General features: G+C 26.2%; 1 protein-coding gene across 1 annotated transcript; it reads right to left on the bottom strand.

The window, feature by feature from the left end:
- Positions 1–26397: 26397 nt before the first annotated feature.
- Positions 26398–43135, bottom strand: LOC129611312 (uncharacterized). The gene is made up of 6 exons (XM_055524393.1): positions 41714–43135; positions 32352–32735; positions 28343–29980; positions 28123–28252; positions 27974–28043; positions 26398–27068 (listed from the first exon to the last, which is right to left on the bottom strand). Exons 1-6 carry the CDS (start codon positions 41900–41902, stop codon positions 26777–26779), a joined length of 2703 nt encoding a protein of 900 aa, XP_055380368.1. The 5' UTR covers positions 41903–43135; the 3' UTR covers positions 26398–26776.
- Positions 43136–72089: the final 28954 nt, after the last annotated feature.

The following is a 72089-nucleotide window of genomic DNA, read 5'->3' as shown; positions in this document are numbered from 1 at the left end:
TCAGTTTACAAAATATTTATGAAAATGCAAATTTTGTTGAGTCATCACATACATACATACATGTATTTAAGCTTCATACCCACTTTATGATATTGTTGTCTGTTGATATTTTCCAGTGAAAAACTCTGATTTTCTTTAGTTTTGAGGAAATTGTACAAAACTTTATTCTAGCTGATGACTTTAAAATTATCTTTAAATTGAATTTTATTCACTCAAAATTATCAACAATGATTTAGGCAGTTATGCTCTATCACCACAGATGTTAAATAATATAAATGAGATTTTAAAAGAATACAACACTAGCAGCAAATTAACAAAAATTCTTACAACAACAATGGAAATAAAACCGACAAACACCAATAACAAAGAATAGAAATTAAAATTATGCTGGGATTGATTTCTAAATAAAAAACATGTAGAGTGCAGTCAAATACAATAGGATTATTTTATATGTGTGCATGTATTTGCTTAAAATTTAGAAAATTAGAATAAATCTAAAAGGTAAAAGCATGTAAGTAAATAAAAAAATATTAAAATTTTAAGAAACTTGAGGAAATTTACGTTTTTAAAATGGGACATGTTTAAGAAAGCGAAAAAAAAGCTTAAGAACTGGTTAAAGATATGAATGAATCATTAAAATACTTGTAAGTAGTAATCTTTGGAGAAACTTTTTATTGATTAAATATTTTACGGTATTTTTTGGGTAATTATTCAATTTACGTGAGTCTAAATTTGTGTGTTTAGTATTGGAATGACTTTAATCGAAAAGTTAACAATAACAAAATTCAATTATTTATATGAAAATTTAACACGTTAATTGCCATGTCAGTCATATGTGGCTGACGCTAAGAAGTTCTACATGAGCCATGTCAGACATATGCAAACTGCTTATATGGTTTTCAATTCTACATCTTATCAAAAGCAAAATCTTTTATATTAATATAAAAATTCAAACCTATGAAACTATAGTATATCAAGAACATTACTTATAAAATTTTCTGAGTCACAAACTTAAACCATACTTTCTTAAGAACTAGTCATACTTAAAGAAATTGTTTTGCTATAAAAGGTAACACAATGCCACTCTACTAGCTAGTTACCCTTCTGAACATAAATGGTATAAAAATTTACATTTTACTCTTTCACAGTTCAATGTGTTCTTGCGTTGTTTCAAATCTATTCAAAGTATAATATACATTCTTGTACCTTCATTCATAGGCCCTTGTTGTATTTAAATGCACATCCTTTTTGATATTCAATGATAAGTTCTTTCTAAAATTCATTTTAAAATTGGCTATACACTATGCATGTATTATCCAAGAACATTAGACAATATATGTATTGTGTTGTGTCCATAAAATCATTATAAACAATGTTATTCATTAATATAAAAATGGGGAACTTTTTTTTTTTTAAATTAAAAATTAAAAGTTTTTGTTTTTTCTTATATTTTTTCCAAGTAAATCTTGGAAACACTAGCCGAAAACTATTTTTCCTCAATCATCCAAGAATGGTTATTTTCTATTAGTTTTCTTTGTTAATTTCCTTCTTTAGTTTTATTATATGCATTTTATTTATAATAGAACATCACAAGTCCATTTAGACCATATCTCTTTTTATAGCTTGTACACTATTATCGTTATATTATATATAATATACATAACATAAAACACATTTCCTGTTAATTTTATATGCATGCATAAGGTATACGTACAATATGCACTCATATTATTATATAGGAGAGGAGTAAGTATACATACTTATATATAGGGACCCTATATAAATTATTTGAATTACATATATTGTTATATGCGGGTTATATGAAGATATATTATATATAAAGTGCATTTTTTGTAAAATTTTATGGGGACCAGTTCATTTTTATACATAAAAATAAACTATAAAACATTTTAAAATATAATATTTCTTGGTTACTAACTGTACATAATTATATTGTTAAATGGGTATACAAGACGATTAAACACCAAAAAATAAAAAAAATATAAAATTACGTTGGTATGTTTATGTACGGTTATATGTTGCGATTTCTTTGTATAATTCACGAACGTATAGAAATATTGATCATCATCAAATCGTTCATAATATTATTAGTAAGCTCTTATCTTATACAACGTGTTGAAGTTTTCGTTTCTTAATTACAGGGGGAACTAAAGAGATGATTAAATCCGAATTTTGATTTCTTTTATGTTTCGAATTTTATATTGTACCTATATTATAATTCTAATTAATTTCTTCAAAGTACGAATATTTCCATTTTTTTTCCGCAATCGCAAACGCAACAAAATGGTGAGGCTTCTAAACAATCTTTTTTATATGTGTCAAATTTTCAAAATTTTCGGTACCTTATATTTCGAAACTGATCATTCTGAAATTTTGTTCTAAATTTTGATACCACTCTTATTTTTCGAAATGAGCTGAAAAAATTGGAAATTTTTGGATTTCTTCAAATTTTCTATAAAAGAAAATTTCTTTTTGTCAAGCAATATAATTATTTTTGTTAACTGTTAAATTAGACGTCAAATCCGACAATTATGTTAATATTGTCCCCATATTTTTTTTTGTGTTATCCCAAAAATATGCAATGTTTAAATTAATGTTAATGAATAAAAAATCCCTCTTTTTGAAAAAGTTTTCTCACTTGTTCATGAGAAATGTGCTATTTTACAAACCTTTGGTTTGGTTCGAATATATTTTATATATTTATGATATTTTAAGAACATTTAGACGAAGTTTTCGTTATTGCAGTTTTGTTTTGCTTTTTAAAAATATATACATAAATATGTATATAAAATTCATATAATATTTGTATACATGCCAGTCCACATATACCTTCGTAAATTAGTATCATGCATTTTTGGAACAAGAATAAGTATGTAAATATTTTTGTATGATTGTATATATATGTTCATAATTATAAAACTTTATCAAAATGAAATGTTCGACAAATTGTCTTGAATATTTCTCTTTTATTATGTACGTTAATATGTATTTTGTTTTGGTCGTCTCTTAAAAAAAAAAATGCTTTATATATAAGAAATCATAAGCATACAAACTTAGAAAATATCGAAAAAAATTAAAAATGTAATTTGAGTTGAAAATGAAATATGACGGCTATAATAATGTAGTGGTCAAAAACTTCAGACGATGATGATAAAAAGAAAGAAACGAATACACACTCACTATACACACTGCATTTTTACTATATATATACGTATGTACATGCATAATGTACATATGAGTTGTATGTATGAAATGTCTTCCGATATATATGTATATTCCTTTTAATAAGAATTAAGAAGGAAATAATAAGTAAAAAGTAATATGGTTATAAGAGACAACGATCAAAAAAACAGATAAAAAACTAAGTATATGCACTTACATATATGAAGAAAGGGTTCGAATAACAAAAAAAAAAAATTATAAAGCAAGTATAGAAAAAGAAATATCGAAATTTTTGTAGGTAAGTATGTATGTATATGCATCAATTTATTGTGCATATGTATATGTACACATATCGATACTTCCTTGAATTATAAATAATCAAAAAAAAAATTTTTTTAAAATACCGTCGTAATTTGAGATCAAATAACAAGTGTAATCCAATAAGTCTTAGATAATATACGTGAATAAATACCCATTTACATGTGATTATGTTTATAATCAAATATATAAGAGCCTACTTATTATAATACTAAAAGTGATACCTAGATTACCTATCTAGATGTACCTACAAAATTTTATTATATAATCTTACATAATGGAATACAAAATAGTTTTCATTGTAGTAATAAATTTTATAAAAACAAAAATAAGTATTTTTAATTTTTTACTATATGAATATGACATATGTATGTAGGAAGAACGCAATGGGAATCGTCACATGTTGGATGCAACTGTCCTAAATTTTTTCTTTGTGATATTGATTTTTATAATGGCATTTTCGAATTCATCTTTGGAAAAACCTTTCTTGGATTAGTATTTTCTATAAAGATTTAAATGACAATTGGCACGATATTTTGTTTATACTTATTCATTAAAAAGTTCCCAAATTATGGATAGAAGATATGGATATCTTTAACTCGCCCTGGAGGTATGGCAGCATCAATATTTTAACTTTTGACTAATTGATTTAAATAAATTCCTCAATTTAATAAGATTCAGTGAGTAGTCACATTTATTGATTTTCACGTCTCAAAAGTTATCTGCTGTCTGATAAAACCGTGATATTTACAGTTATGTTGATATTTACGGTGCGTCGCGTTATTCGTACAACATTTTAAGTTTAAATTAGTCAGTTTCCTAGGTCAAAAAGATCAAACAATTTTTTAATTATTTATAAAATTATTCTTACAGGCCCGTATCTACACTACATTATTCAATATTTTCGAATAAAATTTTATTTAAAAGAATATGAAAATCAATACCTGAAATAAAATATTCCATTAAAATATTGATTGATAACTCATACTTGCGGCTATACCTAAAAATATTTATTTCTATAAACATGTTAGTATACAAAAAAAAGCAAAATTCTCAATTGTTCAAATTTAGGATATCCGATATCCTCTTTCATATTAACGAAACAATAAATAATCTTCAATGCCAATATTTTTTTTTTCTTTTCCTGATATCCTGATTTAAATATGGGATTTAAAAGGACTTATTTTGATTTTGATTCATACCTCGTATTATTATACACATATTTTTTTTAATAATATCAGAAAAATAAGCATAAGAGTAAGGAAAGCAAAAACAACACTTGCAATAAAATTTTCTTTTAAAAAATCACTATCATCTCCGTTCGATTGGTTTTTTTTTTCTTTTTGCCGACATAAAATCCATGATCCAGACAAAATCATACTTACATATGTCTGTACCGTTCAATAAATATTACAATTTTGTTTTTTTAGGTAGATGTGTTCACATACTCATATTTATGTATATGAAAGTATATAACTTGATTTATTTATCAAAACAGACATGGTGTATTTTACAGGAAAGTCTCCATATACAAGCACAATATTCAAGTATGTATGTATAAACTAGCATGAATGTGTGAATCTTGTAATATATGTATGTGCACATTCAAATATTTCATTCAAATTTAAGGTTCATGAAATATTTTAAGAGAAAAGATTTTGTTTTTATAGAATCCTTTTTTATACGAAAAAAAACCATAAACAAAATCAGAGGCATGAAAGTAACACAAACATATTTACAAACAAAACAGAGTTTCTCAATATAGTGATTCATGTCACTCGAACACTCAATAATCTTGAAGTTTATTTATTTTGTTTTACAATGAAATAAGTATATGTACAAATAAGTTTTTTTTTAAATATATTTTTTTAAATAAGTATATGTACAAAAAATATTAAAAAAAAGACCAGTAATTCTCAAACTTTCGATTTTTCGACGTTATTATGGTTTTACTACGTTTTCCGTAATATGTTACTAAGGCAATAAAATAAAACAAATTCATCTTTATAATAGGTAAAGAACATATGAGAATAAGTACCAAATTCTCGAATTGCATTCGAAAATTTAAAATTTTCGAAGATGTACTTAAATTGTACTATTTTAAATAAAATTCGCAAAAGCCAAAACGGTATTTATTTGTTAAAACTCGGTCTCTTTCAAATATTTATATCTGAATTTGTCTAAATTTACTTTGAAAATTTATTAGTTTGTGTTTTACTATTTATTTCAGAAATAATAATTTGCTTAGTAAAAGCATTCGTTGAACGGTGGAAGTATTTTGTACTACTTCATACTCTTCATCGAATGTACGATGTCAATCTAACATTCACAAAACGTGTGCGAACTAAAGAAAATACAATTTCGTAAACCCAAATTTTGAAGAAAATCCGATGTTATAGATTTGACAGCAGCGATTTGGAACAATGTGAATTTCGACAATAAAAGATAATTTTTATAAAACAGTACAAGTTCTTCATTTTTGAGAAGCACTTTAAAATTAATTCAAAAGAACATTTGAAATTTATAATGGTGCAATAAAAAATTATTTATAATAGAATAGAAAAAAAAAAAAAACTTACCTGAATTTGTTCCAGTTGATTGGGATTGTGGTTGTACTCCTAATATATTATTAGAATTTGAACCAATAGAATTGGTAGCACCAGAATTAAATATTTGTTTATTATTTGAATTTTGTGTAATATGATTTGCAGATGCCATAAATAATAATATTGATGATGATGATGACGAAGATGATGATGATATTGATGATGTTGATGTATTCATCAATACAAATAATCCTAATATAATTTTTAATATTGGTGATAATTTTGTTATTGATATTATTGATAATTTTTTATTTATTTGATTTATAAATGTTGATAATTTTAATATTATAATTAATATAAATATTAATATTATTGATAATATTAATATAAATAATTTATAAATAATTTTTAATATATTTAATATTATAAATAAAAACATTATTAAAAAAATTTTTATATTACATTTTAATTTATTAAAAAATAATAAAAATTTTATATTATTAAATTGATTATAATAATTAAAATTTTTTATTTTTCGTTTAAAATATTTCGATTTCTTTCGATAATTAAACATATTTATTAATTGTTTAATAAATTTTTTATATTGTTTTAATTGATCATTATTATTTTTTGTTTTTAAATTTTCCTCTTTCAATTTTTTCATTCTTTTTTCTTTTTTTTTTTTTTTTGTTGATTTAATTTTCAACTATTTCTTTAATTTAGATTTAAAATAAGGAGAAGAATTTTTAAAATTTTAATTTAATTATAAAAATTGAGAAAGATTGTATAAATTTTTTTTACATTTTTATTAATTTAATTATGAACATTTTGAATTTCCTGTAAAAAACAAAATACCTAATTAGGCTACACATACACTTATTAAAATAATAATAAACATTATAAATTATATATATACGTAATTCATTTATTAATATTCCTAGTTAAGAATTAATAATGTAAATATATAAGCTTAAAAATACATATGAAGCTTATTTACTTAATAATTATTATTGAATATTATTTAATTTTATATATTTGTTTGATTAATTTTGTTTTTAATTTATTTATGATTTCATTTTAATAATAAGTAATTATTACAGTAGATAATCATTATTAGTATAGATAATAATAACCACTTATTTAATTAAAATTGTACTAACAATCCATGATTTAAGTAGTATTATAATAATGATTTAATTAATTTAAAATCAATTTCTTTCTTAGTAATCAAACTATGGTAATAATTACGCTTTGTAACACTTATTATTTAAAATGAATTATTATTTATTTTTAAAACTATTTTAATTATTATTTTATTTCATTAGGTTATTTATAATTTTAAAAAATTCTGATTTATTCATTAATTTGCCAGAAAGTATTATAATGAAAATAATTATTGCTTTTAAATAATTATTACTAAGTATGAAAAATTATTCATACTTAATTAACAGAGCATATTTTAAATGAATTCCTTATGGTTATTTTGTAATAACACTCTTATTTTTTCTATATGCTTGAATTTCATTTTCTGCTGTTCAATATTACCAATATTTAATTATTAAATTGTTGAAAATTATTGATCTAAATAATTATTACATACGTACTCAAATAATAAATTAATTTTACTACAAATTTATACTATTAAGATTACATACAATTAAATGTATGTGTTATATGTTATATACATATACATATACATACTTATTATTATTTATTCATAATGAACAAGCATATTTAACGGTAGTAACCTCAACAAAATTGTATTGTGGTTGATGTACTTAATTTTATGTGTAATTAATTAACAATTTATTGTTAATTTTCTTCCTCTAACACCTTCATAATTTTGTTTTTTTTCTTTTTTGTAAATTTGAATTGAAAATTAACATAAATTTATTTGCAATACATAAAAAAATAACTAAAAGAACAGAAAAAGAAAAATAATTGCGTGTGATGTACTCACTATAGTTACTACATTGTACTTGTTACATTATTATTTTTTCATATAAGTACATACATATTAATATTTTATTACAATTGCGATATATTAAAGTAATTGTATAATTTTAATGCAACATTATTTTGTGTTATTTTCCGCATAATCTGAAATTATAAAAAAAAAAAGAATAATTATTTTATTATTATTGTTGAAATTGAAATGTAAAAAATACGAAACAAAATTAAATCAACTAAATAAACTACTAACAGGCTATCGGAGGTTACAGGCTAATTAAGTTATCAAATTTGTTAAATTATTAAAGCTACGTATGAGGGAATGACAGTTATTACCATTTTTGACATGATAATTGATAATTTAATGAATATCTGTCAAAAATTTATTTTGAACTAGGGAATTATTTTGGCTCGTAGTTGAAACTATATGTATATGTATTTTTAGAAATGATACTACACATTCAGTAAATGAGCAATTTTCTTTACAATTAGTAAATTCAAGGTCAAGAAATAAAATTCTTTCATTTAAAAATCTACTATTGCTTTTGCGATTCCTAAGCTCGAATCTATTCTTCTGACTTTCAAGTTTTGTTTTATCTATCCTAATATGTTAAAACAGTTAAAATTTTTATACATTTCAAAATTTCGAATCAAAAATGAACTTGTATAATTATTTAGAACTTTTAACAGATGGTGTATATATGACAAATTTGAGACAAAATTTTTTGACAGCTATAAAAACGACAGACAATTAAAAATATGTGAAAACATATATAATAACTTACACGGTTAAAATTTTACTGAAGCTATCACCGTTAGCAATAAAAACCAATACGAGAATTTGGTTAAGGCACAAAGTTTCAATGTTATAAACTAAAATTTTCAGAATTATTATGGCATTTCATTAGTATGAAATGCAAAAATCACACTGTAATAATGAAAATAAATGCAAAATTTTTGTTGCATGCATAATTAACTAAATAAGTGGGCATGTTATTAAAATTAGATATTTGCAAAATTTTTGTTTTCTTTTTTTTTACCATATACAACATCAATACATATAATACAAAAACAAAGAGATTCAATAATAATTAACATTGATGTTGTAATTAAATTTGATGTATTCATAAAATTATATTAAGAAATTTTGTATTGTTCTCTTACTTTTTGAGTTTTTATTATTTGTAATGTAAATTTGAACTGATATTGCGAAAAATGTTTTAAAAAGACTGTTAATAATTGCATTTTGTAATATATTATTAAGGTTTTGAGGATATTTTAATTATCATTATACAACACTTAAGTATACTGGCACATTATAATTATTAACTTGTGTAATTATAAACAGATTGTGGAAATTAGTAATAAAAATTAAATAAGTAAATGATGTCAAATTTATTTAACAAAATTTGCATTTATTTTAAGGAAAAATTAATTAATTTACAATTATATGAGGGAAACAAATTAATGTTTGTTGTTAAATTTATTAAGAACAAACGAAAAAACATTTACAAAACTCCATTTTGCTGGCTTCTAAATTATGATAGTATTATTAACTTTTTCATTAACTTTTTCTTTAAAAATCTTTTCTGTTTCTTAATCCTTTATTTTCAATATTTGTTTTATTATTATTAATAATTCAATATTTTGAGTCACAGTGTCGAAACATTTTTTATTTTTCTTTTTAATTGTTTTATCTTCTTTTTAACTCATTTGATTAATTCTTTTGAAAATATTTATTTATTAGAGTTTGCAAATTTTTCCTGCAGCTCGAAGAAGTTATAACAATTGAATTAAAGGATTTAGTTATGTGAAGCAAATGTCGTTCATCCATCTTAATAAAATACATCAATTGGAATCACTCTATTGCTATCTCTTCTAGCAATTAAATTGCTTACAAGGTTTTTCCAAAGTCTTATATCACTAAATATATTTAAAAAAATTTCTAATATATAAATTAAACTATTTTCAATGAATTTGCTGTTGAATATTAACTTCCGTATTCTACTATAGATTACCAGATATCATAAATGACATTAAGTAACAATTCATCTCTTCTAGTTTAGTTAAAAAACAACTTTTACAAGTTGTCCGAAATTCATCCCTCTATTTTAATCAAATTTTAATGCTCGAATATTGGGTCATCTTGGAAATCTACAAATCATTTTCGATATTAAAAATTTTTCAAATTAAAACAGCAATTATAACATTATTAATGTCTACATATCCGATAATAATGAATTTATTCAGACAAATTATTATAAATCAAGTAATAATTTTTTAACGCAAATCTTAATTTTCCTCCAAAGTAACATTTAAGTAATGTAAAAATGTCAGTGATTTAACAACATTTATAAATAACATCACATGCATACTCGTATACTTAGATTTATTAATAATAGCTATAAGTACAACTTTATTAACATAATCTTTTATGTTATTAAATTTAGAATTCATGTTTAATGTTCAACGTTCTTATGTTACCTTTAAGTAAATTCTGTTCTCTCACTTCCAAATAAATAAATCTTTTAAAACAAAGAATGGCATATGTTGCACCTGTTTAACAATTCTATATGTTTGTAATTGTTGTATTTATAACAAAAAAAAATAATTATTAAGGTGTAAAATTTATTAAAAAAAAAAACCAAAGCAAGTATAACATTTAACAAAGATGGAATAATGGCACACCTTAAAACACACATGTTTGATATTCTAATTTTCTATTATTCTATAAGTAATAAAATCACGTTTTCTTTCAACTTAGTTTTCAACTTTTTAAATGAATAAATTAATAATTATAACCATTATATTGAAATATGTAAACTTGAAATTTACATTACAAAATAGCTTATTTTATTTTACAAAAAAAAATTTTTTTAATAATAAAAATTTTAATTTTCCAAAGCGAAAATAAAATAGAAATTCTAATGTACTGATTTCATCGTTTACTTAAGTCATCATTTTTATATTTTAGAAAAAAGAACAACAATATTTTTAATAAATAAATTATTAATATATATTAAGTAAAGTTATAGTTATCAATTACTTACATACATACATAAATGTAGTTTATGTATAACATTATTATTTTATTAAAATTGAATACTAAATTTAATAATCGATTAATGAATTTTAATACAAGTACATTTGTATGTTACTCATTCTCACTCAACAATAAAATTAATAAAAATATTACACATATTCTCAGTAATAAACTTTTGAGCGAATAATAAAATATTAACAAAACAAAAAAAAAAACAAATGAGTACGGCAATAACTCTCAATTCTTCTCCATTAATCAGGTTAAGTGATCTCATGACACTAACCCAATTGAAAATTATAATTTACAGCTATTTAAATAAGTATGTGTATATGTTAGTACATTACTATAATGTTATAATGTATAACAAAAGCATATAACAAGATGATAAAATGTTGAATGAAAATATAATATGGAAAAAAATAATTGTGACGTGAACGCAGTATGATTGAAGTAGTCATGAAGTGAATCAAATAAGTAATAGCAACGGGGCAGCAGAACTGAAGCCCTTGTTATTGTTGTATTTTGACTACCTCAATCTGTCAGTATTTGCGTTATTCTTTACTATTCACGTCTAAAGTTGAGCATTATGAATCCGAAATAACTGGTAAACGGCCCAAAAGTGCTGAAAAGTATAGCTATTAAAAATATTAAAAATTAAAAAAACGACTTATCACCAACAGATTGTGACTTATTTTCACATAAATTAGTGAAACGCTTTTAAAATAAGCATGCTGACTTTACATTTATGTGCTTAGTTTTAAAAGTTTCGTTAACTGACAGTAAAAACGTAAATGAAATTTCGTTATAAAAAATTTTCAATTATTTATACGAATTCACATTCGGCTTCCGATCGAAGATCCTTAGTCCACACTTAAACAAAATCCACACTAGTCAACACTAACCTATGAAATCAAATGATGTGAATATTTAGTATGATATCAATTCCTTCCTTATCTCGTATATTGCGATAGGTTGTTAGAGAGAACAAAATAAAAAAAAGACTCACGATTTCCATATGATAATAAAATAATGAGAAAAAAAAAACAGCAAGCCTTAAAATATGGTGAACACGCTTTTTATGTACACACTAAATGAGAGTAGAATAATAAGCGCTATCATAGAGAGAGTATACAGAAGATGAGAAAAAAAAACAAAAAAAAAAGTTAATTAAAAAATAACAATCAATTTTATTTTTCTTATGCCTTTTAGTTTTCTTTCTTTTTTTTAAGTAATAAACTTTAAGACCTTTCCATTTTTTGAACTCAATCATTAACAAATTTAAAGCATTAATAATTGACCGCGGAGCCCAATTATGCATTGGAGGGAAATAATAATAATTGTAATACTTAAGAAAAAAATTTGTTATTTTTAGCACTTTTCCAAGGAACTTAGAAAAAACCGCGTATTAGTTTCACTTTGTCCGTCCTTTTAGAAATTTCTTCACCTTTTGAAATGGAAAACTGAAATCACAAAAAGAATACAAAATACTTTATTCTCTCTCACGTAAAATATTTTTTTTTGTAGAAATATTTTACCTATCTCCTACTCTGAAAGTTGTGGTCCCTCAAAGTCTTAAAAATTCCATTAAGACTATTAATTGTTTATATAATAATTAAGACAATATGGTCTTAATTATATAATAATTAAGACCATTTTTTAAATTTCAAAAACGCAGAAAAGTGTTTCGCGGCACATCACAAACATACAGCGCGAATTAAAATTAACTGTTATCTAACACAATTTTTTTTCAAATTTTTGATATCGTTTTACTTCTAGACGTTTACTTTTAGTATACTTAATTTGAAATAAGCAACTTTTAGATCCAAATGAATAACTTATTTTGTAAAATGGAAATTTTTTCCGTTTCCACCCCGAAACTATCGGGTTTTATCTAAATTTACATAAAAACAAAAAGTTAACGAAAAATTCTATGCATTAAAAAAAAAAATTATTTATAAGAAACTCACTGTTCCATTCTACTAATGTAGTGGATTGTTTTTAAAAACATTATTTTCCCTTATTTAAAGGAAAGGTGATTATTTACATATCGTTTTTTTGAGAAAACTTTATTTTTCTTTGCTTTTGTCGAAAATCTTGTTCTTAATAAATTGAAAGTATTCATATTCAAATTAAGGCAATATTGTATAAATTAGAGGGAGGGGAAACGAATAAAGATGATATACCGCCTTTCAGGAAAACACCAATCAAGCAATTATTTTTACATAACAATCCCACATTCAAGCTCTTTTCAGTTTTTGATCCAGGCAGTTACTATAAAGTAATAAACTATTATATTATAATAGTTTACTTAATTAAATTGTTTTTTTTTTTAAAAAAAAGGTTAAAAATTGACTTTATTTAAAATTATTTGGAATAAGTAGTTAAAAAAACTTGAATCAGATCTCAGTTTCGGCAACGCAAAACAAATTATTAAGTACTTCAGTTGTTATTAAGCCAGAATTTGCAGAATGAAAATTTGTTAGGTTTCAATTGACGCAAATCACTTAAGGAAACAGCATACGTTATAGTATGTTCCATGTATCTACTACATTGCGTAAATATGTACAACTCTACTAAGTACATAAGTTGAACATACTTATTTATTTATTTATGGTGATTTGTAAATTTTGCTGTTCAATGGTGGAATGCAAAATAATATCTTTTCCGTCGCTTATTAAAATTATTCATCTTTTTTTTTGCCCGTTTTTTATTGTGGTTGCTTTTTACTTGCAAAAACGCTTGTTGCTCTTATTCTCATGGCATCATTTCTTTTATGTTCTTGATAAGTTATTTTTATACTCATGTGACTCCGTTTGTTCATTTGTTTTTTTTTTCGGTTCAAATCGTCTGTGTTTGGCTTAAAGTGCACTTGTTTCTATACGTAATGTCGTTATGTTGTTTGTGAGTAATGATTTTGTTCATCTTTTGTTGAACATTTTTTTTTTCTCAAATTTTTTTTTGTTTTGATTTTCTTTTGTTATTTTTGCTAAATTTTTGAATTTTGGTAATCATAATAACAGGGAGAACAAAAGCATTGAAGAAAGAATAAGAAGCATGAATTTTATGTACTTATTTGTACATGTGACTTCGAATATATGTAATTTACTTATATAACATGCAAATAAATACATACATTTTTATACATACGTTCCGGGTATGTAATATATTATTTTAATATAATTTTTCATTTCAAAAACAGTCATTCAATCAGTGAACATCATCACATGTAAAAGAGTTACGAGATTTATGCTGAAAATTTTCATAAATACAATCACAAACGGTATGAAATCAAATGGTGTGATGTTCAGTTTAAAGCGAAAATAAGTATTTAAAAATAACCACAAGAATTGCAAAATTCTTAAGTTATGAGTAAAATTGTATTTTTTGAAATAATTGTTCAGCATAGGTGATAGTGTCGTCAAAATTCCCTATATACAGGACGTACAGCCAAGCTCACGCCTATGTGAAACACATAAGGTAAGTGTAGCTAATACTGACAGTGGCGGTAATACTGACATATATGAGGTTTTTTATAATTATTAAGAGATTTTCTCTATATAACATATATATATTTTTTTATTTCTAGATTAATTCAAATTATCGCAATACTTCCTTTTATTTAGTTTTGAAATAACTCCAAAATATTGAACATAAATCAGTTTTGTTTCCATAGACATAGCAAAAGTGGGTTGCATTGGAGAATTTCTTATACTTTTTGCTTAATTTTTCCGATTTTGTTTTTATTGTTTTTTGACTTATTTGAGGGTTAAAAATATATGTATTTATATTAAATTAAATATTTTGATTATTTTTTATCTTATTTTATAAGTAATTCGAAGTAAAAACGTTAAATAAATAAGAATTTTAACAAATAATTTCTATCAGTATTAGGAACATCTAAAATTCGACCCTGCTTCTATTACTGACATATGTGTCAGTAATACGTCAAAAATCCGTATTTTTATAAATGCCGTCATTTTTAAAATATTTAAATTTTTATTTTCGTATTTATTTAATTAAAATCAAATTTGAATTTTCTTTCTTATGTCCGAATTCTGACACTAAGAATTTACTACAGGTTCGGAGTATTTTAGCTTTAAAAACTGGTGTCAGTAATACGATCTAAAGAGGGTCAATATTATGAACAAAATTATATCAGTATAAAGTTTTAATTTTGATATTCATTTTAATTAATTAAAATAATTTCTTTATACTTTAAAATTGTTTAAACTATTTCTGTCGAATGAAAATCGATTACATTTGTGAAAACTTATATCTGACTACGACCTTTTTACCTTTTTAATAGTGGTATTCGTCTAACAAATTGTGTGTCAATATTGTATACAATACTGTCAATAAAACAGTACAATTCGCTTTCTAAAAAAATGCTTTGAAATTACTGTAAACGTTAACGTCATAACAAATATCACAACGGAAATGGTTCTCTTTAAATAAGAAAAGGAGCCCTTTTTAATAACCCGAAATGTTGTTCCAAAAATTAAGAATGGGTTGCTCTCGTTACGTACTTAATACATAAATAGTCTTTGTTAAAGCAAAAAGCAGCTTTAGAATAGGCTTATTAGCAGCTTTAGAATATATTGATATGATTTCTTATAATTTCGTGTGATTGGTACATCATATTTTAGGTATTATTTATAAGAATACATCTGTAGCAAATATTACTTATAATACTTTATAAAAAATTATATAATTTCGAATTAGATTTTCATAAATATCTTTTAAAAATTTTTATTTATTCATTGTTGCATATTAAGACTACTAGCAAAAGTACATTCTACAGTAATAATAAATTCAAATCAGCTGAATTTCACATATTTTTACCTTTAATTCAATAAAAAATATGCTTTTTATTTTTGTCCAAATTATTATTCCATTTTTATTGAATATTATCATTTTAACCATTTTAAACCATTATTCATATATAGAATATGGATTACAGCATATAAAATTACATTGTCAGTATTTGGAACACAAACTGTCAGTAATAGACACAAACATTTGCGGTTATGTCAATATTAGGAACATTTTTTCTTTTCGTCTATAATCGAAAAATTATGAATTAAAAAATATTTTGATTAAATAATTTTATAAAAAACATTATTCTCAATTATCCAAATTATTCAAAAAATCGGAAATGCGATCATTTATTGTGTCCCACATATAAAATATCTCACGCCAAAGTTGAATTTGTTGCGAAATATGTCAGTAATAGGGACACTTACCTTATATTACCTGCGTTGCTTAAACTTAAACTTAAAAATTCTAAAAAATTCTAAATCTGTCTCGCCCGAATTAACATGAAAAATATAGATCTTGAAAAATCTTGAAAAATATTAAACCTAAAAATTCACATTATACTTTTAATAACTTCCCTAAAACGTAAAATTTTACCACATTTTATTAAATGCCTTCATATTATCTTAGAACTAGCTACTTTCTAAAAGTCGTACAGATTAGTAAGAACTAAAATTGATTTGTTATTGAAAAAAAAATCTGAAATCCTAAATTACTTTATTCCCAACTATTTTTTTATTTGTTTACTGGGTCCCAATTCAATAGCTCTGTAAAAGTGACACAAGCGTGTTATTGAGTTTGAATGCTAACATTATACAGTATGTATTCCAGCTTCAATTTTTTAAAATTTTTAAAAATTTTGATTTTAATATATGTAAGAGATAAGTTGTTTTTTAATGTATGGCATTTAGTTTTGATAAATTTTCAATTTGCCAAATTAATTAATTTTTCTTAAGATTAAAACTGATTAAAATTAAATTGATTATTTACTTATATATGAATAAACTGGTGACATTGATAAGTACATACATAATATCTATACATCGTATGTATTAAAGTTAAACTACCATTGAATAATTTAACAAAAAAAGTAATAATAAGAAAAAAATCGAGTAAAAATATGACAAAAAGACCGTGTATCTTATATCTTATTTGAGATTCCACACTTATGTTATTCATAATATGATAAGATGTTATTATGTATACATAAATATTTAAGGTACTTAAGATGCATTTCAATGTCGTTATTATATAAGTGCCCAATAAAAATATAATTTCAACATGAAAAAATAATTTTTTAGTTGGTTGTTCTTTATTTCGTTTGTGTTTTTCTTTTCCGTTTTTTTTATTTCTGTTATTAAAGAAATTTTAAAGTACAGTGCTACTTTCACGACTCTTTTTTTTTTCCTCAAATTTAAGGATGTCTTAAGAAAATTTTTGTACTTCTTTTGATATTATATTAAAAAATTAAAAAAAAAAAGTAAAAAAGTGATCTGAAAATAAGGCAGAATTATGTATGTGAATTTTGTATAATGATTACAAGCTTATGTGATAAAATAAAAAGAAAGGAGGATAATTTTTTGGTTTTTTAATTTGACTCAGTTGCATTTGTAAAATTTCAAGCTCCTTAAACAGAGAGAGAGATAAACACGATAAGCGATATCTTGTTTTGTTAATATTGAAAAGGTAAATGATTCTTTGGAATGAAAGATAAAATTTTTGTTTTTGTTGTTCAATTATAAAGGAACGAGAATAATTTCACTTTAAAACTTTAAAATTTTTTCTGGAATAAAAGATTATTAATTTTTTGAACTTGTTTTATTTAAATTGGTTTAAATGGAAAAGTATGGTGATTATAAAGAAACCATCAGACATAATTTGACGTAAATTTAATAAAAAATAATTTGAGGGAGAAAATTTTAAAAAATATTTTTGTCATTACTTAAGAATGCACAAAATATGGACTAAGTACAGTAATTTAAAAGATTTTTGTATTTGGGAAGGATTTCCACTCAAATATTTCCATAATTTTTTTGGATAATAATAGATTTCTAAGCTCCAATCACTACCAACCTCAAGTCACCGCCATTGTAATTTCTTGTGAACCGTCAAAAACAGGTTCTGTTCGTTGTTGTTTTCAAAAAATGCGAAAAAATCGGTTTTTTCTCAACGCCAAAAAATAAATCTTTTATTATTATCAATTTTATTTTTTAAAAGCGGTTGACTTCTATTACTTAACGCGTTCGAGCTAACCTATAGAAATTAAAAAATCGCGGTTTAATAGTTTTATAAGCAGTCTAATAAACACATTCCAATATTTAACTATGTGTATATATATTTAAGTACATTCTCGCAGCTGGAAATAACCACAATATTGCAATTCGGCACTCTCCTACGTATAATGCTAATGTAGGCGGGTATAAGGATAACAAAAGATCATATGAGTCGGCGTGAGAAGTTTCAAAGGAAAAATCGTACTAAAATCTTTTATAATATTCATTATAAAAAACTACTTATGTATATAATCAATAATTTATTTTAATAATGTATAGCACCGCAGATATGCGAAGAATTCTATACGCTCAATAAAACCAGTACTTATAAGGACCCTAAAGCATATAATTTCGATGTGAGTGCACATAATGTTCACATTTATATTAACAAAAAGTAAAAATTAAGAAATTTACACACTATAAGTAGTTTATGACCGTAAAATAATTTTAAAATATCCTTAAAATATCCTTTTAACACAGACATATCATATTTATACTATCACATCTTGTGTGCAATATAATGTTACGAATTACATTATTTCAACCAATTAAGTGTATGCAAGGTTTCCTTTTTTTACAGGAACAGATGTTTTTTATCATTCTTGACCTCATAAGTATAATATTGAATTATTTAAAATTTTTAAGTAAATTCTTTATGCAGTATGTTATATAAGGAACTGCATAATATAAATTATTCTATTTAAAGACAGCAGGATTAAATTCAAGGTGATTTGTAATTTTTTGGTAACATAAAACAATAAACAGCACTTGTTTACGAGTAATATTTCCTATATTGTATGGTAAGTAAGTAAGTGCATTTAATGGCAAGTGAATCGTAAAATTTTGAGAATAAAAACCGTATCAAAAAAGGATAATCAAGAGTTAATTTTATCACCTTAATTGGTAATGTTTTAAATAGATTGTATAATATGAAAGGGGAAAAAAATTTGGAAATGAAGGGGAAAATTTGGAAAAATTTTTTGTGAATGTGACGAATTAGATTTGGGTGTTTAAATTTGGGTATTTAAAATTTTGCTCTTAAAGTTCAAAAATTCAAAATTGAATAATTTCAAAATTTGCTTGTTTTGAATAAGTACTGGAAATATTGAATTGTTCACAAAACTTTCTTTCAATAAAATGTGTTCTACATACAAAAATTGCAAAGAGATGGGAAACTTCTAATTTAAGCTAATATTTACAGAAAGTTAAAGTTATAAAACTTTACTTACTTAAACACTTTATAATTTTGATATGCGTTACAAACTCAGCTTTAATTCCGATTTATTTTTATATTTCTTAACAGTATCATAAATGTTCTAGTAAAAAGTTATTTCACTTTTTTTCCTATAGGGATTTGACTGGGCGGTTTATTTTAACATTAAAGTACTATCGAACAATTAGGTACTTATTTATCACATTTCATAATATGTACAAGTACTTTATGTAAAATCAAGTCATTGTAATTGAAAGTAACATTGTGTAAACAGTAAGTAAGTACTATAAAATCAAAACTACTTAAATATTATATAAATAATACAAAAATTCATTTTTAAAAAAAAAAATAATTAATTTTATAATTTCTTACCTTGTAACAGCTTAGATTATAATCCTTTTCAAGGGTAAAATAACAAAAAAAACAAAAACGTAAAATTGTACTTTTAATCCAATTAATAAAATTTCTTTTAGCATTAGAAACCCAAATTAAAAATTTTATTTTTTTCTTATTTATTTGAAAATTCACATTTTTTTTTTTAATTTTATTTACTTAATTTTTACATACATATATATACATGTATGAATTAATATGTATGAATGATGTATTATATTAAAATGTATGAATGTATTAAAAAAATAGTTTTTTTTTAATAAAATAATTTGAGTCCAATTTTTTATCTTCTACAATAAAAAAAGAAAAATAAATTTTTATTTTATTTTTTAAGTATCTTATTATATTTATAATTCCAATTTAAATAAGCAAAATCTAAATGAGATTATTTATAATAAAGACATAAGTATGGAAAAATAAATAAAAAAGATAAGTAATTATTTAAATTAACTTTTTTAAATAAATTCAAAGAAAACTCATAAGTAGCTATACAAAATTTATTTAAATAAAAAAAAATTAATTAAGATAGCACAAATTTATTTGTTTAAATATTATATTTAACATTTAGGTTATTAACATTTAATTTATTGTTCTTTTATAAGTGAGTATAAATAATAATTTTAAACAGGTGTTGAATATTAATTGTAATTTTAAAAATTAATCATAAATTTATTCACTGATTTCATAAATATTTAGAATGATCACACATATAATAATAAAATATATTTGAAATTTCAAGTAAAAATATTAAAAATATTCTCAATAATTATTTATTAATATAGGTATTTCATAAATTATTCTGAATAAATATTTACAATTTACACTCACAATATAATTGCTTAATTAAAATATTTAATATTAATATTAAAATAAGTGTTCTATTTTAAACAATAATTATCATTAATTACAAAAATTATTCAAAAGCAAATATGAAATTATTAAAATTTTTTAATATGTACACACACTCAAGATACTGTTTGATATCTTTTTTTTTTTATTAAAAAGCAAAACACATTTTCTATCTTTGATTTTGTTTACCGACAAAATAAATCATAAATATTTACTTTTTTCATTTTATTAAAAATTTCACGTGATTTTAGCAAAGTTAATGAATACATACGCAAAATTCATATTTTAAAACAAAAAGAACCGAGATTCTTTACAAAAATTTTGCAATATTTTTTATACAAAAATGAAAAAAATATTAATTTAAAACAATAAACAGTACTCGTAAATACATAAGCACAATGTCAATAAACCACCGATGATAATATTATTTTCTTACATGCCAGCCATAAGAATATTCAAAAATAAAAAAACACACACGAAATATTGAAAAAAAAATATTATTAAAAAAGTCCCGTTTGAAAATGTTAAAAATATCAACAAAAAAAAAAAATTATTTCTTTTTCGAAAAAATTTACTACCGATCTTTTATATGTTACACGAACGACGACTCACCAAGGAATGAACAAAAATTTAAAATAGAAAAATAAGAGAAACATTTGGTAAACAAAAATAAAAAATTTCGACTCGTAAAATTTTACAGCTCAAATTTAAAATGAGTGAAATTATGAGTTGCATTTTGTTTAAGTCGGAATTTATTATTCTGACTCTGATATTAAATTATTAGATTATTTTTTTCCATTATCATAAAAAGATCATTTAAAAATTTTGATTAATATTCTCAATAGTAAATTTTATTGAATTCAATTGAAAATTGAGAGAAGTAAACAAAATTAATAACAATATGAAATTAATATTTAAAAAAAATTAAGATTAAGAAAAATGACAGAGAAAAAAATTGTATTAAAATAAGAGAAAGATAAGAAATGTCTCAAGAGTGTGAGAGAATTTAATTTTAATTTATGATTTTAATTTTTATTTTATTGATAATTGAAATTGAAATTTTCATTTTCGTTTAATTTGATAATAAATATTAATTTGATATGAAAATGAGTATAAAATTAAAAATACCATTATAATTATTATAAAATGATTGGGAAAGAGAATGAGAGCAAATTAAAAGTTTAATAGTAACTAGAATAAAAATTGTTTTGTATTTAATATTTGATCGTAAAGTACTGCCAGTTATCTTAAATAAATCTTCAAATGACTGAAATTAAAAAACTATCATGAAATAAATATCGGTAATTATGCTTATTATAATTGTATTATGCTTATTAAGTTACAAACTGTAAAACCAAACCGTATGTTTTTAATTCGTTTTATATCGTTTTATATTCGTTTTATGTTTTTACAGTCTTAATATTGTATTTTTGTTATCTAAGAACATATTTCATTTTAATTTTAATTATTTAATATTAAATTGCAAAACTTCATGCCGTTTCTTTGTTTCTTTTCTTCATAATTTGGTTTGAATTAAAGAGAAAAAATTTGTTTTCAAAACGAATTTGTTTCCTATACAAAAAAAAAACACTTCACAACAGAAATTTTAACAGTTCAGCATAAAGTGATCTATAGTGAACAAAATTATCATGTTATCGTACAATTGCAAATTTAATTTTAATCTTTGATTCAAAACTAAAGTTTCAAATAATATATTAAATTGATTTTAATTGTACTTTATTCTTAAGTTTTTCGAAATTTTATCAGCTATGGGTCACATTCAGCCAATTTTTTTATTATAAATGTTTTTCGTGATCACTAGGAACTGTCAAATAATCCCTTAATATGTGATAATAAGCTGTAACAAAAATATTCTTGCAGATATTTGAAAAATCTTATAGGCCAATATCTGTATAACGAAATTTGGGGTTGCCAACGATTGTGGTCCTTATACTCTAATATTTAAATTATAATATCAAATATAACAATGATACTATATACACAGGTATATAGGGAACTGAAAATATAAATTTAAAAATAACAAACACATAAGTAATTTTTATTTAATAAATTTTTATATACATATATATATCTATGTATATATATATCTATTTCATATATTTTTTAATACATTTTTCTCATTTCTTCACAATATTAAACATGTTAACATTTTATTTTTTTCTAACATTTTTTTTTTTGTACAATATACATACATACATAACATGTAAGTACAGCATTGTGATTTATAAATTTTTATTTTTTTATTTAATACCGTTTCAATTTAATTTCCGATTAGTAAAATCAAAAATTTTCTTAAAAAATATTTTAATACAATTTATATATTTAATAATGATAATAATGGAATACGATATTTATGTATATACATATGTATGATTTTTGTTAAATATACACTTGTATATTATTATAACATATATATATATATATATATATATATATATATATATAATTGTATTATATATATATATATATATATATATAATTGTAACATATATATATATGTATATATATAATTGTATTTAAATTTTCATATTATATTTTATTAATTATTAATATTATATTAATAATTATTAATATAAATTTCGTTAATATTTATTTTTATTTTTTTTAATATTCATTTTCACAGACTATAAATTCGCTTACTTAATGATAATTAATATATAATATATAAGTAAGTATATATATACTTATTATTATAATAAATGAAAAATAAATAGAAAAATTATAAATTTTTATGATATATAGAATTGATAAAAATGATTAAAAAAATTTAAGAGTTTCTTAAAATTTCCTAAAATTACAATATAGATATTTCTTTTTTAAAAAGAAACTAAAATTAATAATTTTTAATTTAATATTAAATTTATTGACATTGACGCAATATTATCGTGCCGCATACCATACCGCACAATTATATGGGTTTGTTAAGAGATATAAGCATTATGCCAATGTATTATATTTTATGCTTCTCACACCCTAAAATAAATTTTGTTTGGGGGGGGGATTCCTTACAGTTAACACATGCAAAATCTATATAGATATTTTTTAATTGAAACCGACTCCGGGACACAGTGAAAATATTTCGGTATTAAAAATTTTAATTAATTTGGTATTAAATAATTTTACCAATTTCGTAAAACGATGATAAAATGCTGAATATGGGTAAAGGTAATATTTGACTTGATTACTCAATTTTTGTGTGTCCTTTGAACTCCTGGGAATTTACAAGTTATGCGTACGGTATTGAGCATGCGACACGATAATATATAATTTTCTTTAGTTTATTTTAATTTTTTTTTTATTGATTATAAAAATGTGTGTTCTAAATAATTATTTTTCGAGATTAAATATAGTGTGTGCAATTATTATAAAAATTTTTATTATTCATCAAATTTTATTTAAATACATAATATTGTTTTTTATGTTTTCTTTGTGTTTTTTTAATGTGTTTTTAATGTGTTTATTTCGATTGATTATACAATAATATTTCTAATTATAATTAAACTTATATAAAAGTTATATGTAAGAAGTATTAATAGTTAATTTTTATTTTTTGGCACTACATAATATACATAATATATATATAATTTATATTATATTTGTTATATTAAATAATTTTTATGTGTTCACTTAAAAAAATTTGATATTATAAATTTAACAATTTCCTTTCTTTTTTTTTTAATAATATTTTATTTATTTATTTTTAAATTTCTTAATATATAATTTTAATTATTTTGTTTTTATTTTATATATATTTTATTAATTAATTATAATATTTTAATATATTTCCGAAATTTAAATATTATATAATAAAATTCATCAAAATTTTAATTTATTTGTTTTTTAATTTTCTTATTTATTTTTTTTTATATAGTTTCCTTTTTGTTTTAGTTTAATTCAAATTAATTTTTATAATTTAATTTTATATTTAAAAATTCTTTTATAATGTTTTCTCTTTGAACACTTACATAGTTTTTTTTTTTTAATGTTTTTGTAAAATATTTTAGTTGTAATGGTTTTTTTTTTAATATTTGTTATATAATTACTTATTTTGAATTATAGTTTTCTAACAAATGAATTAAAATTAATTAAAAACAACTCTCTAATCAAAATTAAATTCCCGGAAAATTGTTGTTCTTTTGACAATATTTGATGAATTTTACCGCCAATAGAATAGCGTTTGTGTATAGTAATTGAAAATGAACAATATTATTAATTTGGCTTAGATTGCCATTCTTTTAAAAAATAAGTATATATTTTCGACAGGGAGGTTAAAGTGACTTAATGCCGAAAAAAAAACCTTAGGTACAGTAACTATATAGTTCATCAATTTTATTTTTCTATATGAAACGTAACTGACCTTAATTTAATTTTCTAAATATGTAAAAGAATTTGTCTTGAAATCAAAGTCACAAAATCATTACGTAATTGCAATCAAGAGGTTCAGATGCAAAGTTGACTAACCTTTACCCGCAAAATTTTTGCTTTTTTGTTAAAAATGTAAATTATAAATAAGTAAAAATAATGAATAAACATCTTCATAACAAATAAACGAAAACTTAAGCTCTTACTCTCCTCTTTTCGAAAAAAATTATATCTATTTAGAAAGTTTTTATGAGTATTTTAAGAAAATAAAATATTAAATCTCATTCATCATCAAAAAAATTATATGGATTAGGCCGTTTCATTTTTGAACCCCTCAATTGAACATTATAATTTCAGTTGATATAAACAAATATAATATAAGTCTATTGGTTAAAATGAATTTTCGTCTGGCTATTCTTGTGAAAAAATAATCATTTTATGCATTTGGTAACTACCGAACTGACAGGCCATCGTCTGTTTACAAAACTTCATCTCTACAGAGAATTTTTCCACCAAACTAACCTTCCATTGAAAGTCATATATACGTAGCTTTAAACTCTTTAAAATGCCTTTTCTTGGAAACTAATCATACTGTAGCTGTTTGCAAACAATTTAGTGATAAAATGCCTCTTTAGTTTTAAAACATTGAATTTGTCTGTTTTTTCTATAGCCGTTATTTATTTTACGAATAATAAATGATTAAATAAACAATTTATTAAACTAATTTCCATAACATATTTTCAATCGGATCAATTATTATGATTGGTTTTCCAAAATTAAAATTACTTTTTCAATGTAATCCTGGATACATAATATTATGGGTATTTCTTAAATAGAACCTACAAAATGATTTTATATCTTACGCACTATTCAAATTTAATTCTTAAAATCAGTTCCTAACTATAACAGAACTTGATCTTGAACCTTTCATTTTATATACAATTCATTGTTATATACGTTTAGATAATTCAATTCACTACTTCTTTTCTTCATTTATTTTCGTTACTTCCTCTATTCTAGAATAATACTTTCAGTGTATTTTTTTTAAGGTATCAAAAACTTAAAATGAAAAATAAAATATTTTTTAATTTTATTTTTACAACAATTATTCGAAAGATTTGTTCTTTGTGTTTTACATTTAATATCAATTTTATTTTCTTTTATTTTATTTTTAACATTAATTAAATTACAGCCATTTTATAAAAGCAATTAATTTATTTTTTTTTTTTGTTTTGTCAATAAATTATTTTTATAATTTTTTTGTTTTGTCTTATAATCAAAATCTACATTACAAATTTCAAACTCTACACTTTTAATTCTATAATTTTAATAATACAAATAAATTATTCTAAATACGATTGCATATATTTAGGCTCAAATTTATTTTTCTTTTTCCTTTTTATTTAAAAAAATTGAATACTTATTTGGCAATTGAAGTTATAATAGTTTTTTTTTATATATTTATTTATTTCTTGTCAATAATAGGGTACAATCTATATAGGGTTGTTAATTTTTTAGTTTTTGACAATAATATAATATAATTACTTTAGATATTTTTGGTATTTTAAAGTTTAAAGTACAAATTTATAGGTTATTTTTACTAACAAAAAATTAAATATTTTTATTTTTTTTTTTAATTTATTATAAATTAATGAAAGATTTTATAAAAATTTATTTCAAATTAAAATTAATAATATTAATTTTCATAAAAATTATTTATAATAAACACATTATTAAAATTATATAAAATTTAATAAGAACGTCTCCGTAACGTTCGACGTTTTGCCTTTGACTAACTAAAAGCACTACGTCATAATGCAATTAATTGTGATTTTCTTTGTGCCTCCAAACGTATTTCTAATACAGCATATGGTGGTAAACTTATAACTAATATTATACCTAAAATTAAAATTTTTGGATTTTCACATAAAAATCCATGTGCAGCAAATGTAACACCAAGTCCAAGAAAACGTAATGCCTGTAATGGTGCTATTATTTCAGCAACATTAACATGATGTGTTAATGTTATTAATGCAAATAATAATGTTTCCCACATTGCATTACAAGCACCCCATGATGCAGCTATCACATAAAAAAGAGCGCTTTAATTATTAAAAATGAACGAAAGAACGAAAAATAAAAAAAAAAGAGAGAGAAAATTTTATTTAATTAACATTTTTATTTAAGAATGAAATTATTTTATTTGTAAATATTGAAATAATCAAATAAATTGAAATTTCTGTGATCATAAATTCGAAATTATCATTCATTTAATTCAGAAATCCATTGATTAAAGATTGCAATAAATTGAAATCTTTAATGTAATACGTGTTAATATCAATTTGATTTCTAAATAACGTAAATTTTCGATAATAGTTTTCAGTTTGTGATCAGAGATTTAGACTGTATCCTTAATAGAAACATTCAATTTGAATAAATGACACAATTAAATTTTCCTTGAATATACTTTATTATATGTTGCTGGACCAATACAAAATTGAAATGCCAGATGAATTATGAAAGTTAACAACGAAAAAATATTTAAAATTCATTCAAGTAAGCAAAATATAAATACAGGTTTGAAACTTTGCTTAAAATCTAGTAGATTTTATATGATTTCTTCCTACTATTATGATATAGAATCAGGTCATCCTGAATGTATGCAATTTTATGTTAAAAATAGCTTTTATTGTATTTTTATATTTTGTGAGAAAAAATTGGGATTCTAGCACTTGTACAGCAATATATTATTATTTTGTTGTGGCTCGCTATAGGCAATATTATATATATGGACACATATGACAAAACATATTGTCAGGAAATATTGCTAAAATTTTATACTCAACATAGCCAATATACATAAGCCGAATTCTGCATCTTTATCGTCACTATACTTAAGTCATTACGTGAATATATATACATGTATACATAATTCATTATTTCTAAGTTGTATATTTTTGCGGGATTAAATAACATTAATAATTTTTCATTTTAAAAGATACTATACCTATCGTCCTTTGAAGGTTTCCACTGTGAAAGTACTAATAGCAAACAAGCATGAAAGAAGAATCCTGCAACTATAGACATATTTTGTTTTTTGATTAATTTAAAATATTTTTATTATAAAATTTTTTTAAATTTATTTTTAATTTATACCTAATACGACTGCTCTTTTGATATGTCTTAATAACATACTTAATGTACATGCTACAATTCCTTGCATTATTCCCATACAAATTAAAACTCCAGCTACCATTTGTAATCCCAGAGTACATGAAACATACGCCTGTTAATGATAACAAATATGACATTTGTTTCAATATAACAGAATTACAAATTGAAAATGCACAGAATATAATAAGGATGATGTGCTTACCCTTGAAAAATCACTTAGCATATAACCTTGTTCAGTTCCAATAAAATAAGCCATTGGCCCAGCAAATAATAATGTATCTGTCATACCTTTAATATTTTCATGCCGAAAGGTTACATCAATTTTACCATTAATTATTGTTAATATTAAAGCAATAACAGCAAAAAATAGAAAAACTAATATTAATGTTAGTGACCCAATTTTACCACCTTCATGTATAAAATTTGAATAAAATGTTGAATCATTTCCAGTATCTTGATCTTCAGTTAAATGCCATATTGGACACATATCAGCTCCACATATTCTTTCATTATGCTCATTATGATTATACATATCAAATATATAATGATTTTCTATTGTTCTTACATTATTATTATTATTAAAATCTGAATTTGATATTGTAGATAATAATGATGACGATGATGATGATGATGTAGTTGGTAATTTCTCAGATTTTATTTTTGTTGTAGTTTTAGTTGTTGATGGTAATTGCGTAATTAAATCTGATGTTACACTTTTAAAAATTTCCTCAAATGTTACTGAAGCCGATAAGGCACCATTATTATCATTATTACCATTATTTTTATCATTATTATTATTATGATTCTTATTACCATTACTATTTGGCTTAAGGCTATGATTATATTCTTCTAAAATATTATTAATATCAAATGGTGTTAAACCATTATTATTATTATTATTACTGTTATAATTATGACTATTATTATCATTATCAAATGTATCAATAATTGGTGTATCTGATAATAAATGTATTCTTTGTTGTTCTTGATAAGTACGAAAACCAAAACATGTTGTATCAGTTGGAGTACATTTTAAAGCTATTGATGCAATAATAGCACCCATTATAATACCAATATCTTGTGCTACTTGAAACCATCTAACTAAACGACGTACTTTTTGATCACGATTACAACTAATACGATAATCAGGATCTAATGAATCAATAGCACCACCGCCACCACCGCCACCACCGCCGCTAATAGAGCCAGCACCACCACCGCCACTACTTAAACTACATTCATTTTGATTACAACTTATTTTATTTGCATAATAAACAACTAATGACATTTTACTTATCCATGATGGTCCTAATATTATACCAAATATAATATATGCTGGTACTAATGTATATATTGATGGATATAAATGACATAATAAAAATATACATATACCAATATAACTGGTTGTTAATAATATAAAATAATTTATTTTACGTATAAGACGTGTTGTTAAAAAACACATACCAGATGATATTAAAAATGATATACTTAATAGCATTGAACCAATATTTGGACCAACATGTATCCATTGTTCACGATGATGCCATATTGAATTAGAACCTTGTAATGCAATTAATGGAAATAATATTGCACATATTAAACCATGTGATATTGTTAAAAAACTAAAATTTTTACAAATTTTTGAACGCAAATGTGATGGAATTTTATGGCGGCAGTGACGATGATTATTTAATGTTAATAAACGTCGTATTGAATTAGCACCAATTGAACTATTAATTGATTCACGACGACGTGCCGCCAATGCAGCTTGTACTTGATATGCTGGTAATGTTGTTATACGATGTGATCTTGATGATATTGGTGAATAACCTGTCATATGCTATACATTATTTAAATAAAATGAATATATAAAATTAATAATAAAAATAATTTAAAATGGAAATGTGATTTAATTTAATGAAATATATAAATTATTTTTAATTAGGAATAGTTATAATATTACCTTACATTTATGGGATATAAATCAATTCAATCCAATAAATTCAATAAAATTTAATAAATTCAGAAAAAAACCGTAACATTAGTGGCAGAACTTAGTAAACTTTCAAGTGTATATGTCAACTTATAGAGGAAAGTAATAGGGAATTACCCTGATCACCTTAAAATTTATAATTTGATACACATTACTAAATGTGTATTAAATCAACTGACCATCTTAGCAAATTTTATTACAACAGGCGGGTTCTGAATTAGTGTAGAAGCTTCTATTTAAGACAATGTAATAAAAGTTATTTCAAACAATCTCATGAAAATATTAATTAAATCATTAAACAACATTTAATTAAGTGTAATAATTGGATTTATTCTTTTCACTATAGATTTGGAATGGTTTCCTGATTTTTCTGTAAGTGAAACTTAATATGATCTTGGTACTATAACGGCAAGTACACTAACTGGCAATCTAATAACCACAAAAATTAAATTTACCGACCTTCATAATATTACTAAAACTCTTGTGCTGAAAAAATATTTTTTATAAATATTCATTCGATTGTCAAATTTATTCGACAATTAATTTGTGTAGAAATTCTACAAGAATAAGAAAACGAAAGTGCAGAAGAATTTATTTTGTATCCAGAACCTTGAAGGATATTAAAGATATCAGGATTTAATGCAGCTTACGGAGTATATTCCTTAATTTTATATACCCTGTTGATGTAGATGATTTTGAAGAAAAATTGAAGATTAACTGTCTAATTGGGGTGGAAAAAACTTATTTGTATATCTTCCATTTAGTTCTGAATAAAATTTACTTAGACTATATTCTTTTGTTAACATACTTTAGACGCACCCATTCGATTTTTCAAGCTTAATTAACTTCAACAATTATCTCAACAATTAATGTTGTTAACTACTATAATATTGTATATCAGCAATGTATAAGTCTTAAACTAATTGTTTTCACTCTCTTATTAAATATATAATAAAATAAATGAATAATTTCAAATTAACTTGTTAAAAATGAAAAGAAAATTATTGTGCTTTTAATATTTTATAAGGATAATCAAATAACATGAAAAAATTTTCATTAAAGAAAATTTAATTTTTAATTCAATTATGACGCGAATTCAGATACAAAAGTTTATTAAATTAAATATACTTTTCATTTAATGTAAATTAATTGTATTGTAAGTAATATCTGTGTTGAAATGATTAAGATAAATCCACTTGATGCATAGGAGGAAAGGGCAACCCAAATTTTTCAAGACTTATTAACTTATGAGCTCTGATAACTCTCTGATTTTCCGAATAGAACAGCTAGATTCGATTATACTTTATAATACGTCAGAACAAAATAAATGACTGTAGAGACTTTGATCCAGAAGATTTTGAAATTGACTAACTGAGTTTTTCTTAAAATCTATTCTTAATTCCTGCATTCTTAATTTATTTCAGAAAATAAGATAGAAATAATGCTGAAATCATAATATTGTGCGTGTTTTCTGGTTATCAAAATTGGATTACCCCGTTTCATAAATTCTCACTTTTCTTTTTACCATAAGTATGAACAGCGTAAAATTTACATATTTCTCTTTTCACCGGAAATCACAATACACCATAGTAACGTTTAAAATTTTTTCAACATTAAAAATTCAAATATTCTAAAAGGTGTGATGCCTGTCGGTTTAAATTGATATACGAATGTTTATGTATACCTTATAGACCCCTTACAAACATAAATATTTTTATGTATGTATTAAAACATATATTTTCCGAAAATTTTAATAATTTAGAATTACAATTAATTTAATTTGGGAGAAAATGTAAATTTCTTTTATTTTTCTTTAAAATTTCGTTTTTAAAGTTGTCTATGCAAAATTTAACGAAGTATTTTTATTATTCTAACATTAATTTTTATCCTAAATTTATGCAAAATTATTAAAGTACTTAATTTACCTTTTAGGAATTTTATGTTGGTATGGGAATTTTATTTTATTTTTGATTCTTGTAGCTTATTCGTAGATTCTAGTTCTCTTTCTAAATAAATTTATTTAATTACAAATTGGTTGGGAAGAATTTAAAATTTAAATTCAAGTTTATGTAAAGGTTTCTAAGATTGTTTGATTAAAAATTTGGATTTTATGAGTTCCAAAAAGCTATTTGTACTCATATTTTCATATCTCTAACCAAATCTATAATATTTGAGAATTTATTAAAAATAATTGAATTGCTCATTTATGTAGACATACCTCAATCATTGGATCATCCCATATACTATAACTAGCACCAGAACTTCTTGTTCTCATAACACGATGTCTTGTTGTTAATGAATGTCTATGATGATGATGATAATGATGATATTTTGGTATTTGTCCAGGTGTACCATAACCAACCATACCATAACCACCATAATGTGTATTACCAGCTGTTATACCAAAACCAGCACCAAATGTTGTATGTGTTGATGATAAAATTCCACTAGTACCACCAGCTATAACACCACCAATACCACCTCCAACACCTATAGAAGCTGATGTACTTGGACCAGGTATATTATTATTAATAATACTAGTACTAATACCACCACCACTAATTGTTCCAATATTACTTGTAGCTGGAGCACTATGTGATGACTATATAAAGATATAAATAATAAATTTTATTATTTGAATTTTTAATGGAATTTTTTAAGAGAAGAAGTTATTATTAAAGAAATGATTTTAGATTTCTGTTTTCTTAATTTTTTGGGAGCCATTCAATAGTTTTATTAAATTAATTCGAATAAATCAGAGGTTTATGAAACTGTATTATTAATAATGCTGAGAAGGGCTCAATTAAAGGAATCGATTCTCATCAAATCAATATTGTCTTTAATAAGTCAATTAATTGTAAGAGAGTCGTATTACGAAACGATAAAAGTTGTACGATTTTATTTAATAAAAATTAATAATTTCGTCAATATCGGTTTAAATCGATCTTAAGGGTATATTCAACTCTAAATTTATTGGCATATGTGAGCTCTATATTCAAACAAATTTGAGCCGTTCTAGAATTTCTTTTCACTTTAATTTCTTTAATATTTTCTCTGGCGCGCTATTTGTATTCGAGAATAAACTTTAACAGATTCCTTTTAACAAAAAAGATTGTTCTTAATTTTTTAAATAAAAAATTTACCTATATGTGTATGTATGTATACATATAAATTATAAAATAATCAAACCAATTACATACTTAATCCTGATATGCGTCTTAAAAATTTTATTGTTTTTAACTGTCTTAAAAAAATTTCTTTTCTTATATTTTTAATTTTTAATATTTACCCACTATCCTGATCATTGTACCTATTCCCAAAATCCCTTAGTTAATATTGAAAGAATAATAAAAAAAAATAAAATAAAAATCAAAAAATTTATTTTTTTTTTAACAATAAAAACATGAAACAAAGAAAAGTCAAAGTTTTGAACTCCTTCAATTCTCATTCTCTTTCATTTTATATTTTCAATTCAACAAAAATAATAATTTACTTGATTTTATTCTACGCTCTTTAACGAATTGACAAAATCTCCCCCCCCCCCCCCCCCCCCCCGCCATCTCCTACAAATACACAAAAAAAAAAAACAATCGATGTCTGAATTAAAACTTAATATGAGAAGAGAAAAGAGACGAGAGGGTATTTTTATACCCTGCACCTTCGTGAGGGATATATTCACTTTGGTATGGAGTTTGCAACCACTTGAAGGAGTCGTCTCCGATACGGATATGTGTATACATTCTTGGTCAGCGTAAAATTTTGTGTTGATTTAGCCATGTCCGTTCGTCCGTTTGTCCATCCGATCACACGATAACTCAAAAATTAATAATGCAAGCGGCACCAAACTTACACAAGTTGTTTATTTTGTATCAACTACGGCTGTTATTGTAATTGGACCAATTCGGACAACGAGTTCGGGTAGCTGCCATACAACTACAAAAGTTAATTTAAAATATTCAAAAAAATAATAAAACTAAAGTCAGACATATCCGTGCAGTTTCTATAGTGTGATATGTCAGGTCCGAATGCTTGATATACAGAAATGAAATCTAATTCTAGATATTTTAAAAACAAATTTTAAACTCTGATAGTTAAGGTGCAGGATATAATTCGGTCGGTTTATACCGACGGAAACGTTTTTATTTCTTAGTATTAAATTTGATGCGGTGTGCGGTAATTAAAATGTGCGCGGTATGCGATTGTTAAACAAAAAATTGGTTGCATGTATTTAAATCTATGCATATACGGAAATGTTGAGCAGGAATTGCATCGGCTTCGATTTTTCAAATCCAAATGTTCAATATTTTGGGACTAAAAAATTAATTTAATTTTTATTGACACAAATTTCAACCATATTTTTACACAGCAATAAATGTATTATTGCAGCAGGATACAATTTTTGTATACGGCATCGGTAATTTTTCCGTTGTCGCATACCGCCTCCATTTAGGTTTAGCACTCAATAAGAATAATAAAAACGTACCAGAAAATGGACTACAAAAATTAAGAAAAAAACGAAAATTGCAAAAAACTTAAAATTTTCCATAAGAGACAGATAAAGAGAAGAGAGAAGAAATTCGCAAAATATTTTCTGTTTCGTTTTTGTTTCTCTTTAAATATTCTTCAGTTTGAATTTTCTTCTCTTTGTTTGTTATTTTTATTATTTGATTGCAATAACAGAAACTGTCATGATAATATCAAAAATTCATACTAATAGCATTTCTTATATTATACAACTTTGTTTTCTTCCACTGTCATTACTTAAAATTTTGTGTCATTCGTTTTCTTTTTTTAAAATCAGGATTTTTTTTTAATTTGACGTTCCTTTTCTTTCTCACTTTTTTTTCTTTTTTATATGCCTTTAATGGGTTCATTCAATTTCAAATTTTATACTGCGTCAACATTAAAAATATCGTGTAGCTATGTGTACCCGCATTTTTACCACCTTATTATTACAACCCAATCTAAATTTTATTGTCCGACGACAACACCGCAACGCATTGCTATATTATTCTCCCCCACTCCCATTTTGTTTCGAAAGTACACAAATTAAATATATTGTTTGTGTGTATTTAAGGAGAAAAAAAAATGACAAGAAACTTCAATGTGGGTGTCTTTTATATTTTTTTTTTTGTTGTTTTTTTCTTTTTAAAAGTTTATTTTTAGAATTCGCTAAGAGGATTTTTCACTTTTATTTTATTCTTTCTTAGGGTTGTTATTACCAAAGATTTCCACAAGGATATTATAATATGGAGAAGAAAATTAAATACATAAAATATTAAGGAGCAAAAAAAAAGAATAATAATAAAACAAAAAAAGCAAGAAAGAGAAAAGAGAAAAAAAAATAATAAAACGCAACATAAATCGATAATTAAAATGGTCTGTAAATGTAGTGCGCCTCTGTGATTTTCGTAATTTATTTTAAAGAAGATGAAAACTTAGAATACTTGAAAAATATACTAATAAAATCCGTCAATTTACATTGGTCAACGTGCCTACTGCCAATTGTCCACTTTCTTTCACATCTTCTAATCAATATAAACTTGAGAAGAGAGAGAAAGAGACAAACTTTTTCACCCTCTTTGGAAGAGAGAAATTATTGAATAAAGTGTAAGGCTCACAACATGTTGAATACTGTAAATCGGCAAAATTTGTATATTTTTGCATCGAGGAAAACGCTAAGAACAAAAATATGGTGAAAGAAAGAATAAAAATATAATTTTTTGGAAAAGATTAAAGATAAAAAGGATAATTATATTAGAGAAAATAAGAGGAGACGAGATAAGGATAACAAAAGGAAATGAGAATTAAGGATAAGAAGAAAGTAAAAATGAATAATCTTCACAGGACATTAAAGAAACATTGAAATAAGAAATTATATGAATGGTAAAGCTTATAAGTACAACTACTTTGTATAGTCTTATTTAAATTCTTTTTTAACCCATTTAATCCAGCGTTGTTGGCTATTTACACAAAATTAAATTTGTGGAACATAAGCTGAGCTTTAATTTTTGTTGTGTGTATTTTTTGTATTAAAATAATAAACTTATAGGAATAGAAGCTAAAGATGTACTAAGTCGAAAAGATTCTTAGTGGAATAGCTAAAAAACTCTGTATACATTATAAATTTTATTATAAATTTGTAACAATATACACCAACACTTTGTTATTATGCCAAGAAAATACTCTAGGAATTTCAAAAGCCTGCGAACAAATGTTTTGTCCTTAATTCTTTCGTCTTAGCTTGAGCGGAGTAACTCTTAATTTACACAGGAAGAAATCAGTTTCTGAAACATATTTATTTTTGGCAATATTAGAAATTTTTAAATAAATTTTCTTCATTTTCTTCACTTTAAAAGTTTCTTCATTTTTGTTTTTTTTTACCAAAATGGTGTTAGAACCTATAAAATTTTATTATGTAAATAAAAAGGGAATTAAAACAATTCAGGTAGGTGTTAATATTTTTATTTAAGGAGTTTTTGTTTGTTTACTTTTTAAATTTTCTTTTTAGCAATTTTTCCAAAATAATTTTTAAAAAATGTGCTTATTAATTTCACTCTATTCGTCCGTTCTTCTTTCCGTCCGTGAACATGTTTAAAAAACTTCTACGCCCTTGAAGATAGAAAGCCGTAATGAAATATGTAAATAGATCTTTGCTAGAAAAATATTTCCGCAGAAGAAAACCACCCACCTTTCCTCCCCCCCCCCCATTTAAAAGTTATAGCCACTCAAAGTACTAAAAATTTCCATTTTATCACTATTTGTTGCAACGAAATGGCAAATATTGTTTAAATTCAGTAAAAGTAGAAAAATACTGTCGAGGTTTGTCTAATGCGGTTCAGTATTGTTGATCTTTAAAAAAAACAAACTTAATCGTTAAAATTAACTGTTATCTAAAATCCGATTTTTTCAAATATTTGATATTGTTTTTCTTCTAAACTAAACCGCAAATTACAGGAATCGGAAACCAAGTTTTAGACACTATTAAATTTTTACATCGTTTGACGAAAATTTTTTTCCAACTCCAACTCCTTTTAAGTTGCCGCCTCTCGAAATTTGACCAATTCGAATTTTCGGCACCATATATTTCCGAAACTTCAAGCTTTTCTAAATTTCTATAAATACAGAAAGCTAATGGGAAATGCAATGCCAACAAAAAATATAATTATTTTTCTTAACTGAAATTAACGATTGAATTCGAGCATTATGTTAATGACTTTTTAATTGTTTTTTTTGTATATCAAAGATTTCATGCATTGCTAATCCTAAATGTATGCAATCTTTATTGTATTCATGTACATGTCGAAATTGTTCATATTTTGAAGGGAAAAGTGCTACATTACAAATTATTAATCTGACTCAACTTCATTTTAAATTTTCTTACCATTCCTCTTATTATACAAGAAAAATTTTTAATGAATTGCCCGGTAGGGACATAATAAAATAATGAAAAAGTCTAGATGGTATTCTATTATCCTTGTTTTCCCTTTAATTTTATTATTTTCATTCTTTTGTCTTTTGTTTTCATTTTAAATTAAATATCCTTTTTTTTTTATTATAACTATTGTCTTTAAAATAGAACAAGAGCAAAAAATTAAAAACACTTAATAAATTTTTGTAATTTGAATTAATGAAAGGTGTTGAAAGTTTTTTTTGTTCTGTTTTAATTTTAAGAGAATTTTCTATTTTCCTTTTTGATATTTGATATTAAAATTTTGAAATAAGGATTGGAGTAACTTGAGTATTAAGGAGATGAGGACTTTTTAATATTAATATGGAGTTTAAATTACTCAAAGTAAATGTATGGCTCACATTGAAATCTCACAAGTATTCTAAAGTATTCACACTGAAATCTCACAAGTATTGGCTCAATTACTTTTAGTAATTAAATAAGTGTTCCTAATTTTAATTCAATTCATAAATGATTAAACTAATTTTCTAATAACAAATTAGAACTGCACAGGTTATCACTACATAGGTAGTTACATTGAAACTGCATAGGTTATTCTATATGATACTACTGGTTTACCTTTCTTAAATAATTTAAGGCATGTATTAATTAACAAAAATTAGTTTTCTTCATTTACAATATTCAAAATATCAGTCAGTTATCCTTAATTTTCAAGAGATATATAATTTTAAAAAAACCAAAAAACATATATGAAATTAAGGTGAAAATCGTGGTGAGTATGTTTAGATTTTATTTTTCAATTATAATCAACATTTTAATTAATTTTTATCCTTTCTTTTACGAAAAATATTCTAAAAATTCATCATTTTACATTATTATATCCATTAACTTTTAGCTGTTCTATGTATATATGTGTGTTTTTTATTATAAATTGATGCCCTAATTAATTTTCTTAAAAAATCCTGGCTATATCAACCCTATATCAACGTTCATAAGTAAAATCAAAGTTAATCTACCTCATTATTGAAGTATGCATATTTCATTTCGTTTTTTATACAATATTGGGTCTTGTAATAAAGTAGTTTGTATTAAATTTGAACAGTGGCACGCATGGTTTAAACAACTTTCAAGATAAATTTTAAAATTGCATGCGGTCCTCCTGTTTGCACATATTTTTCTAAATTATACTTTTTTTTTATAAAGAATAACCACATTACCATGTTTGTTTATGAGAAATGTCTATATTTTAGCTTCAACAGTTTGCTCATGCAAGTTGATTCGTTCAGATTGAAAGCAAATAATTTAGAATTAAATTTTAAGCTAATTTATCATTGTACAAGATTTACAATATAGTTTTTAACTATTTTTGCAAGTAGTATTCCGTTCTTGTTTACGTAATTTCAAGGATAATTTAGTGTCTAGAAAGTGCTTCACAGATACGGGGACTTATATTATTCGTTTCTGATTTCAATTAATTATTTGACATACCGTCTACAGTACTCCTCCGAGACTTATTTTATTAGCACAGTCGAGTATCTTGTGTGGCCGCCCTCGAGACAAAGCCAGCCAGAAAATTCCTTGTTCTGTGGACTAAAGATACATATTCCAGCCAAAGTAAGTACGCCCCCTCCAGTACCCTTAAGTACGACGATTACCCATCACGAGATTCGTGCGAACTTTGTTCCTGCTCATTCCTATGAATCTTCTGGAATTCATAGGGATGTACTCGCCCTTTCCTCTTAACTAGAAAATTAACATAATTGGCAGTATGTCAATATCTCAAACAATTATTCATCAGCGTTATTCAGATGGTGCATAATTTTAACAAAATAAATTTATCTTATAAATACATATGTATATCAAATGTTATATTTTAACAATCACCATTTTTATGGATGACAATGTATAGCAACAGATTTTCATTTATATATTGCATTTTTATACATAATATATTTATAGTATAAATCTATAGTCATGTATTCCCAATTCTATTATAAATAAATTCTTTAACAAGTCTGAAAACCCTTCGTTTTCTCTCTCCAATTATATAGGGACTTCATTTTGTTTTAATATTTTAGTATTTATATTTTGTTAACCTATACCTATATGTATAAAAGTGTTTTCTTTGTTTCTCACATTCCTACATCTCTTTATAATTCTATTTGAATTTAGGAAAATAAATTATTTAAAATTTGAGGATGATGGTTTTTAAGTATATTAAAATTTTAATTTTTAATTTTATATTTTAAGCTTTGAAATAGTATTAAAATTTTTACCCCAAAAAAAAACAATATGATTATTTTATTTTTATTATAATTATTTTTTTCATTCTGTTGCTTCTAATTTTCAATTAAATTTAGTTATTTATTAAATTGTTATATGAAATTGACCTTGAAAAATTAATAGACAAAATAACAAGGATTTTTTTGCCCTCTGTTCGGGTTATATATAAGGTACAAGGAATGGTGAAAATAGCAAAGTATAATGTAGCTGATTATAAAATATAAAACAAATATTCACAAAATTCTCCGAAATCATTAAAATTTGGAAATTTCTATAATGTCTGAGATAATAATAAAAGATAATATTTAAAATGTTAAATCCTTTTATAATAAAAATGAAATTTCTCTCTTTTTGTCAAGAATTTTCTTAAATTAAATAACAAAATTTGATAAAATTGAATCAAAAATTAGTACATTCGATAATTTTTGTCTGTTCATTATAATCGTAATATAAAAGTAGCCCAAACACTTTAAAACCTTTTAAAACCTTTAGTTTTAAATGCACTTTAATTTAAAAATTTTAAGGTTAAGCTTAATAATTTCGGATTAGCAAAGCAATAGTTTGCAGAGACGCCCATTTTCTTAAAATAAGTCACAACACTTTGATTAAAAATAAATCTTAGTTTAAAATTGCATACTTTTAGGTGAAGATCTTAAATTTTTACTTGAAATGCATCCACCATTAGTGTTCTTTGTTGTGTTAGGAATTTTAGAAAAATTTACAGTTTCGAAGAAATTTTTTTTTGGTGAATCTTGATTTCTTTTAGATTTGAATTGCGAATAAGAGGGAAGAAGTGGAAAAAAATTTTGTTTTGACAGAATAAGCCCGCTAATTACTGTCTTAAATTGTAGAATTCTAAAAAGTAGCCCTTGGGGGGATATATCTTGTAGAAAAGGAAGGGAAATAGATTCAATTTTGTCCTAGAGAAATATTAGTTTTTCTTAAATATACATTTGGGTATAGAAAACTGCAACTTTATATCTAAGTCTCTTAAATGAATTCGTTTATAAGGAGATCAATAACCGAACGAACGATCAACTAAAATCATGTTGCTGAAAATTCAAGCTATTTAAATTTAGAATAATTAACTGGGCGACCATAAACTGCTGAGTTTATTCTGAGCTAAAAATTCTGAATCTATTAATCCAAATTTTTGTCTGTATTTTTTAATAAAACATTAATTTCTTTAATAATTTTTAAAATTGTATTTGACTTGCAATGAAATCTTTATATAGTTTTAAAATTGGAATTTATTTCTTTGTTTTCTCCCCATTGAATGCATTTCTTTGTTTTATAGTAATGTGATTTGATCGTTATATTTCTAAAATATATTTCCGTTAATGTGCTTAAGAGTACACCTATATCATCTATGGTATTTTCTTTGTTTACTTTTTAATTAAGCTCTATAGTAATAAAAGTGTAAATTGTATAACATATTCTGGCATATATATTACAATGTACACCCATACATACATAGCAAATAGTATTAAATTTGTATGAAAATTTTATAATGTAAATATTTAAGGATTAATGGGAATTATTTTCACATCAGACTTTCTAAAGTAATGGTGCCCGACCATAAACTTCTGTTTTTATATTGTATATATACACAATATTTATTTATTTATATTTTATTATAATACTTTATACGCATAGATGTATACGTACTTATTTGTATCGAGTATACTGTGTTATGGCATAAAAATAAAATGTCAAATACAAAAATATTTCAATATTCAAAAAATACAATGTTAGTAAATATGAGAATCAATAACAATGCCGTATACAAATATATTTGTATTACAATATAACAGAATGTTTATAGAATTTATTTCAATAATAAAAATAAGAAAAAAATTTCTATAACAATTCAAAAATAAACTCACCTGTGTTGATTGTAATGACATTGGTATTCTCTCTCGATCTCTAATTGATTCACGTTCTTCACGTGCACGTTGTTCTCTTTTTGCTAATTCTTGTTCATCTTCGAGTCGGCGCCTAACACGTTCCAATTCATGTAAATTTGGTAAACTACCCATATTTTTTAAATAACCTTCTGTTTTAATGCTCATCATTTTGAATTTTTTTTTTGTGTATTTTTTTAAAATTTTATAAAACAATTATTATTAATTATAATTTATTATAACAATTTAATATTATATGTATAAAACTATTATATATCAGTAATTTTTTATATAAGGTATAAAATTTTACCTAAATATGTATGTATGTATTTTATTTCAAAAATGAAAACAAAGTGAACATTTTAAAAATAATAAATAATACAAGTTTATACACAAAGTAGTATAACTTCTTAACTGTTATATCAGGGAAAATAAATATTTTCTTTTGAAAAATTATTCACCACCTATATTCACTATACTGATATCAATATAATTTAAGCACATATTATACAAAGATTCAAATTCTGAATGATGCTACGTACAACAAGTTTTTTGTCACAATTATTTACACTTCTTGTATTTTGTTATATACATACATGCGAAAAATTTATTTCTCAACACTGTTTACTTGACATATATATTTATGATATTGAAACTGTTTTAGTAATATTCTTATTGTTCATTTTTACATTAACTGTTATATTATACTATTATATTACTTATATACTATTCATTGTTATGTATTTCAAAATTGAGATAATTTTAACTGTTATATTATTTAAACTGTTCGTTATATTATGTTTTCATTTTGTGTATTAAATAATTTTCTCTCATTTTCATAATAATTTTTAATCTCATTTTGTGTTAAACTGTTATAAAAAAGAACAAAAATAGGAGCTATAATATAATATTATATTATTATACAATTTCTTTATTCAAAAAAACTCTGTTCCTGCGCATTATGCAAGAATTGTGTCCTCTCTAATTTTATTACTAAATATTTTTCTCCAAAAAAAATACTATGGAAACTTTTAAAAATATTCACCATAGAGTATACCAATTTTCAACCTGTTATATTAGTTTTGGAAACTGTTATACACATCATACATTTTTTTTATTTTTCAATGTAATTTTTTTATTGTTTTTGTTTTGCACCATTCTTCATTTTATATTTTAATCTGAAGTTAATCTCAATATAAGACTAAAATTTAATGGTTTAAGTATTAATTTTTAAATATAAAGTAAAAACTGTTATACGATTTAAAAACTGTTATACACTTTTTAGATTTTTTTTTTTATTTTATTTTTGTTTTCCTTTAATCCATCTTATTTAATTTTTTTCCGATATTTATATATTTATTAAATTTTTGTTTAATGCTATATTTTGGGGTATCCACATATATTAAATACTTGTACACCAAGCTGAAAAAGAAAAAACAAAAATAAAATGTTATAAGGAAAAAAATCTATAGACTGGAGATGAAGAAAAGATGACCTGATTTCAAGCATGGAAAAAAATTAAATTTTTAAGAATAAAAAAAAGTATTTTCAGTATACATTATATTTATATACAGGGTTATTCTTTAATGGGTAAAATCGCATATGTCACCATTTATTTAAAACTCAAATACAAGCTAAGCTTTTGTTCAGAAAAGCTACCAAAACCGTACGATTTAAGAAATACAGGGTTCCTTTTTAAGAGGAACAGAACTTTTACTAAAAAAGTTTCAAAACCTTTAACTACCTCTTCCAAAAAAATTGGAAGAGGTACTTAAAGGTTCGAAGATTTGGCGTTTTCCAAGATGGCAAATTTCAAAAATTAGGTGTTACAAAATTTTTGCTTTTTCGAAATTATTCCGCATATTTACCCGTCAATTAAAACCGTACATAGTCCGATAAATAAACAATTGTATATGATGTTGTACTCTTCACAAAATCACCCTGTATATTACATGTAAACATATATTAGCATTTCTATATTCTTATAAAAATATGTAATAGTAAAAAACTGATTTTATACAATATTTATCTTATACAATTTTCTATATTTTTGTACAGTGCTAGAATATACACAAAGAAAATACAATAGAAAAAAGCCCTTGGATATTATTCAATTAATTTTTATTGTTCTTCTGTTGCTGCTGCTTCTTCATTATATTAACAATGTAGTTAAAGTCCTTTAAGGTTGAATTCGTACACATTTTGTATTTGTTATACTGCAATGCAATTTTATTAATTTTTCTAAGAGGATTAAAGAAAATTATATAATAGAATTTTTTCGAGAGGCTTTTTTTTGTGTGATTGGCCACAATTTGTACTTAAACATGGTTAGAAAATATTATTTTTTTAGTAGGTTTTTGTATATACAACATAGTTTTATTTTTTAACACATTGAACGTTATTTTTCCATATTATGCGCAATAGGAGTGAATAAAATTCGACTAGAAGTACTTGGGTTTTATTTGAAGCGAATTTTTTCTCTCTTAATTAAAAATTTTTACGATATTGAAGAAATTTAAATTTCATAATTGGCCTCTTGAATTTTTGCAATAGGTTTTTTATTTCATTTTAATCCTTTTTTAGTTTTAAAATTTTAATATTTCAAATTGTATTAGAATTTACTATTAATTAATAATATTAAGAGGCCCAGGAGCATAATGGCATAGTTCTATACAAAAACAATTTTTTTTATTGTATATAGCAGGTATTCTTTTTATTTAATTTTTGTTTTTTAATATTTTTTAAAAATTCACAGTCGCATAAAGAGTTACATATTTACCACGTTTCATTCGGAAGATCATTGTGAATGTGAAATTATTAGAGATTTGTAAGAAAAAAATTCAAATCCGAAATTCTAGTCCTATAGAAATTTTTTGAAATGAAATCAAATTTATCCGGGTCTTGCTATTTCCTTTGAAATAAGTGAAAATGGATTTCTTAAAATTTTGTGCTCGATTTGCACGAAATTGCCCCTTGAATTATATTATAAGAAATTGGGGGCATTATAGGGGCCAAATTTTATAATAAAGACTATTTCACATTGAAGCTGCAAAATTTAAATTTAAGCAGAAAAATCATAAAATGACTCATTCTTTACCCTATTACACCGAACGTTTTTATGGTAGATCTCATATTCATGTAGGACTGAACTCAAATTTAAAATTTAAAGAAAATTTAATAGAAAATTTAAATATGTAAGTAAAATTGGAAATGTAGAATAATCACATATGATTTTATTATTGTTGTTGTTTTTGTTTTTCACACATAATAGAATAAAATCTAATAAATTTTCAATTTAAATGTGTTGATCCTTTTTCATTTTCTTTATTTTTCTCATTTTTATTTTTATTTCAAAGTCCTTAGATTAAGGAATAAAGTTTTCATGACTTTTCATTTTTCATATTGGGTTTCATTTCTTTTTCTCTTCCCGCTCTCTCTCTCTCAATCTGTTTTTCTCTCTCCTATAACACTTTGTTAAAACTTTCATTTTCTGCTTCCTTTTTTGTTATTGTAGTCATTATCTAGTCATTGGATTTTAATAAGAAAAAACAAAAACTAGAAAAACCGAAAATGGAAATGTTTTTCTTGTTTTTTTGTTATTTTGTCACATATTTTTTATCAATGTCCTTTGGGATCATAATTAAGTTAAGAAATTTGATGTATTGAAGAAAAGTTTTTTTTTTGTGACGAAATCGTAACATTTTTTTTTGCAATTTTTGTAGAGATGCGGTTTAAATTGCCTCATATATTCACATGAAGCATGAATAATTTAAGCTTCTATCAATGGTTGTAAGGATGTACTTAACTTTTGTTCATATTATTCATGTAAAAAAGCCTGAACAGACTACAATAATTTCTTATTGTAGAAATAAAACAAAATCCTTGTTCTTCTTCTTCAGTCATTCAAAAATCTTTTGTTCTAATTTTATTCAAAAAAAATTTTTTTTGCATTTGGTAGAATTCAAAAGGATCAACCCTTTTCTATTGTTAAAATTGCGTTCTTTTTTTTATTATTGTCCTTCTTTGTTGTTGAACTATGCAGTAGTTTTCATGTTATTTCCATTTTGCTTGGTTAATTTTGTAAAACAAACAAAATTAAAGTAGAGAAAAAAAATAATAAATTTTTTTTTTGGGTGTTCAATAAAAGAGACAAAATAAGATGACAATTTGATGTTATGAGGACATTATAGAGCTTATTCATATTTCCCGAATGACCAACTTAGATTTTACTCTATATTGAGACAGAGTTATAGTTTAGCTAGAGTCTAATTGAGAGAAGTGAGAAAATTAAAATGTGTATTGTTGTATTGATGTTACGTATAGGTCTGGCCACTGTAATTTGATTTACTCGGAAAGGAAATTTCAGGCCGAATTCGCCGAAAATTTGTTTTTGTACTTCAGAAACGCATTTAGCTGTTTTCATGTTCGATTACCAGGATTTTTGTTTTTATACGAAAGTGGTCCCTTTTATTTCAATGTATGTATCAAAATAAATATCATTTTTCAATTGAGAATTGCTTTAGTATCATGCTCTAAACTCATTTCCCAATAATTTTATCAAAAACTTCCAAGAAAAAGGGTTGGTACATTTTGGATTTTTCGATAATTATTTGGCATACGCTTTGGATTTAAAACGAAAATTCCGTCAGCTGAAATATGCCTCTAATAAGCCTATAATAGTGTCTCAGCATGAAGAGGAGCATTTCAGTTGAAAATTTGTCTGGCAGATTGCTATACCTTCCTTCTATTGTGTCCAATGCGGTCAGTTAAATAAACAAAAATGGAATTAACTATTATTAAAGTCCTTATATATTGGTTTTTATTACTGTTTTTTTTTTGTTACCGTTATTGTTGTTCCTACCACATTTGTATTGAGTTGAGTGTTTTACACATTTTTTACTATACATGTAGCAATATAAATACAATAACGGTAGTAGGAACAAACTACAAAGGCTATTTTGGTTAATTAGAAAGTTTTTCCTTTTCTTTTTTTTTCTTCTAATTTTCATACACATGGGAGGAAAAGCTTACCAAAAAAAAAATAAGTATACAAATGTAGATTTCCTTGCTGTTTCATACAATTTGTTTGTAGAAATATGTATAAAGGTTAATAGCATAGAAGGATGTACAGTTTGGAAAAATTATTGTAACGTAAAAGGATTTTATCGTATAATAATAAAAAGGAAATAATGCAAAATCAATAAAACGATGTAAAAAATAGAGGTGACCTTTAGTAAATTATTGCCTTTTTGAAAATGGGAAGACACTTCCAAATCAATAGTAATTAAAAGGTTGAAAATTAGTTTTTCCGTACGCAACAACATACGAGTTTGCTTTTAAATTTCAAATAAGATTAAAAACTTTTCAAATATAATTTTTTTTCTGAATTTTTTTTAAAAATTTAATAAAGGACAGATGTGTAGTAAAACGAAACCATTTAATAATCAACTTAATTGGTTGAAACATTCAGGAGTTGTAGAAGAATCACAATAAGTTGCAATCAGCATTAATAAACTTACACACAAAATATTTGAAAAGGAAGAATTTGTAACTCTTGTGCTCCCAATGTTTTTTATTTCCAAAGAAAGGAAGAGAAATTTTTTAGTACTTGTTATTATAATAAATAAAAAACCATTCTGAAAATGGACCCCAAAAATTTTTCATAATTTTTTTTTTATACCAAAATAAATAATGCATGAAAAATCTCATATTCTATACAATAGAATTACATATATTTGCGGTTTCCCACTCCTTTATACCTACGATGTTTTAAACTATAAAAAATAAATACAAAAAACTGGACTTTTCAAAATAAAAAACGTTTAGGTTTCGTTTTTATTTGGAAAAGTCCAGGCCTTTTGGAACAAAAATAACAAAAACAAAGAAAAGGATTCAAATAAGAGGAGATTCGTTTGTTCCTTTTTTCCCTTTTTAATTTACAAATTGCTGCACTTATGAATAAATTAGTTAAAAATATTTTTGTTTTATTTTTTCGTATATTGTTGTTAACCAGAAAAAAAAAAATAAGGAACCATAAAAATTGAAAAAAAAAAAATTTAATGTGGTTAAACAAAAAAAAAAATACGCAAAACCTTATTCATTTTGGGTATAGGATAAAGGTTAAAAATACGTGAAAAGAATTTTAGAAAACAAAAAACAAAATGACAAAAAAAAATTTTAAATTTAAAAAATTATATTTTTTTGTTTATAATAACAATTTTATTTGATTTTTATAAAACAAAAATTTTCGTGACTAAAGTATAAAACAAAAAAAAAAATTGCATATATTTAGGCTGTGGAAAATATTAATATTCTTCTTTAACAAAATTTTGTAATAAAATCTCATATTATTCAAGAGATCATAAAAATATTTTCATAAAATTAAAATTCAAATATGAAAAATTTTTTTCACACCTAATATAGACTTTAGTAGAGGCATATTGTCTCAAATCTGTTATATTTTCTTTTAACCTTGAATATTATGTTGAGAAATATGCCCTTTCATTTATAAAAATTATAAAATTTTATATTTTGACGTAATTTTCAAAGTTTTGTACAGAAGTTGTTGCCAGATTACATCGTTTCGGAAATTTTGGATAATATTAAAATTCTAATTTCAAAAATTAATTTTAAAAATATTTTTAGCAAAAATGTCAATGAAAATTAGATTATAGAAGAATAACGATAAGTATACCTGTTGATAATGCAGTTAAACTGCGATAAATTTCAAGACAATGGAATCTTATAATCGAAAACTGATAATTGAGAGCTATGTGCAGTAATTTGTTACTCATCAGCACTATGATATACTTCTAGAACTTTCTGCTCTTGGAACACAATAATAATATCAATACATTTCAATAATTCCAGTAAATTAAAAAAGATAATATGTCACCGGTCTAGCGCTCATGTCAGCCGTCATTTTTGCATGTCTCCTTGTTGAACTAAAAATATTTTTTCCCGTATATTTTAAGTGCGTAATCTTCTCAATTTCTTAACAGTGTTTTATTTTAAATAAATTTTGAAAATTTAAGTTGTTGTAATTGGCCTAACTGTCCAAAAATTAAAAATTTTACTATATTTCAATTTCGAGTAATTATCAATTGAATCCGAAGAACTGCACACGGGCACAACTGCACAAAACAATTTCTGAGACAAAGAGCCTACTTGCAGGTTTGTGATGCTTACAAGAAACAAGCATTAAATCGTCAATATGTTCCTATATAATAATTTGTATATAAAATCGTAAAATGTTGAAGCAAAATTGGTTTACAAGTAACACGTATGCAATCATACATTTTAGAGTACTTTCACAAACAATAAGTTTTCATAAAAAGTTTCAAAATATTTTAAAAACTTTTATACCCTCATAAGTGTTTCTTTTTTTTTGCTTCTTGTAGTATCAAAAAACTATTAGAAATCTATTTCTATTCCATTTTGAATTGTGTGCATTAACGTAGAATTGAAACTTCCGAACGAAATTTAGAAATCTTACCAAAAATCTTTTGATTTCTAAATTAAAAAAAAGCAAAAACTGGGAACTTTCAAATTAGTAAGAAAGTTGAAAAATATTCCAAGAATTTCGATTGCCCACTCTTTTAATACAACATTTATTACCATATATGCTTCGGGTTTATGAACATTTTTCATCTCTTTAATATAACATTCCTAAATATTGTATTTTTCCAAGAAAAATGGAGAAAATATGCATATTAGTTTCAATTTCCCCGTTCATTCGTTTGTCCATGTTTCTGCTTACAAAGGTTCTATACACCCTTTAAAATAGAAAATTTGTACGTTATTCTGCTCTTCTGAAATGCCTTTTTGAAAATAGTAGTTCTTTAAAATCAATAAAAATGCAATGTTCCGACATTATGTTGTAACGAAACTACAAAACATATTCGTTTTGCAAGTGCAAGAGTAATGAAATTTTTCTTCTACCCCAGATATTTCTATTCTGTTAAATATTGAAATGACAAAATGGCCGTTTAAAACTTTTGGTTTTTTTACAAATCATTGATATCGATTTTATTTAAGACGATAAGCTGTAAAAATCTAAAATTTTAACAGCTTTTATGCTCTAATAAGCTGGAATTTATTTCGTTGGAAAAATATTTTTTCGACGTCCACATTTTTCCAAATGTGACGTCCAGGTTTTCCCAAATTTCCTATATGTATGCAATAATTTGAAAAAATTTCGTATTTTAATGAAAGTAATTTCAAATAGTCACCTAATAAATTGCTTTAATAACAGTTACAATTGCTTATTAGCAAAAGTATTTTATTCACTTGTTCAAAGGAAAAGTGCTTCCTTGCAAAACATTGGTTTGATCCGGAATTTATTTTCATTTAATATTTGTTTTTATGTTGAATTGTTTGCAAAGTCATGTGTTAAAAATGCCCAAAGTCATGTATCCTTAATAATGTTGAATGAACCAAGCAAAAAAATGAAAAAATCTAAAAATAAATAAGAAAAACCTACCTAACTGTGAAACACTAATAATAATCCTTCAAAAATCTTCTTCAATAAAATAAAAATAAAAAAAAAAAAACAAAACAAATAATCAAAAAGTCTAATTTTAACCATAATAAAAGTCATGCCAACTCTTATCTAATAATCATACATGCATGTCATCATACAATATGTATGAATAAGTACGATGTTTTATAGCAACAAAATGGGCATACTTTTTATTGAATTATAAAGTACGGAATGTGCGTGTATGTGTGTGTGTGTTTAATGTAGAACTATAAAGATTTTTATGAAAGAAAATTTTTGTAAAAGAATTTTGATTTAGAAGGTCAAAAAGTAAAAAAAAAAAACTAATTCTTATCATACCATATAGTTATGTGTGTGGCCTTGTTTACTGAACTTTTATTTACAGTACAATAAAACAAGAATATGATACATCTAGATCTACATTAATAAGTATGAGTAGAAGTATAATAAGAATCTTTCAAAGTGACCTTTAAGATGCTCTAGTATATTTGTAGTATACAAACTATAGTCTTAAGTATAGTATCATACATAATAAAAAGATATTTATGGAAAAATCTGTTTAAGTATTTTGCAAATTAATTCAAAATGAAATTTATTTAATAAAAAACTTGCTAATTGCTTAGAGAAGATTAAAATGTGTAAGAATATATTAAAGAAAATGTAATCAAAAACATTTACACTACCATTACATACAGTTTTCTTCAAGAATTTACAAGGTAAAGGATGTAATATTGATCTGATCTTATTCTAAACTTATTGAATTACATGGCATATATTGTAAAGCTTAAGCGCTCACAACTCTTCTCCCTAGAAAATTTTGCTCCAAAGAGACCTTCTTCTTCTTGTCACAGCAAGAATCTATGCCTCAATTGTTAATTGTAATCGACAAAAATACTCATCAGAATTCCCACATATACAACGAGGCCCAAAATTTTATCGATTTTTTAAAATAATTTGTAAAATTTTATAAAATCAAGAATCCCTGTTAGACCCTAATATTAAACCCTGTATATTTTTGTTAAATTCTAATAAAATTATTAATCAGTTGTGTTAATTATTAATCAGTTTTAAACCTGCTGTTCTTTTCCTTCTTGAAAACAATCATGGTTCAAAACTTAGAGCTGTAACTTATGTAAAACAATAAATGAATTAACTTAATAAGTCTTTGTATTTTAAGTATGGTGTTTATCAGGAAAATAAATTAATAAGCGTTTTGAAGATTGTGAGAGCCGCTTGAAACTGATACATTACTGTTGAGTCAATCTTTATTCAAATTTAAGAGTTAATTGCGTTAAGCGAAATAATTATATTTTTTAATTGCATGGCATTTGCTATCACCGTTGCTATTTATCGTTACCGTTTATCATGCTGTCTGCATTTATAGAATTATGGAAAAGCTTGCTGTTTCGGAAATATAGAGGCGATATCTCGAGAGGGGTTTTGCAAAATTTTAAAAATGCTTATGGTTTCGCTATAATTAAATAAGAAAGTCATTTTTGAGTTTTTGAGAGGCTATAAATTTTAGAAGGCGATAAAAATTTTCTTCTAGGGAAATAACTTTCTAGCAAAGAAATCTATTTCTATATGAAATTTCAGTTTTCTCTCTTCAAGGTGGTAGAAGTCTTGTAAACATGTCCAAAGACGGTCAAAACACATTTTTTCAAAATTTTTTTGTAGAAGTGATAAAAAAAAATTTCATAATCTTGTTCCCGAAAATAAGATGGTGATATTCAAGATCTTGCACAATTATTTGCCTAAATTGCTAATTAGAATAGAAATTTAATACAATTTATGAATTTCTTTTTTATCGTAAATACAATTTTTTATCGTAAAATTTTTATTTTAGAAATTGTATAGATTTTGAAAATATTTTATGAATTTTCGAATAGTTTTTAACGTATCATGATAAAATTGGCAGTTAAAGGGTTAATTGTACAATAAAGATTAATGAAGATTTGGATACGAACGCCACCACACATTTAATTTCAATAAACAGAATTTAATTTTTAAATTAGATTTTAGATTATGATTAATTTTCAATAAATTTTATTATCCTTTTACTCCTTAAATTTAAATCCTGCATTTTATTTATAGTTAGATTAAAATTCTTAAAATAAATATGTTTAATATCCTTAATATTATGATTTCAGGAAGGATTTAATTTTTTTTTTCTTTTGGCTACCCTTAAAAATTTTTCAGTCTTATTTTGGTTTTCAATCAAAATTTTGTTTTTCGTAAGATAATTTTAGTTTTAGGCAATAAAAGGATATCCTTTACTTATTTATTATTTTTTTTTAATATTATATGAGTATAAGGATATTTTTTACAAAAGGATATCACATTATATTTCATTAAATGAAAAAAAATATTTTTGACTGTATATAATTTTTGTTGTTATTTATACGCATATTATAAAATCAAGGAAAAATTGGCAACAACAATAATAATATGAAAAATATTTATCAAAATTTAATAATATCCTTAAAAAAAAAAAAATACTCACATTTATTATTAAACATCACCTGCAAAATAACAAAAATTTATCACTTGTTTATTATGTTTTATTTGAGGCGTTTAATATTATGCCTTGTAGCATATGTTTGCCAAAACATATAAAGTTGTTCGTTTCTGTCAAATATTTTAGAATATACGAGTACTTGTACGAGTAGTACATTAAAAATCATGAATGTTAGACTAAATAAATTTTATGTTAATAAAAATTTAGTAGCAAAGGTATATGTAAATTTTGTTTACCCGAAAAACACTTGTAAAAACATAACTTTTATGTCAAAATAAAAAACCATAAATTTTAATCTAGGTACTTGCAAAAAATAAGCTATACAAAGTATTAAATTGTAAAAATTTTTAAATTTTGTTGTTACATGCGGCGTCTGTAATAATTCATATAATGTTCTATACTTAATAAAAATGAAGATATTTTTAAAATATTGCCTACAATGAAAAGAATCCAAATAGTCAATAAAGCTGTCTGAAACGCAAAACATTTGAAGCTATCTGAAACATGAAATAAATTAAAATTGAACAAAATATGGAGTTTTATTTGCCTGGAACGTTATTATGTGAAAAATGGACAATAAATAGAATTATTTGCACCTGAAGCGCAAAATATGTGAGAAATGAAGAAAAGTTTAAAATTCAGTCCTTTTGGAACGCAAAAAAAATTAAAATATGGGCAAAATATTTAGTTTTGGCTGTCTAGAACGTGAAGTATTGTAAAAATGGAACCAAATAGGAAAATCTGTCTGTTTGGAACTTTATTATGTGAACAATTAACAAAATATGTAATTATAAACGCCTAGGATGCGAAATATGTGAAAAATTAACAAAAATTTAAAATTCTGTCTGTCTGGAACGCGAAACAAATTAAATATGAAAAAAAATATGGAGTTCTGAATGTCTAAAACGCGAAATATTACAAAAAAATAATAAAATATAATTTTTTGTCTATCTGGAACCCTACTATATGAAAAATGAACAAAAAATATGTGGGAAATTAACAAAAATTTAGAATTCTGACTGTCTGGAACTTGAAATATTGTAAAAAATGGTCCAAATATGGAATTCTTTCTGCTTAGAACTTTATTATGTGAACAATTAACAAAATATGTAATTATAAACGCCTAGGATGCGAAATATGTGAAAAATTAACAAAAATGTCTAGTTCGTCAAATACTGTAAAAAGGAATAAAAAATGAAATTTTGTCTGTCTTAAATGAAAAATGAACAAAAAATAGAATTATTTCCACCTGTAATTCGAAATATGTGGGAAATTAACAAAAATTTAGAATTCTGGCTGTCCGGAGCGCAAAAGAAATTAAATATAAAAATAATATGGAGTTCTGAATGTCTGGAACGCGAAATATGGCAAAAAAGGAACAAAATATGAAATACTGTCTGTCTGGAACGTTATTATTTGAATATTGAACAAAATATGGGGTTCTGTCTGCCTCAAACACAAAACACTGTGAAAAATTAAAAAACTATGAAATTTAATAAGTAAGTTTTTGAATTTCAATCCTTTAGCAATTTATTTTTCAAAATGCATATTCAGATTTTTAAAATTTTAATATTGTATAATATTGAATAGTTATTTCAACTTATTGTTAATACTTACATATAAATACGCATTTATTTTCAACAGGATACCAGTAAGTGACAAAAGGACTTAAAACTTGAAAATAACAAAATATTTGTTCTCTTTTTCTCTACCTATTTCTGGTTATTTTTATTTCTTTTATTTGAATATATGCGAAGGCATTGTAAAGACATCCTTTCAGAATTCATGTATTCTACATATAATTTCGTATATATACCTTTTATACATATTTATTTTAAATATTTTCTCCCACTCTATTGAATTGAAATTTTTATTGAATTAATTTCCTTAATGGTATGAATTTTCATTTTTTTTCTTCTTCTTCACTTGGGGCCCAAAACCGCACTGTCACCTCCTAGTGGTGGGCCCCGGTAATGGCGGAGGATAAAGGGGTGATTGAAACGATCAAAGTTACGTTCGTGTCGTGGTCATGTCTCGCGGCGAGCCTCTTGCTTTGTGAGTTTCAGCCCTATATCTATACGTCAGCTGACGACAGGCGTCCCAAGTCAAGGTGGAACAGCATATGCCGATGACTGCGTGGCTAAGGGGGAGCTTAGTCGTTAGTATGCGGACTCTGGATACCAGGCGCCCTCCAGTTTGAATGAGCCTTCCCATGGTATGCCGGGCTCTGCCATGGGTGACTTTACTTTCCCGCGCTACTCGTGGGACAGAAATGGAAAACAACAACAACAACAACAAGACAAATAACAACAGTGACAACAACAACAACGACACTAAGGACAACATACAACCACTTAGTGCTCAAGGGTCTTCGGAACCAGAGCTTCTCTCAACTGACGCAGAGGAGGAACTCCTACTCACGCCAGTGGAGGAAAAGGCTTCGCCTCCGATGGAGACGGATAATCAGGATCCTCTTGGACCTATTATCCAAAAAACTGAGGAGGACCTGAAAAGGTTGGACATCAGGGGAAAAAAACAATATTTCTCTGGTGCATCCAAGCGGCGTATCGCGGCTTATATCAGGGATGGCATGTCCCCAGAGGAAGCTCGCAGATACGAGAAGGAAAGGCTGGAAAAGCTGAAGGCCTGCGGATCGGTTGTTGTGGCCGACCATCCCCAAAAGAGGGAAAGGTCGGAAAGCAACACCCCTGATGCAGGGCCCTCAAAGAAGAGGTCGATGAAGGGCAATGTTGAGGAAAAGGTCCCTGGGAACATTCCTCAACAAAACCCGAAAATGACTTCTTATCGGGATGCAGTAGCACAGGTCAAGGTGGCCATCACTCATAGACTGCATCCAGAGGAAAGGCTATCCGAAGTCCAGATGGGGAAAATCAAAGTAGCCATCATGGATGAAATGGATAGGATTGTGGACTCTCATCCACAATTCACTGCAGCGTTGCAAAGGGACGGATGGATATCCGTAACATGCAACAATCAAGACACCAGGGAGTGGATAACCAGTGTCTGCAGGAAGATAAAGCCTTGGGACGGTTGCGATGTCGTGGTACTGGATGGCGACAGCATGCCCAAACAGCATGTCTGCGTCACCTACGTACCAAAGGACGAGACAACCGTCAGTCTCTCCAGGGACAAATTTCTAAGTAGGATAGGGAAGCAAAATCCCAGCCTCAAGATAAGTTCCTGGAGGGTGCTGAGGATGGATAAGGAAAAGGACGGGGGCTGCTCCATCACCTTTTCCGTGGATGATTCCGGATTGGAAGATCTACGGAAAGCGGAGTTCCGACTTTTCCTGAATTTCTTCCGTGTTACCGTTCGGGTTAAAGGAAGGAAATCCTCTCAAGGTGCTGGCGGCAGGGCAGGACAAAATAAAAAACCAGTGCCCACCGCGACAACGACAACGACGAGCACTTCAGGCCAACCAAAAGAGCCAAAACTCATTGGAAAGCCTGAAGTCGCTCCGAAAATGGCGGCAAGGGAAACGGAAGGACCATCGACCAGCACGCCAAATACAAGCGTCCCGGGTGAACCAAAAGGGCTCAAGCCCATTGGGAAGCCCGGAAATGCTTCGGTATTTGCTGTTGCAGGGGCTAGCGTGGCACCTGGGGCGGCAAAAGAGGCTGTGGCAGGGCAGGCGCCCACCAAGATGTGTAAAAAGGCGAAAATGGGAGGTAAGGCTCATGTAAAGCCTTTGTCTAAAGGGCCAAAGCCCATAGACAAGAGCCGGAGGAAATAATATGGCTGTGAGGTGCATCCAAATAAATCTACAGCATGCTAGGGCATCTACTGATGTTCTGGCTCATAGATTTATGAAGGATCACCTCGATATCGCCCTTATCCAAGAGCCTTACATAGTGAAGGATCAGGTTAAGGGCCTAACAGGTGAGCTATTGTATGATAATACAACTGGGGGCAGGCCTAGGGCTTGCATCTTGTTTAGTAAAAAGCTAACGTATTTTCCCATTCCAGATTACTGTTCTAAGGATCAGGTAGCTGCGTTGGTGAAGGTGAAGTCCTGCGGGGGCTGGACAGAGTTCATTGTTTGCTCATCCTACCTCCCGGGGGACTGTGCCCACCCGGACGAGCAACTGAAGGATCTAGTGGACTTTTGTGGAAGGAGGAACTTCCAACTTATAATAGGAAGTGATGCCAATGCCCACCACACCGTCTGGGGAAGCAGCAATATAAACAAAAGAGGTGAGTGCCTACTTGAATTTATATATAGCAATAAATTAATGATTATGAATGAAGGCAATAGGCCGACATTCATAAATGCAATTAGGGAAGAGGTCCTTGACATCACCCTTTGCACTGAATTTATCGGCAGTAGGGTTGGTGGATGGCATGTCTCAAATGAGACATCCATGTCCGATCATAGGCAGATTAGGTTTGATATCATGGTCTCCGGGGGCCTGGCAGAAGAAATATATCGGGTGCCCCAATCCACAGATTGGAGTCAATTCGAAACGCTCCTCATGGATGGGATTAGATCCGTTCCTGCTTCTGTCAGAACGGTGATGGATATCGAACTGGCCAGCGAGGCCCTGACGGCGGCTATTACTAATGCCTATCACGGGAGCTGCCGTGCTAAGCCGAGGCGGAGCAATAGGAAGTGCCCGTGGTGGAATGAGGAGCTTTCAAGGCTTAGACTAAAGACCAGGAAGCTATTCAATAGGGCCAAAGCGTCAGGTTCGTGGGAAGAGTATAAGGACTCACTCACAAAATACAATAAAGAAATTAGGAAAGCGAAGAGAATCTCGTGGAGGGCGTTCTGCAAGGGCATTGATGAACTCCCCAGCAGTGCGCGTCTTCACAGGGTGCTTTCCAAAAAGTATGCTAGTAGGTTGGGCCTAATGGAACGTCCTGATGGCTCCATGACTGAGAACGGAAGGCAGACGTTGGAGCTTATGGCGTCAACGCACTTTCCTGACTCGGAGATTCTTCGGAATCACTCAAATGCAGTCATCGAACCGGGGGCACCCTGGCCCAGGAGGGATGACTGGCAACGATCCCGTCTAGTCTTCACGATGGGCAGGATTAGATGGGCTGTTTTCTCTTTCAGGCCCTTCAAATCTCCTGGTGATGACGGGATATATCCTGCATTTTTGCAGAGGGGTTTCCAACATATCGCTAGAGCACTGTTGGGAATTTTTCGCGCCAGCTATGCGTGGGGTTACATCCCTCAGGCATGGAGGGTGGCTAAAGTGACGTATATTCCGAAGGTGGGTAAGCGACCAAGCAACCACCCAAGGTCTTTCCGTCCAATCAGCCTTACTTCTTTTCTATTGAAAGCAATGGAAAAAGTGATTGATAGATTTATACGGGACGGTGCACTGGGAAGCAATCCCTTGCATGAATCTCAATACGCCTATCAGTCGGGAAGGTCTACTGTACTCGCTCTGCAGAGTCTGGTGGGGGTCCTTGAAAACTCACTGGAAGTGCGGGAGGTAGCAGTTGGCTGCTTCCTTGATATAGAGGGAGCTTTTGACAACACCCCATATCATGTCATCTGTGAGTCGTTGCACAAACGAGGGATTGATGCGACGACTAGCAGATGGGTCAATCGGATGCTACAGGATAGGATTATTAAGTCCACCATAGCTGACGATATACTCTTCATCTCCGCTGCAAAAGGATGTCCGCAGGGCGGGGTTCTTTCGCCCCTCCTGTGGTCCATTGTAGTGGATGATCTAATAGCTGCTCTCAGGGGCTCCGGGGCGCGTGTCTGGGGATACGCTGACGATGTGGCCTTCGTCGTGCGGGGAAAATTTGAGAGCACTATTTCTGATCTTCTACAGCAAAATTTACGTGTTGTGGAAAGGTGGTGCAAAGGCGTTGAGTTAAATATAAATCCAAGCAAGAGCACTTTGGTCGCCTTCACCAGACGCAGAAGCAGGGACAGATTAACGAGCCCAATTCTGTTTGGTGAACGTATTAGTTACTCGAGGGAGGTGAAGTATCTGGGGGTAACCCTGGATGATCGTCTCTCTTGGAATACCCATATCGATAGAGTTATCGGGAGAGCTACGGCGGCCTTGTGGACGTGTAGGAGCTTCATCGGGGGGACCTGGGGAATTAGTCCCAGAATAGCACTGTGGCTATATACGGCCCTTGCTAGGCCCATCGTCACCTATGCGTCGATTGTATGGTGCCGTAAAGCTCAGCAGGCGGGTGTGCGGGCCAAGCTGGAAAAGCTACAGAGGCTGGCCTGCCTGGGAGTGACCGGGGCGATGCGGACGGCTCCTACCGCTGCATTGGAGGTGATGATCGGATTGCCGCCACTGCACCTCCATATATTGAAGGAAGCTCGGCTGGTGACTTACCGACTTCTCTCTGGCGAGGACGGGGCAGGGCTAAAGTTGGCCCACAGAACTCACAGAGACTTCATTGAGGGCGATCCGATTCTAAGGATAACCATGTCAGATACCTGTCTGCCGCGGTACAACTTCGACCACAAGTACAGGGTTCTGTTTCCTGATCGATGGACGTGGGATCGGGGTGGTCCGGTACTTAGGTCGGGTTCGAGCGTGTGGTATGCGGACGGATCCAAAACGGAGTCGGGTGTGGGCTCGGGCGTATACGGTGTCCGCCCGGACACGCGTGTATATGCAACCCTTGACCCGTATTGCACAGTGTTCCAGGCCGAAATACATGCAATAGAGATCTGTCTGAGAATCAATTTGGAAAGGGGGTATAGAAACCGCACCATCTATGTGTTCTCAGACAGCAGGGCTGCACTGCTGGCGCTCCGTTCAGCTCAGGTTACATCCAAGCTGGTCTGGAGCTGCCTTGCTGCACTTGTGGAATTGGCATCGGAAAACAGAGTGATGCTCATTTGGGTGCCGGGCCATAGTGGCCATGCGGGCAACGAAGTTGCCGATGAGTTGGCGCGGAGGGGATCTGGGGCTGCCTTTGTGCAGCCGCTGCCTTTCTGTGGTCTGCCTTCTTCCGCCGTGGGGGCCAGGCTTGCCTGCCTACTCGCGGCGGAATGCAGTCGTCACTGGCGGGACACGAAAGGGTGCCGTCATGCGAAGGTGTTTGTTCCGGCGTGCTCCGGCGGATTCGCTGCGGAGTTGCTGGGGATGAGCAGGAGCCGGGTTCGCACTATTGCGAATTTCTTCACGGGGCACTGCCCGGTGAAATACCACCTGCACAGGCTGGGGAAGTCGGGCTCCCCCCTGTGCAGATTTTGTGGGGGTGGCGATGAGACCGCCGTGCACATTCTCTGCGACTGTCCGGCACTGGCTGTTCGGCGCCGCAATTGTCTTGGACATGGGTCCCTAAGTGTTCGGGAACTATTGTCCAACTCCCTTAGGGATATCTCCGGCTTTGTGATTGGGACGGGGATATTATAGACGGGAGAGTGGGGTGGCTACAATAAGTCAAAAATGGCTGCGGTGGCTTGGGGGATGCTCCTGTCCCCACTCAGTTCCCTTAGAATCTACAATCTACAATCTACAATCTTCTTCACTTCTGTTTCACTTTTATACAAAAACATTTCCTCTTCAAATTCAATATTTGAATGAATATAAATTTCGTTATTTATACACAAACTAAGTATTATTATTGCATAAGTACATATAGGATACTAAAAATGTCCTTAAAATAAACCAGAATGGCATTAATAATGTGTATATGAATGTATGTATATGTGGGTGTATATATTCATTTACAATTTACGGTAATTTGTGGTGCGAGTGAAAAATTTTCTAATATAATTATCAAGAGAAACTAGAGAATGCTTTTATATATTAAATACAGGCGCTACTTATTTGTTTGTTTTGAAAATTTTTTTGCTGATTTCAGTTTCAAAATATTATGTATACAGGGTGTCTCTTATCAAAGTGGACGTCTATGACCCGCATGAGTATAAGTCGTTATGAGTAGGCACAACTTTTGTAAGGAGACGATGTTCACAGTCTAACAAGTTTGGAGTTGAAGGTGCCTTAAGTTAACCTCGACTGATTTTTAAAATTTTCAATATAACTACGTGCCTGTGTAAGGCAGGATCATTATTTAATGTAATTTAGAAACCGCAAGAAAAGGGCTTTCTAGTGAATATCTACATTTGTTATAATATGCTCAAATTTCGGAATCACATGATTTTAAAATTCGAAAAACTTCAAATTTTATTTTTTTATTTTTAAAAAAAAAGTTAATTTTCTAGGTGACGTAACATTGAAACTTTCTCTAATTTTAGCACAGTTGGCAACCTTGTTAACTGAGCTATAATTTGGTATATGAGGTATCATGCTATCTGATCTGGTTTAGGACTCATTGTGAAAAAAATATAGAGAACTGCAAACACCAAAACTTTTTTCTTCAACTACTTTGATAAAACTAAAACAACCATGCCCCTCTTCTGTTATGGAAATGTTAATTTAATTTAAAAAATGATGAGTCGGATCTTGTCATATGGTGCCCTTCATTGATACATCTATGTAAGTTAGTTTTGATTTCAATAATATTTTGTGCACTGTGATAAGAAACACTCTGTATATATAGAATAATTTGCAATTGAAATATTGAAATTTAAAAGAAAACAAATTATTTGCATATAGCTGAAATGCATAATTATCTCAAATACTGTAAATTTGCTTTGTGAATATCAAAGTTCAAAGAAAACAAACTGTGATTAAAATTCTATAAAGTAGTTTTAAAATTTTCCAAATAATTAGCTATTCTTAAAAATATTATTAAAAAATTTTTCAAACAAAATATTGGAAATTCAATGGAAAATTTTAGGTTTTAAATTCTTAATATTTTGATTAAAATTCTGAATGAGTATTGTTTAATATAGTTTGATGTGACTAAAAGGTTTCTTGTACGAGAGAAAGGTTATTTCAAATTCAATTTGCAATAAGTTCAGGGAAAATGCTTTAATTTCATTTAAGAATATGGCTATAAATAAGAATATTGCACAATTTATGATTTAGAACAAAGATAGTTTAATTTGTACATTTTATTGTAGATCCGGTAACTATTTTAAATATGAAACACTCAAAAGTGAATTTTATTATATACAATAGGAATTTTGCAAAGTCAACACAACAAAATTTACAAACCATTCCATATTAGAATGAATTAATTCCAGAATTTATATTAATCAAGGTATTGAAACCTCTAAAACCTAATTTTACTCATACCTTTCCCAATTCCAGGAAATGTGCTTCTCAAATACCCTTAAATTCAAGCCTAAAGCAATAAAAGCAAAATTTCAAAACATTATTTTTTTTTGTTCTGTTTTCCTTTTTTTATTGTTTTTCAGGACAGTAAACAACCATTATATACAAATACTCATGTCCTCTAAGTAAATAAATAGAAAAATGAATACTAAAAGAGAAAGATCCTTGAAAAATTTTTACATTGTTTATGTCTTTTTTTTGTTTTTTTCTAATTTCATATTGAAAATTTAACATTGCTTTGTTTTTAAATTGTTTTTGCATTTTGCCAATATTAAATTTGCATCAGAATATGAGCACAATCAATAAATTGAATTTAAAAAGTGCAATTTATCATTAAGAATTAAATCAAATTTTATGAGCAATATTAAAATTTTCTAAAGAAAATACAGAAATTTATTAATTGAATTTAAAATTAATGATTTTGCTGTTAGAATACGGTATAGTGTTATCTAAGTATAAGAAAATCAATATAAAAAATATAATTTATCTATAGAGTCCTTGAATTGCTGAAACGATTTAGAATTTTTTAGAATATTCATTATATGTTAGAATCGAATTTAAAAGCTTCATAGTCGCAATATGAAATCCAATTACTCGTAATTATAAATTATTGATTTCATGGTGAAGTAATAAAATCCGGGCTTCCATGAAGAACGCAAGAAATTCCGTGTTAATAAAAATTCTTATTAAATTTGTGTGAAGTCTATCGATTTTTTAGCAAAAATTATTGAATTTTTGGTTAAAGCATTATAATATCCCTACACTTTCATAAACTTTAAAATAGAACGTTTTAATTTTGTAAGCAATTTTTGGAAATCGCTTTACTGAAACAAAATTTTTAGGTATTCTTCTTTTTCTTATTAAAATCATATTAGGTAATTAATAAATTCGGCAATCAATTAAACCAAAACAATTACTTACTTTTCCTATGTTTCTTCAAAATAACTTCATAAAAAAAATATTTTGATTTTCATTTTCTATGTTGAATTTCTGCAATTTGATCAGACGCTAGATAAAGCCTGGACTTCAGAATGAATAATTAGAACTTCAGACATTAATTATTAAAGGAAAATGCGCTATTTAACATACCATTAACTGCATCTTATCTTGTAATTTTAATGTTTTGTTCTATGCAATTTTTACTCAGAATTTTGACTTATTTATTGCTTTTCTAACATAATTCCTGTAACGGGCCCCAATTTTGCTGAAGCCAGTCATCGATTGTATTCAATTTATTTTATATTAAAAATTATTTCGAATATTATTTCAAATTTAAAATTTTAATTTATATAAAATATTTATTACAATTTTCATATAATTATATACCTACGCACATTTTAGATAAATTATTTAAAAATTCCAAATCCAAAAATTATTTATTTTCAATTTTGTTCCCAAAATTCCTTGAAGAAAAGCAAAGAAAGAGATCGATTCAAAATAATTTTGACCCAAATAAAGTTTTCTCATTTTCTTACAAAAATATAAAAATTTGTTATTTATATCCTTTATCCTTTTTATCCTTTTTCCATTCATTTTGAAAATCTTGCCTTTAAATATGAGGTTTAGAAATCTTATAGTCTTGACATTATTATAATATTACTACATTGGAAATTTCAATTTGTATGTAATAGCAATAATATGGTGCTAATGGAAAAATTCTTAAGATGAATTAGAAAAAGTATATAAAAACAATTGTATTTGTTATACATGTCAGTTATATAAATGTTTAGTTACATATTATTTGTATATTTATATATATAGAATTTAAGAACAGTAAATAACAATAATGTTAGCCAAGTTTATTACTGGTTCTTTCTTTGCTTAAATTCCTAAAATCAATTAATTTTAACTCAATATTCTCTAATTTTTTTATTAAATCCAAGAATTGGTAGAATTTTATGAAAATTATTATAGAAAATTGAAATTTTTCGAAATATTTAATGTTTTATAGTTTGACGAGTAAACATTTAACTTACGAATCCAGATTAGGAAGTCACAGAAATTATTAAAGTTAAAAAATATTCAAATTTGTTTTATTCTAATTTAATTTAATACTATAAAATTAAAATGCTCTCCTGTTGTACAATTAATATGTAAGTATTACAGGAACCAATTCCTATACTCATATTTCAAGTCATACTTTAAATGAGAAGCGGGACATGAAAAACGGGACATGAGAAGCAGGAAGTTTTTTTGAATTTTAAGAGAAATTTCCATAGACTGAAATTAAATTAGCTCTTTTATATTAGAATCCGAGATCATATGGAAAAATTTAGATGATCGAAATCCTTTCAAGTACAATAAGAATTAGTATTCTACTATATATTTTAATTGCATTCGAAAACATATTAAAACACTGAGATCTCGTAAGTATACCGCATAATTTTCCAAAATCAAACACAACAATAGAATAAATAAGTTGCCATAACAATAAAAGTCCTTCCAGTACTCTAATATAGAAGTAGATTTTTCACAACTCTTCGAAAATAATTTAAAATTTACAAGACTCTACTGCAGAATTTCACATTAGAAACAAAAATATCACATATAAATAAAATCTCTTAAATCTTTTAAATCAAAAAGAGTCAACCAATAGATTTGTGCGGTTTTAATGTTGAAAAAATCAAGAATTTTTTTCTATATTTCCGATAAATTAAACTTCATATAACTATTGTTCTTATAAAATAGAAGTAAAAAATAAAGGACTTGTTAATTAGAAAGAAGGATTTCTGGTTATTTTTTTATTTTTTTTTGGTTTTTTCCTCATTTTCTACATTTTGTGGCTGTGTGTCTTCATTTTCATATACAAAGAAAAAACTAATTCGTTTTAATGTCCAAAACAAATTCCAACAGAAAAAAACAACTAAATAGAAAAGTGAAAAAATTTTTTCGATTTAATTAAAAAGCTTAAAGGACGAAAAAACCAAGAATTTTTTCTGGTTGTTTTTACAAGTGTGTGTGTATGGTACTGTACTAGCTTAATTTTTTTATGTTATGCATGAAATATAAGATCAAATACACAGAAGAAAACAATAATACTACGTAGTTTCTTTGAGTAATTCGTACATTTTGTATACAGTGAGAATGAGAGCAGAAAAACTAAAAGAATGTTAGTGCCATAGAAAATTAATATCCTTGTGTTGTACAATAAGGATATTATAAATTATTTTGTCGAAATATCGTTTTAGGTTATAATTAATTCTGAATTATATTGAGATAAAAAATGTAAGGAAAATTTGTGTTGTGTCAGAAATTTTAATGTCCGAAAAGTTATGTTTGAATTGTTTATTAATTTGAGATTTGGAAGTATGAAATGCAAATTTACAACCTCGCAAATTGAATTAGTAAGGGAAGAAACATTTTTAATAAAGATATAAAGTTATATAAGGAAATTTTATTTGATTGCTTTTGAAACTGCTTGGCAGTACTCTAGATAAATATTTTTTTATCGGAGTGTCATGGTTCTTTCTGAAATCATTCAAAATTTCTTTCAAGAATACGGCTGAATTTGAATTATTATAAGTGAATCATGATAAATTTCTAGATAACAATTTTTATTGATAAACTTCCAAAAACTATTAAAATCTTTAATAATAATTTTTTAATTCCAAATCTTTAGAGTAAATCTTTATAGTTTAATAATTTTGAATTTATTTTATTAAAATTTTTATTGTAGTTTGTCTATAAAAAGGCGTACGTCAAAGACAGTGACCACTAAAAAAATTATGGAATACTTATTGAACTGCTGCAAGTGTTTACAATAAGGTACTTTTCAACAATTTATCAAATATTAGAATTTAATTATAAGTTTAAAAGCATATTATAAAAAATTTTGCCCCGAAAAGTATGCAAATTTAAATAAATAATATATTAGCATGACATCAGAAAAACTGACTTAGTAAAAAATTCGATTAAGCATGTTTTTTTTTTCAATATTGCTTTAGAAATGTGCTAAAAATTAATTAGTACCAATTAATTACACTCTTTGAAATTTATCAAAATAATTGAGAATAAACGCCTTTCGTCACAAGAAATCATTAGAGGAGAAAAAAATTATTTAAATTTTATTTTATTAATAATTTCTTTGTATCACAAGAAATATTACGAGTAGGAGGGCATTTAGGATAAGTGATCTTATGTATTACAGGAGTATAAAAAGTAAAATAATTGAATGTCCTTAATATGAAGCATTATTCGACTTTCTTTTAGTTACATACAAAATTTTTGGACTTTAAAAAAAAAATTTTATTTTAATAAACCGAAAAATGAACAATGAACTAATTGAAATCCGCCTTGCTGCTAGTATTTCTTTTAAAAGTCTTCATTAATATCAATAATCTTCAATTAATCACTATTAAAATGCTAGTATAAGTTTTGCCAGAGATATAAAGGCATGAGAATAATTTTATAATGATTTCCTATTATCATATTATTTTTAGATTTCTGTTTAAAACCATAAAACTACATGGATTTTGGTTAAATATAGTTCTATCTTGTGTGATTTAGTAATAGGTAATAAATTAGATTAAATATCACAATGTTGCCGTACCAAAACAGAATCCCTCTGAATTTACTGAATGTCAAAATAGGAAATTGTATTAGAACTTAAATATAGTATTAGAACATAAATATTTTTTCTGATTAACATTGAATGAATCAGATTCCTACCACCAGTTTATATGAAACGGAAAATGATTGAATTATTTGAGAATACAAAAAGATTAATCTCATGTTTCTTGTTTTCTTTCAATAGAAAAACGAGAACAAATTTGCTTTCTAATATAATTTACAATGCTAGGTCTTCTAATACTAATGACGGCAAAATACGATATGGAAAAATTTTAATCATGTTGTTATGAAAATATCATTTATTTACAATCTTTCCAGCGTTGGATCTACCGTATATGCAAAGTAAGCATCTGCGAAGGATGTCGGAAGACAGAGGCACCATTTAACAACCTAAAAACAAATTAATTTATAAAAAATCTTAATTTTTCCAATATTTTTTCAATACCAATCTTGCACACAGCATGATAAAGTTACAAGATAGTGATTGATTATTCGCAATGATTGCACATTCCGTTTATTGCAATATTGTTTATTGCTTTGAAATAGATAAGCGGACAGTTTGGCACAAACCTCGTAGGTTACTGAATACTGAGTAAGTCAGAACCGGGTCTGTTTAATTACCTATATGATGACCTTAAAAATCAATTACTTCAAATAATTCTTGATTTTTAACTAAAAACCCCTTTTTATTCATAAAAAATTAAATGATTATAGTATATGATCCCTTTCTTTCCAACTGTCCTACTCAAAAAATTTAACTAAACTCTGAATTTTATCTCATGAATATCTTATATTTACTTTCGTATAATCATACAACACATACTTAAATTATAATATGTGTACAATATGTTAAAAAATAAATAAGATTTTCTCTGTATTTGACTTGTTATTTTTATTTATTTTATTTTTTTTCTCCTTTAATTTTTTATATTTTTTTATTTTGTGGCTGTAGCTGTCGGCTAAAATAAATTCAACATTATCACAAAAAAAAAAAAAAACAAAAATTTAACATACTTTAACATAATTTGCATACGTATAGGCGTGACAAATGTTCTTTTAAGTAAACAATGAAAAAAAAATAATAATAAAAAACAAAACAAAAATGAAAGCGTAAAAAAAGAGTAAAGCAAAAAACAAAAAACTAAGTTTACTCTCTTGACATATCAATATACTCGTAAAGTATAGAATAAAACACAAAAAAAAGGACAAAAAACAAAAAGAGAAAAAAAGAGAAATAAACTGAAATTATTTAAATTCAAAATAGACGCAATAGGTGTATGCACTCAATGATTGTGTGGTTGAATATACTATGAATTAGGGTTTATACTTTCTATTACCACGTTAAGTAGAATCGTAGAGGTGATATGAGGTAAATTGGAATTATATGGCTAAAATAAATCTACTTCATTGAAAATTAATGATATTAAGGAATGAAAAATTGAAGTAATATAGGGTTACATAAAAAAAGGCTTTATTCTCCAATTATGAGCCCCTGATTCTCTAATCATTTTCTGTAATACTATTGCAAATTACTATCATGCGTTAATACCTTTAATCCCGTTTTCAACACCTTTTTAAAAGAAAAATTCACTCTGTTAACCAGACCGCCCACCCGACTGTCCCTCTGTCTAACTGTCCGTCCATCCGTCTACAAAACTAAAAATTCATATATATGTACATTCATGTATATGTACATTACTACTAACTTATTTTGGTGGCACAAAATTTTTTACCTACTCGTATCTCCCGCCCACTGAAGTTTAAACCTCCTCAAAAGCCTTAAAATTCTATTTTTCGACTGCTTGTTTGAAAGAAACCGTAAATATTGTTAAAATTTTGTTAACACAGAAAAGTGGAGCTGAACATTTTCTTTCGCGGTATAATATAATAAAACATTAAAAAAGCAAAATAGGAGCTAATATTGACTGGTTTCTAAAACGTTTTTTTTGCGAATTTTTGATATCGTTTTCCTTCTAGGCAATAGGTTGTAGGAGTCTGAAATTTAGCATAGACCATATTTTAAATACTAATAAACAGTTCACTTCGTTAGAAAAAAATTTTTTTCCCACTCCATCCTCTGCTAAGTTATCACCCAATGCTATTCCGAAAATTTAAATTTTTGGCACCATATGGTTCCGAAACTGAAAGCTTTTTCAAATTTCTATAAATGTAAAAAGCAAACGGTAATTGCTATTATTATCAGAAAATGTAATTATTTTTCTTAACACCTCTTTAAATGCTTTTTTGTTTTATTAGAAAAATTGCTTATATCCTAAATGTATGCAATTTTTGAAATATTTCGATATATGAATTTTAATAACGTAGTAGATTTTTGTGAAAATCAGTATTTTCACTTGTTAAAGGGATGGAGTGCTATTTTACAAAACATTGGTTTGACGAAACTTTATTGATTTTTCTTATACTAGTTTCTAAAAAATTGAGCACTAAGTTCTTATTTGAACAAATTATGATTTTTCAATTTAAAACATTTTTGCTTTGAGCTATTGTACAAAAATCCGATCTTATGTACATTTATTTATTTTTAATGGCTCTTATTTAATATAACGTGATTGAATGCTATAGTCTAAAGAAAAATTTTATAATCAGCTACATTAAATCTTGATGATTTTATCAATTAACTGGGTAAAGCTATTCAAAAATTTATTTTTTACCCTATAGGTTGGCTGAATAATTACAATTTTTACAAATTATTCCTTAACCTACTGTGGGTTATTTTTTTGTCTTTAACTAATTTTTTTTATTAAAAATATTATTATTAATAAATTTGTTCCTCATTTTTTTCAATACCCATTCCTTCATGCCTTCTAATGGTCAAATTTGAATTAATTTTTAATATCTTTTCATAGAATTACACTCTTAAGTAATTTAATTTGAAAAACAAAAGAAAATTCGGTATTAATAATAATTATAACTTTATATTGAAATTACCTTCAACTCATAATTAAATTTCAAAAACAACATAATTTCCAGTTTATCCTGGAATTCATTTATATTTTTCTATTAAAATTATATTATGAATTTTATTGGTATACAAACTCAATATAAACATACAATGTTGAAAATTTCCAATGAATTTCCATCAACTTATTATAATAATACTCAAGAACGAGCTCCAGAACAAATCTATTTATACAAATATTTTTTTTTTCTGATTAAATTTTATTCCGCTTTTATATAGCTACGCTTGATATCCTTAAATTTTTACATAAAAATTATCATGAAAATTTTATCATAGTAAATATTTTTCCATTTATTTCTAAGAAAAAAATATTTTGTAATAGTAAAAATTACTCCAATTACCATAATTTCGAATAAATATGAGAAAAATTGTACACATATGTAGACAAGAATATTGCATATACTCACAAATATACATAAAATTATTTAATTCAATTTAATTTTCTTACTTTATATAGGAAAATACCGAAAATCTTATATTTCATTATAATATTAAAAATAATTTTCTGTATAAAAATATTTTAAAATAGTTATAATTTTTAGTATTATAAAAATATTTAATTAATTAAATAACATTTTAAGAAGTTCATGAGTAAAATTTTTCTAGCTATATGCTATTTTTTAACATTGTACAGAGTTTATAAGACGAGGGATCATTTAAAAATTGAAAACTTTCTAAAAACAAACTTGATTATAGCTTTTATCAATAAATTATTAATAAGAAATGTAAACATGGCCAAACAGATGACTATATTTGGTTTACTTTGTAATAAATCTTAAGCATCAGCAATTTGGAGGTTGATTTTATTGTAATAGAATGTTACAAACCGTTCTAAATCATTCCTTGTAATTTGAGAATAATTTGTAAAAGAAACGTTGTCTTGTTGTACGAGAACTCTTTTATACCGAGTTAAGACCAAGCTATAAATTTTAATACAGACAAATTTTAAAACTTAATCCAATTTGCAGGAATGAATGTGTGTAACTACGCCCTTTAATTATTTATTTGTATTTTAGCTAATTTAGTTCAGTGTTTTATGCTCTAGATATTTGAATACAATTAGAATGTTATATAGTCCTGTAAGATAAATTCATCAATTATTAAAATCAAATTTCATTTTCAATTCCGATTCTCTTTCATTCGCTTCAATCGTATAATAAAAACGTTTCCTTTAGTCAAAAACTATAAAAAAGAATCTTAAAAAACATACTTTTTCTAAAGTTGGCCTGCCTCCAAAAATGATAATAATATTTGACTAAACCAAAATTGAAATGTAATAAAACACAACCCAACAAATAATGTCCTTTTATTTCGAATCGAAATATACTCTGCAATTAATCCAATAATCTCTCGAATATTAACCCTCGTATACTACTCAATTTTCATCTATACCTACAATATCATTATCAAGTTCTCCTCTCTCTTTCTCATTGTCTTCCTGACATTTCGATTATTATACGATTCGATTTCGATTATATACACGAGTCCTTTTGAGACAAACAACAACAAAAAAAAAAAGAACAAACAAAAATATTATTTTTTCTTTCAAAACAAAATTTATTTTTATCCAAAAAATTCCTGTATAATTTTTTTTTTTTTAATTCATCATAATTTTTATTTATGCAAGAAGGATACGTAACTAACGGTATAGAAAATATTTTTTGGCTTTTTGCTGTTGTCGTTAAGCGTATTACTGTTTATTCTCTTATTTTTCTTCTTATACTTGTTTTCTTTATTTTTATTACACACATTTTTACTAATTTAAATTGTATACATTAATTTTATCCAATTTATAAGTACATCTACATTAATTTTACATATATCTATGTATATATGTATATATGTATATGTATGTAAATATTTATTTATCCAAGTGAAAAAATATTATGTGGACAAAATATTAAAAAATGCACACATGTATGATGTACGCGTGTCCTGTTTATTTTCAATTTTCATTTTTGTTTGTTGGTTTGCTTGTTTGTTTCTCTTTCTGTTTTTTTTTTATAATAGAATTCATAAGAAAAATATGAATGTCTTTTATTACTTTGTATTCATAGACACTTGCAATTTATGGCATTTATATATACATATTTATATTTGTAATTGTATATTGTACTTATAATAATGTGGAAACGTTTGTTTGTATATAGTTGTTTTTATTAAGGATATTGTACATTTTATATAATATTTAAGTAGATCTTCATTAGCAGTAAGAGATGAAAAATGTTCATAGTCGCATTATCAATAGTTGAATATTTTTATAAATATGTACATAGTGTATATAAATGTAAGTATTTTACAGTACCGGCAGAAAATGTACGTACAGCTGAATATGAAATGTAGAAATTTCTGTGACTTTAAAATAACAGTAACAACTTCGTTCTTAAACAATTCAGAAATTCATAAGTTGAAATTCACAAGCTGAATTGGGTATCAATACTGCTTTACTACAATTTCGAAATCGGGAGTCTTAAATTTTCAATTCTCAATTGATTGCAACTACTGCAATACTCGCGAAGAAAGCATTTCTCAGGGGCATGATTGCCTCTTAAGGAAAATGAGCAAGGGGCTTAAAGTAGCTGCAAAGG

This window comes from Condylostylus longicornis, unplaced genomic scaffold, assembly GCF_029603195.1.
Source record: "Condylostylus longicornis isolate FDR11 unplaced genomic scaffold, ASM2960319v2 ptg000049l, whole genome shotgun sequence".
Lineage (NCBI taxonomy): Eukaryota > Metazoa > Arthropoda > Insecta > Diptera > Dolichopodidae > Condylostylus > Condylostylus longicornis.
This window is presented reverse-complemented; position numbering and strand designations above follow the sequence as displayed.

Bases quoted from the DNA above. Each gene is read 5' to 3' on its own strand.
- LOC129611312 (XM_055524393.1), bottom strand. From the start codon at position 41,902: ATGATGAGCATTAAAACAGAAGGTTATTTAAAAAATATGGGTAGTTTA. The intron at 29,981-32,351 runs GTATGTCTACAT...AATAATGTATAG, and splicing joins GGGATGATCCAATGATTGAG to CATATGACAGGTTATTCACC. The intron at 27,069-27,973 runs GTATAGTATCTT...TAATAATTAAAG, and splicing joins AAACCTTCAAAGGACGATAG to CGCTCTTTTTTATGTGATAG.